Source organism: Mus caroli, unplaced genomic scaffold, assembly GCF_978045245.1.
Source record: "Mus caroli unplaced genomic scaffold, Mus_caroli_1 scaffold_1, whole genome shotgun sequence".
Classification (NCBI taxonomy): Eukaryota; Metazoa; Chordata; class Mammalia; order Rodentia; family Muridae; genus Mus; species Mus caroli.
Window position 1 is genome coordinate 32943010 of NW_028227256.1, and position 71455 is coordinate 33014464.

The 71455-nt window shown below is 49.6% G+C and overlaps 1 protein-coding gene across 1 annotated transcript; it reads left to right on the top strand.

The window, feature by feature from the left end:
• The first annotated feature begins 20137 nt into the window (after positions 1-20137).
• Hs6st1 (heparan sulfate 6-O-sulfotransferase 1) lies at positions 20138-57183 on the top strand. Its single transcript, XM_021163006.3, has 2 exons — positions 20138-20966; positions 54213-57183. Exons 1-2 carry the CDS (start codon positions 20440-20442, stop codon positions 54919-54921), a joined length of 1236 nt encoding a protein of 411 aa, XP_021018665.1. The 5' UTR covers positions 20138-20439; the 3' UTR covers positions 54922-57183.
• The last annotated feature ends 14272 nt before the right edge of the window (positions 57184-71455 follow it).

Consider the following 71455-nt stretch of genomic DNA (forward strand, 5'->3'; position numbering starts at 1 on the left):
AAATCCGCCTGCCTCTGCCTCCCGAGTGCTGGGATTAAAGGCGTGCGCCACCACGCCCGGCTGGAATTCAAGTTCTTGGTGTTAGACCTCAGACTGAAGTGAATAGAGGAAAGAGTATGAAGTGTACCTCAGGACAGCTGAGGTGAGGACTTTCTGAAGAAGACTCGGATTAACCAGGAAATGAGACCAACAATCAATAAGTGGAACTTCGTGAAATTAAAAGGTTCTTTACTGCAAAGGAAATTTAATTGGCTAAACAGGCAGCTAACAAGGGAGAAAAATCTTTAACAGCTATGCATCTGACCAAAAATTAGTGTCTAGAATATAAAGCAACTCATATAAGTAAACAATGAGAAAACAAATAAGCCGATTAAAATGCGAGCCATGAAACTAAACAGAGAATTCATAGAAGAAGAAATACAAATATCTAAGAATTATTTTTTAAAGTGTTCACCATCCTTAGCATCAGGAAAATGCAAATTAAACCTACTCTGGGATTTCATCTTGCCCCAGTCAGAATGGCCAAAGTTCACAAATGCTGGAGAGGATGAGGGGGGTGGGAGGACCCTCAAACACTCTTGGGGGGAAGTAAACTGATGCAGCCACTGTAGAAAACAATGTTTCAGTTCTTTAGAAAATTAGAAATAGATCTACCATATGGCCCAACTTTACCACACTCCTCTATAGGAGTGAGACTCCACTTCCTACTCCACAGACACCTACTCATCCGCATTATATTTGCTCGATTCACAACAGTCAGGACATGGAAACATCCTAGCTGCCCACCAACTAATGAACGGATAATGAAAATGTGTACCTATATACAATGGAATTTTATCCAGGAAAAAATTAATTATGAAAAGTTTAGATAAACGTATAGATGTGGAAAATATTATACCGAGTGAGGTAACCCAAACCCAGTAAGACAAATGTCACATGTTCTTACTCATATGTGGATCTTAGCATCAAATCTTTTGCTATGTGTTTAATTTGGAATACCTGTAGAACCCAGGAAATTAGAAAGGGGCCATTGGTAGAGAGGGGAAAGAAGAAAGGTAAGGGATGTGGGGTTATCGAATGCCTGTAATATGAAAATGGAAATGAAGTAGTAAGGAGATGGTTTAACTGGGAAGAGGGCAGGGGAAGGGACTGAGGGAGGGCTAAGTCACTCTAAGGATGTTTGAAAACCCATGCAGAACTTGGTGGTAAGACTCTATTGCCAAAGTTACCACACACACTGGTCACAGAAATTGGAGAAATCGAGTCAGTACTGACCAGGAAGGAGTCCTAGCCAGCTAGTTTTCATAATATTGGAGGTACTATGCAGGCATCTAGTATTACCCAACTGTGAATCCTGTAAACGACAACTATGACCAGCATGGAAAGATATGCCCATTGGTGAAATAGTACAAATGTTAAGGGACTAACCAGCCACTTCCTGGTTGAATTTAAGACCCATTCCATAAGAGAAAATACATACTTGTTGTAAGAACTCTAGCCAAGAACCCATACTATGGAAGCTCACAGGCCCCAGGGATGAGCCTACTACTATTATAGTGTTAAATGGGCAAAGTAGCAAACTTCCCTCTAAACCCACATCTCTCTACCCACAAATCACTGCTACTCTCAACCCTCACCAGTAAAGTTTCCCTGTGCAGTGAACGGTGGTGATGCAGAAAGGCCCAGTTGGTTAAAATGCAAAAAATAGTGTCGCGAAGTGTCCAACTGTAAGTGGCAAATCCATCACACCCCTTCCCCAAGGCTCAGGCTTTGTATCCTGCAAAAGAGGATACAAAGATTGAAAGAGGCAGAGGTCAGGGATGTCTGCTGTGTGACAGTCTCCTCTAGACATGGCAGGACTGCTGCCTTCATAGACTCACAGAGCTGTGGCCACCTTCACATGACCTCCAAGTGATCAAGCCAGCCAGTGTTCTACTCCAGCTCCAGCATGGAGTGGGAAAGCTGTTCCTGAGCCCCATCAACTGAGAGACTATGAGTATATGATGGCTTCTGGGCGAGGAAGAGTCAGTTGTTTTTTAAGGGTAAGTATCCTGGTAGATTGACTACGCTCTATGTAGCCTGTCAATTTGGCCACACTCTGTGTGTCATGGCATATTGACCACACTCTGTGTGTCATGGCAGATTGACCGTACTCTACATATCCTGGAGGACTGACCACACTGTCTGGATTCTGATAGATTGACAACACTCTACATATCCTCGTAGACTGACCACACTCTATCCTGGCAGATTGACTACTGTCTATGTATCCAGGCAGATTGACTACACTCTAGTGGATGGACTCAGAGGAGTATGGACTACATGGATCAGAGTCATTCCTGACCAGGCTGGCCTCAGACTCATGGAGATCTACCAGCCTCTGCCTCCTAAGTGCTGGGACTAAACATATGTGCCATCATGGCTGGCAAATTTTAAAAATTTTAAAAGAATGTAAAGTTGGGTGAGAGAAGGGATGCAGGAAAAGAGGGGGCTTTCAACCAGGCTTTAGAACAAGAAGCATGAACAAACACGTAAGATCTTGGGATGGCTAGAACCGGCGGCCTCTGCCACTGGCAGAGGCTGGCTGACATAGACCAGCTGATACTGGTTAGCTCATACATTCAGGGCAAGAGAGTCTCTGCCCAGCAATTGTATTATCTGGCTGGTTTTAAAGTAATAAAGCTGTCTAGTGTTTTTCTTCCACAGAGCTAAGGTGGGCAGGAGAAAGAGAGAAGATGGGACGGTTGATGGCAGCTAGGTGAAGCTAGCCAGGAAAAAGAGGTAGCCAAGGACTCCAGACTTTCCCGGGTTGGGGGATGGTTGTAAGCCATTCAGAGCTAAGCTGGGAGTGCTGGCCACAGTCCTGGTCAAAGGAGGAAGTGTGTTCTTTAAAATTACACATAACAGGGTTTCCACACCATCACCAGCAAGCTCATCATCCTGGCAGAATCTTTACCTGCAGAATACACAGTGTCCTCTCTATATGTCCTCTGAACTCTTTCACTTGTACTTTGAATCGGGGAGTGAGGGGATGACACTCCTCAAATGTTCCTGGACTTAAGATCCACACATCTGTGACATCACACAGGGGACTGAGATCCCATTATCCTTGCCTCCCTCATCCTTGTTGCTGCTATTCCACTCAACACACACACACACACACACACACACACACACACACTTCCCTTGCCCTGGGTGTCACTTATTGTCACAAGATTCCAGGATGACAACAGGACCTTAGTGGGAACATTCTGATTGCAGGTGCATTTAAGGAACTGGCTGAGGAAAGAAACAGTATTATTGAAGGAAAACAGCGGGAGATGACTTTAACACACTGCTCAGCTGAACTCACAATCACCACCACCTGCAAACCACAGGTGATATTTGTCTGATGAGTTCAGAACGGAGATCTGAAGATGAAGTCTACATCGGTTCAAAGTCCGGTAATGAGTCTCCATCTTTTAAAAACCAAGTAAGAGCCGGGCGTGGTGGCGCACACCTTTGATCCCAGCACTCGGGAGGCAGAGGCAGGTGGATTTCTGTGTTCGAGGCCAGCCTGGTCTACAGAGTGTGTTTCAGGACATCCAGGACTACACAGAGAAACCCTGTCTGGAAAAAAACAAAACCCAACCAACCAACCAACCAACCAAAAAACCAATTAAGACTTAAAAAGTTCTAGGGTTTGAAGATTCTCAAGAAGTTGGACCCCAGTGTCCCAGATGGAAGGAACAAAAGCCGTGCCGTGCCATGTGCTCATGTTGCACAGCCTGTGGGAAACAGCTTGATTTTTTTTTTTTTTTTTAACAAAGCATAGACTACTTAGTTGGAAGGTAAGATGAAGTGAACAGCATTCAAGTAGAAACTGTTGCTTGCTGAATTGCAAAACAAAAATCTGATAGGAAGATATTACCACTTCCAGATTTGCATGCTTAAATCCACTAAGGTTCTAGATGCCTACTATTCCCATTTTTCTCTTGTGTTCTTCCTACTGGTGATGAGTTGAATTTACTTTCAACAACGGAGAGCAATTATGTTAACGTTCTTTTTTTTTTTTTTTTTCCAAGACAGGGTTTCTCTGTATAGCCTTGGCTGTCCTGGAACTCACTTTGTAGACCAGGCTGGCCTCGAACTCAGAAATCCGCCTGCCTCTGCCTCCCAAGTGCTGGGATTAAAGGCGTGGGCCACCACTGCCTGGCAATTATGTTAACTTTCTATCACTGGGAGTTAAATCCACATTTAAAGAAACAGAGAAGGTGCTGCCAGGAGGTGGCTACGTTGGTAAAGTATTTGCTAAGCAAGTGTGAAGACTTGAGTTTGGGTTCTAGCACTCACGCAAGCGGTTTTAGCACAACTCTGCACACAAGTAGCCCCTGCACTGGGAGGGAGAGATGGGAGGATTGTCAGCCAGACTAGCCAAATCAAAAAGCCCTGGGTTCAACAAGAGCTCCTGTCTCAAAAAACTAAGGTGGAGAAATGATTGAAGAAGGCATCTGGTGTTGCTGTATACAGGGACATGCACATCCGGCAAAGGCTGGAACCCAGCTTTTGGACGCTATAGTTGTTGGGTGTTTGGGTTTGGACTTTGGCAAAGCAATATGTTAGCAAGGGTTGGGGTGGCTGGAAAAGGTTCCCTTCCTCATTGCAGCCAGGAAACAAAGAAAGACAGGAAGGATATGTGCCCGTACATCCCTTCCACAGGGGCTTCCTCAATGGTCTAACTTCCTCCAAAAGGCTCCACCTCCTGAAGGTTTCACTAGCTCCCATGGGGGTCACAGGCCTGAGACAAGGCCTTTGACATGTGGACTTTGGGGGGCAACATTAAGATCTGAACCACAGGGCCAGGGAAACTGTTCAGCGGGTAATGTGCTTCCAGACAAGCATGAGAACATGACGTCGAATCCCCAGATCTGTGACATATTCACTTACGGGTGAATATAATAAATACCACAAACATTCTTAACCACAGAGCACATAGAGCAAGTCAGGGAATGGAGGCAGGAAAAACCCCAAAATAGTGGTTCTCAACCTGTGGGTCGCTTCCCACAGGGTTTGCAATAGCAGATATTTGCATTACAGTCCCTACCAGCAGCAAAAATTACAGTTATGAAGTAGCAACGAAAATACTGTTATGGTTATGGGTCACCACAACATGGGGAGCTGTAGGAAAGGGTCACAGCTTTAGGAAGGAGGACAACCACTTCCCTAGAGGCTTTCAAGCCAGCTAGCCTGACATACTAGAACAAGAGATCCTGCCTTCGACACGGTAGAAGGTGAGGACCAAAATCCAAGCCTGTCCTCTGACCGTCACACATGTACACATGAACAGAAGAATGAACATACAACATCATACACACACAGACACACACACAGACACACATACACGTGTCCACACCGTTACAAAAAGAGATCAAAACCACAGTAGCAACTGGAGTCTCTGTGACCACAGCTCCAGGTACCAAGACAGTTAGTTGGTCAGGAAGGAGTACTACCCATAGAGGGGCCAGGCAGTACTGAAGCAGGGTGAACTTGGGCCTTTTCTATTTCACTCAATATAATTTGACATGCAAACATGCAAATCAAGATCTGTAATATTCCCCACCCCACCCCACCCCTACCCCCTGGAAGTCCCCATAGACTCCTCTCCTCTTGCCAGCCACACAGCCTCACCCACCATCTTAGTTTACTCTCTATTGGTCTGATGAAGCACCTTGACCAAAAGCAACTCAGGGAGGAAAGGGTTTATTTCACCTTGCAGCTGAGGACCCACTATGGAGGAGAGTCAGCGCAGGTACTCAAGGCAGGAACTGAAGCAGAGGCCATGGATCCAGTTAACCTTAAACTCTCAATCCTCCTGCCTCTGTCTCTAAGTGTGTGCCACCACCCCCATTCATACCATTAATGTGTTAAGACTATTATAAACATAGCCATTGATATGTCAATAGACAGATAACCAAGGAAATGAATGAAAAATTTGTAAATGGAGGAAATTTGAAAGAGGAAGATGCCATACAGAGACCAAAGAGTTTATAATACTTCACACCCTAGAATCCCTTTATTTTGGTTCAAAGCTCCCTGATTTTAAGTTTCCTGACCACATTTCTGAGGAAATCGTAGCTCAAGTCTTCCATACTTTCCAAATCTCTGTTAAAATACCTGAACTATATCCATGTGAGTTGTCTCTTTGCTGTGGAATCCTTTAATATATGTTTCATGATTGTATTCGAATCTGTCTGATAATCCCAACATCTGGGCCTGCTTCTGTTTCTGTGGTTTCTTCCCCTCTTGGGTATGGTCATTGTCTATTATTTTTTGGGGCCTCACCACTGGTTTGTGTATACAAGATTCTGTCTGTAAAATAGGAGTTGAGACTGACGCTAATGACATATGCTTCTAGTGAAATGTCCACCCCCTTTTTTTTTTCTTTTTTTTTCCTTTTTTTTTTTTTTTTTTTTTTTTTTTGTAGCTAGTGCCATGCAGAGATAAACCACATTTGCCAGTTAGTCATTTAAAGTTGGCAAATCACATGGATTCACCTTGTGGTATCTGCTCAGAGTACTATCTAGCCACACAGGGCTAAAAAGTGCAGTAAGATGTTGGCTGTCAACTATCATAGTGATGCAGACCTTTAGCCCCAAGGCTTGGGAGGCAGTGGAGTTTGTTCTCTGTGGTTCAAGGTCAGCCTGGCCTACATAAGAGTTCCAGACCAGCCAAGACTACTCCGTGAGATCCTGTCTCAACACAAAGCAAAACAAGAATATCGGCTGCCTCCTCCCTCCCTGCAGCAAGCATTTCTGCCTTTGTTGCTCTTCCAAGGTGAAAGTTATTTCACCTTTCACCCACTGTCTAAAGTTCAGTGCCCATCGTTTCTTATAACCCCAGCTATCTGATGGGCTTCAGAACATTAGGGTTTGTGCCTGGGGTAGTGGCTTAATGGGGAAAATGCTTGCCGTGCGAATGTGAGGACCAGAGTTTGAAAGTCCAGAACCTATGCAAAGCCACATGTGGTGTCTGTAACCCCAGTGCTCCTATAGCAAGGCTGTGGAGTCAGATACTTCTCAGAAGTCCCTAGGCCAAAGAGCCTGGTGTGTGGGCAAAGGTAAGGCAAAGACACGCACTTGAGTGGCATGTGCGTATGTGCACACACATAAACATTACAATGTCATTTAATTTTTTTTTCAATTTTAAAAACTCAAAAGTCCAACAATAAGAAAACTATGAAGCAAATCATGGCCTCTCCAAATACTAAGGTAGACAAACATACTTTTAAGCATTCCTTAATAATTCCACATCACATGAACAACAGCATGCTTTCAACCTCTGACTTACTATGTGCAAACAAAAAGTATCAGAAAGAAATAAAAACTCATCACAGTCAGTTTTAGATAATGGAATTATAAGGAAATGTCTTCTTTTATTTACAAAAGTTTCCTACTTTTCCATATCTAAATTATTCTAGACTTAACAGAACTATTTTTGTCTCAGTATTTTCTTCTGCTATAACAAAACACTAGATTGGGTGACATTTGCTTGTTTACTTGTTTGTTTGTAGCCAGTGATAATTATGTGTGTGTGCGCAGACACACACACACACACACACTTGTGTAGCTAAGGATGAGTTTGGATTCTGATCCTCCTGCCTCCACCTCCCAAGTGCTTTGATTAAAGGAAAGTGCCACCATATCCAGGTTATAAGGTACTAGAAACAGCAGTGGTTTGCCCATGGTAGACAAGCAATTTACGACTGAGATCCATTCCTATCCCTAGGCAGTGTGTTAAGGTAGGGAGTTTACTTAGCTCATGACCTTGAAGGCTAGAAGTTTACACACATGGGGCCAGCAGGAGGGAGTCCTGTGGTCCAACGTGGCCAGAAAGTTGGCGGGTTCATTTTTTTAAAAAATATTTCTGGCAACATGTGCGTGTGTTTCTATTCTTCAATGTGAGTCCTGAAGATTGAAACCAGGTCATCAAACATGGTGGCAAGTCCCTGTACACACTGAATTTGGCATTATTCTCATTACTATTACTGTTGTTGTACGTGTGTATATATCTAAGCAGGGTACATGCATGCCATGGCACAGGTATGGAGGTCAGAGAACTTTGTGGAGTCAGGTCTCTCCTTTCCCCTTCTAGTGAGTTCTAGGGATGAAACTGGGATCCTCAGCGCCATGCCCCAAGTGCTTCTGCAGCTGCAGGGGTGGGGGTGGGGGGTCACACCTGGTTTTTAACCTGGGTTCTGGGGAAAGTGAGGCCCCATGCTGTGTTTGTTTGTTTGGTTTTGTTCTTTTAGGTTTGATTAAACCCTTTGTTCTAAGTTAGCCATGGGCTGGCCAGCAGTATGAAGAACTTGCAGAATACTGGCACACTGTTATAAGCAGGACATCCTAGCAACACAATCTGAACCTAGTGCAGATCAATCCTCGTTTCACACACACACACACACACACACACACACACTCATTGCCCCCCCACTTAGTGCCCGGCACTAGTTACTTTGTGTCTTTTCAGTCCCATATAATCCTGTACTTGTTACTTTGTGTCTTTTCTGTTCCATAAAAATCTTACACTTGTTACTTTGTGTCTTTTCAGTTCCATAAAATCCCATACTTGTTACTTTGTGTCTTTTCTGTTGCAAACAGTCCCTGGATGTGTAGGTTTCTATCTTCACAACCACTACCAGGATACAAATCTTAATCTTTAGTAACTATTGACCTGTTTTCTGTTCTTAAAGGGTATAGAATATAAATTGCCCTAGAACAGAGACAGATCAGCCAGTAAAGTGCTGTGTGTGCAAACATGGAGACCAGTATGATCCTCCAACTCAGTGTGGTGGTACATATCTGTAATCCAGAGATGGGAAGGTAGGGATAGGGCTGCCATCCTAGCCAAATTGGTGAGTTCCAAATGAAAGCGAGATTCTAGTCTTAACAAATAAGGGGAGAAATAGCTCAGTGGTAAAGAGCACTTGTTCAATCAGGAGGTTCTGTGTTCAGTACCAGCAGCCATGTTGGGTGAGTCACAAAGGTCAGTAACTTCAACCCCAAGGGATCTGACGTTTGCTTCTTGCACCCACACACACATGTACACAGACACATGCATACATGTACACATAAAATCAAATAATTTTTAAGGAGGTCAGATCCCAAAAAATGACACCCAAGATCGAACTCTGGCTTCAACACACACACATTCATTGCCCCCCCCCACACACTTATACAAGTACACATACACACAAAACACACACATAAACAAGGGCTAGGGCTGTAGCTCAGTGATGTAGTGCTTGCCTGCCTCACACATATAAGAGCCTAGATTCAATCCCTAGTACTGTCATTAAAAGTAAATAAAATAAAGAAAAGATACAGAGGTTAGAGAGATGGCTCAGCAGTTAAGAGCACTGGTTGCTGTCCCAGAAGACTGATTCTCAGTACCTACATGGTGGTTCACACTCATCTGTAACTCTAGTTCCAAGGGTTCCAACACCCTCTTTAGGATGATGCAGGCACCAGGCACACACATGGTGTGCAGTTATACATGAGCACAAAACACACACACATATAGTTAGTAAATAAAAATTTAAACAATGTGATATAAATAGAATCATTTGTGTGTAGCATTTTTAATGGCACCTCTCACTCTGCTTAACACCTTTAAGATGGTTCCAAGTTGTTACTTGAGGGGTTTGTTGGTTTGTTTGTTTTGGTTGGAAACAGAGTTTTTCTGTTTAGCTCTGACTGTCCTGGAACTCACTTTATAGACCAGGCTAGCTTTGAACTTAGAGATCCACCTTAGCGATCCACCTGCCTCTGCCTCTTGAGTGCTGGGATTAAAGGTGTGTGCCACCAACATTGCCACCACAAACCCTACTCTCAGCCAGTATCCATATTCTGTTCCTTCTCAGCTGTGCATAGCATTGCAGCATATAGACATACCACACTTTAACCATTCATTTGTTGGAGAATAAGATGCCCCCACCCATCATTTCTCTTTCAGTCTCATTCTTGGTCTCTAACTGGACTTCAATCATACAAATATTGTCTTCCAATCTCTGCAGCTGTGTTTTTTTTTTTTTCTCTTAAGTCTACTTCCTGTTATTCAGACTGTGAGGATTCTGTCATTTCATGGATTCCACCTTCTTCCATCTCCTTTTTCAGGTACAGTTTTATTTTGTTAATTAAAAATAATTAATGCACTATATTCTAATTATGGTTCCTCTCCTCCAACTTCTCTCAGATCCTCCCTGCTTCCCCACCCATCCAACTCCACACCCTTTCTCAAAAAATAAAAATAAAAAATAAAAAACAAACAAACAAAAACCTGCACCCCCCCAAAAAAAAACCCTCACAACAACATAAAAACGAAAACCAAAATATCCAAGTAAAAGACCAACAAGTCAAAATCAAAACAAAAAACAAAAAACAAAAACAAAAACACCTAAACAAAGCAAAATGAGACAAAAAGTCTACAAAAATGCCACTGAGTTTTGTGTTGGCCCTCTCCTGCTGGGCATGGGGCTGTCCCTGTGTGAATAATGTGTTCAGAGACTCCATTGGGGAAGAATGATAGCTCCTATGTCAGCAGGTGTCAATTGTAAATAGCTTCTTAGTTAGAGGTGGGATCCCAAGGTCCATTTTCCTCTCTCAGTGCTAGCACCTCATCTAGCTTGAACCTGTGCAGGTCCTATGCATGCAGCCACAGTCTTTGTGAGTTCATATGTGCATCAGCCTTGTTGTGTCTGGAGAACACCGTTTCCTTAGAGTCAGCCATCCCTTCTGGCTCTTACAATCTTTCTGCTTCCTCTTCTGTACTGCTCCCCATCCCTGGGGAGAGGGTTGGCTGAAGTCAGACCCTTTAGGGCTGAGTGTTCCAAAGTCTCTGACCCTCTGCACGTTGCCCAGCTATGAGTAGCTATGAGTATCCATCTAGTGCAAGAAGCCTCTATGATGACGGCAGAATGAGTCCCAGCCTGGAGTGGTCACTGGGGTCCCCAGCAGAAAGTGTTTCTGAGGATTGTCAACTGACACAAGGGAACGGTGATAGACTAGCTAGAAAGGGAGGCTAAGAAAGTATCCGCAGAGCAGAGCTAAGCTGGATCCAGGTACAGTTTATACAACTTCCATTTCTTTAATTTATTACTATTTCATGTATGTGATGTGCACATGTGTATGCGCGAGAGCCTGTGTGTTTGCATATGAGAATGCACACACATGTGTACACATGCACACGTGTGTGAATACAGAAGCAGGTGTGGAGGTCAGAGGACCACCTGAGGCCTTGATCTTTGCTTTCTACCTTGTTAGAGACAGGGTCTCTAGTTCTTCACCACTGTATGCATCTACTAGGCTAGGTGGCCCACAAGCTTCCACCCCCACATCTCCCCGTAGGCATGCTGGGATTACAGATGTGTTACACACATCCTGAAGGGGGCCATCCAGCCCTCCTGCTTACAGAGCAAGAACCTTATCCACTTAGTAATCTTCTCTGGCCTGGTAGCTTCTATTTCTTGCCTACGACTTTATCTATTTTTTACAATGTGTTTCAAGAGAATGTCTAATTGCTTATTGAAGCATTTCTAGGATGGCTACTTGAAAAGCCTTCCAGATAATTCCAACACCTAATTTAACTGTGTGTTAGCATCAGCTGAGTTTCTTTTCACGGTCAAGCTGCAATTTTCCCAGTTTGGGGAACTGATGGGTGCTTGTTGTTGTTGTTGTTGCTGTTGCTGTTGCTGCTGCTGTTGTGTCTGAGACCTGTTTTCCATTACATTAAGATGCAGGGCGTGCTGGGAAGTGGTTTTATTTCAGCAGCCAGTCCCCATGAGCCCGAGCAGGCAGGTTCCAGCCTGTATGGTGGGCCGCGGCTCTGTGAGAATCTCATTTCTGGAGGCTTTTCCTGCACTGCTTTTGTCTATGTGGTTTATCTGGTTCTTCTGGTATTACTGCTGGGGCCTGAGGGCCAAGTGAATCAGCCAGTCCTCCAGGAAGTGGAGGAATGCTCCAGCCAGTTGAGCTGAAGGGACTTCAAGTGTAAGAAACAAACCCCCACTCTCCAACCACGAGCTCAAGAGGCTAGCGAAAGGGAAAACAGTTCATTCAACTCTGAAAAAGGGGACAGCAGCCTAGAGAAAAGGCAAAATCAGCTTTGAAAGCCCCTTACTGAGAAATCCCTGCCCCTTTCCCCATAGGCTGGCTTCCCACAGAGTTACAGTCTGAGTTCTTTTAGCACACCCAACCCTTCCCCAAGTCCTCATTCTATTGGTTAAGGGTGCAAAGCTTTATCTAATGAATGCCCCCCCCCCCAGGCTTGAGACTGCCCCCTTTAAGAGAGTAGGCTCTGTCACCTAACAGACTGCTTGTAATTTTCCATCTCTCAGAGTTCTGGAACAATAAGCTTCCAGGCACTTTCCGAGGGAAGTGCAAGGGGAGAGAGCCTCCTGCTTATCTGTGTTTCTTTAATGAGTCCTAAGCACACTTCACGCTTACAATGGACTGTGCTGATTTGCCTTTTGTATAGGCCAGGCCATTGTGTGTGTGTATGTGTGTGTGTGTGTGTGTGTGTAGGCATGGGGTGGGGTGCACTTTGGTGATGTCACCCAGGGATAGCAATGTGGAGATAGGGCTTGAACCTCAGGGAAAGGAAATTCCCCCAATCTAGTCTGTTGTCACTGCTCTTAGCAGAAGGAAATGCAAGGCTCACCTGGAATTCCCAACAGCTATGCTGACCTATCGTGACAGGAACGCACTTGAAGGTCCATCCGTGGAGGTCAACTTGAGAGCTATACCTAGGGAAATATACCCAGGGAGCACACCCAGAGAGGGGGCACACACCCTGGAGAAGGCCCAGCCCACTTGACCCACCTCCCTCTGCTGTTTTCCCAAGCCCCACTTTTCAGATCAACTTCAGCATCCCTCCCAACTTCTATCAGCCTCCTTTACTGCCTCTGATGCCAAACAACACTTGGCAAAGAACAACAGACTAGTCTAAACCACCACATCCAGACCAGAATAAGACCACTGCTTTGTCTGTGCCAACCTGTTTCCACCTGCCTAAGAGTCAATCCATTGTGATGAAGAGAAAACCTGACTCAACCTCGCCCAGGGAGCCTCCCGATCCAGTAATTGCTGAGGCTTTCTTTTGTGTCTTAGCTTTTGTTTATGAAAAGTTAAACTGACACAGATGTGGAGCAGGTGGTATCACAATGGGCTTTGCTCTCTCCTGGTCCACCCACCCCCACCCCCACCCCAGCCAGAAGCCCATCAGATTTCCCACAGCCCCAGGCCTCAGGAAGATTTGTAGCAAGCCGTAGATGTCGTATCTCGAAGAGTCATCAGACAATCGCCCACGTCTTTGGACAGTCTGGTGTCTGTTTGCATGGCTCGAGGGCATTTGTGGTCTTTGAAATTTCTAGACTTAGAGAATCTTACAGGACCTTGTGTGTTGCAATGGGAAGCAATCTGGCACAGTGAAGCTCTGGACCTGCAAGAGATGTGCACAGGGTACAGGCAGCGGGTCTGAGACTCCAGGGACAACCCAGATTCAACTATCATGGGGATAACTTGGCCCATGTATCCATCCTGTCTTAACCTAGGTCTCTGAGTTCTGCATCCCCATTTGGGACACGGTAGCCTGTAGGCCCTATCTCAGCACCAAAGACTTCAGGAATGGCCTGGCGTGCCTACTAGATCCTTCCCTCTCAACCAAGGGACCATGTGCATACTCTTCAGGACTTTCCTCAGTGATGGACTATGTAACAGTAAGCTAAAGTAAAGCCATTCCTCCCTCGGTTGCTTTTAGACCTGGTGTTCTATCACAGCAATGAGAACCTAAGTAAGGCACTAGGGTTCATACATGCTAGACAAGTATTGAACAGCTGAGCTACCCTCAGCTTCCATGATCTGAGTCCAGGACAGTGCTTGGACCCTCTAGCCTAGCTGGAAGGTGGAAGAAATATAGAGAGTCAATCAAAAGCCATTCGGGGCGGGGCCATGCATCCACCCGGAGGCCTCTGAGGCATCTGTAGACCCTGAGCTCCACACAGCTTAACCTAAAGCTCTGTGGCCTAACCAGCGAACTCAGTCCCAAGCTCTTACATCTATCAGGGAAGAAGATAAAGAAGGCCCCACCCACAACAACACAGCCCAAGGCAGCACTGGCCATGCAGCCTGTGAGGGCTAAACACAGCGGCCCAACTCCTATCAAAGGGCCAGCAATTGTCTCACAAGATACACACAGCTCTGAGCTGAGTGACTACCTCAGACTGGACAGGTCTAAGCACTCATCCCTATTGCTGAAAAAGAGCCAGCCTACGCCCTGCCACTCCTTTAGGAGCTGACCTCTTCTTGGTAGCCCCTGCAGGGGAGGCCACTGCTACAAGAATCTGTTAAATGCTCAGTCCTTTGGCCGGTGGGCAGTGCCCTGTTTCCTGAGTCTTGTGGGATTATGTAGGGTCACCCTACATGCCTGATCCTTTTCTCTTAGACTCAGAGTAGGTTGCCAGCCTTGCCCTCCACTCCAAACTACTGTGCACCCCTGGGCCATGCCCACTTCATCTGAAATCCTCTCGCTAGGGGAGAACAAGGGACAGAAATGGGTGGTAAGAATGTTGCTACTTGGAGTGCTAGAGAGATCACCCAAGAATGAGGAGGGCCCAAGTTCAATCTTTAGCAATCCCACAAGAAACCCAGCGTGGTGCATACGTTTTAAAATCTGGCCCAGAGTGGAGCTAAGCAGATCCTCCCCTGGTCATCCAGCCTAGCTCCATCAGTAAGCCCCAGGTATGGTAAAAGACAGTGCCTCAAAAAACACAATAGATGTCTTTGGGGGAACAATCCTGCAGCCTGACTTCTGGCTTTCCTGTGCATGCACACATATGTGCACATAAGTGTAAATGCACCCCTTCCCACAGCCAAGATCTTGCTGGCAAAGACTCTCTCGGAAACATTGGCCCCTCTCCTTAAATCACCCCCAGAGTTCTGCCCTAAGAAAGCAGCTCCCACCCAACTCTGTCCCAGGTGGCATTAGCCTATCAGGAAAGCAACCATTGATGTCAGCAGAGATGAGCAGTTAAAAAGAGATAAGGATAAGGGATAAGGGATAAGGGATAAGGGATAAGGGATAAGGGAGGGGTTCTGCTATCGTCCAGCTAGGGCAGCTCCCACCCCAGGAGAGATACGTGTGTCACAGGTGAAGGAGGAGTCGAGAAACAAAGGAGGTGAGCTGCTAGCCGCCACATGGTGGATGGAGACTCATTTGAGACGCTGAACGCTACCACCCTCACCAGGTTTCATGTGGCATAGGACCAGGGCAGAGGCCGCCTTCATTGCCTACCCAGGCGAGGCACCAATAGAACAAGACCTTCTCAGTCGAGGTTGTCTCAGCCTGTAGGGGTCAATCCTCTGCTGACTCATGGATGCTCCCCAGTGGCATAGATAGCCCCATGCTATCCTCCCACTATCCTCTTCCATGACTCCCCCTACCCCAGCTGGGTCAGGGCTCCTTCTGGAAAAAGAAAAGCCATGGCAGGAATCTGGTAGGAGGCCTCCCACTCTCTCTCTCTCTCTCTCTCTCTCTCTCTGGAGGCAGGTTCTGGCAGATGTTCCAAGCAGAAAGGACCAGCCAGGGGTCTAGGGCCATGGCTTAGCAGATAAAGCACTGCTGTACAAATATGAGGGCCAGAGTTTGGATCCCCTGAGTCCAAATAAAAACCAGGTGGGCGTGGTGGACTGCCTGTAATCACGGTCCTGGGAGGGAGATAAAGGAGATGCCCAGAGCCAGGGATTGTTAGCCAGGTTAGCAAAAATCCAGGAACAGCAAGAGACTCAGTAAATAAAACAGACATCAAGGAAGATACACAAGTTGTCATCCCCTGACTTTCACATACAAACACATGCATGCTCACTTACACACATATGTGGATAATACACACACACATGTACAACACTCACACATACATGCAAGCGAATGCACCCACGCACAGACAGGCAAAACCCTCTGGGTAACAGTATATCTGCTCACCAAGCTATAGGAATCTGCCTTGCCCAGCCTGCCACTGTGGGACCACTAGGTAAGTCTCAGAGATGTGCCCTGGGAAGGGCAAGAGAAAGAGGGGCCTAAAATGAAGTGACCACGGCTGGAAACAGAGCCAGTCAGGAAGGACTGTAGTCCTCTTACACAGCAGGCAGTCTCTGGGCAGGGAAGATGAGCGACTTCTTGGGGGTGGCCTCCTGCATGGAGGAGACTCTTGAGACTCTCCGGTAAAGGAAGGGACAGTCCCAGGAGCTCTGGTGGCCACATTAGATCTGAGTTTTTCAATCCCCTGGTAGTGGAATCTTTTTAGAGAAGAACTAAATCGCATATGTTCTCCTTGGCAGGCCTTTGCAGGAGGGTATTACAAAGTTCTGGAGTAGGGGTCCACCTGGCCACAGCACAATTCTGTCACGAGAGGGAAGGGAATAGGAGAAAAGGCTGTTTGGTAGAAGGTGCTGGGGACTCCAAGAAAGTACCCTTCAGACCAGGCGACAACAGACGGTCCATGGAGCAGACGCGGTCTACGGGGACTGATGGACTCAGATCCAGTGACCCAGCTCGGCTCCCCTGGTCCCCACAGTAGCAGCTCTGGACTCAGTCCATTAGCCATGGCTTCACCAAATCACCTTTAAAAGTTTGTCCTTAAGCAAAACCTCTCTCTGCTCCCTTCCTGCAGCCCCAGGGGAGGCTCTAAAGGCAACGTGACTGCCCCTCCACTCCTTCAGAAACAATGGGCAGACAGCCGAAGGAGAACCAGCGAAGCAAGTGTGGAAAATCCCCCAATTTTACAATGTCAACTGCTGAATGAGGGAGAAGCCGGTGTCTGTGCCCCCGCGTGTCCGCCCGCGGGACTGCACGCCGGGGATAAGGGGAAGGAGGGAGGAATTGATCTCTTGGTTCTCAGACTATAAGGACACATGATGGGTAGGGAATTATGTTCGCTGGTTTAATCTTTTCTCCAAACAGAAGTGTGGTAACACGTTTTCATTCACATCCTACCACTAGCCATCCTTTTCTTTTTCCTCCGTATTAGCTCAGAACTCTGGAGTATGCAGTCTGAGGACAAAAGTAGGAACAAAGTAGATGCAAACCCCGAGGCTGGGTACTCCCTCCAGCAAACATTTATAGGGGTTTCTCCTTTTCATGTGCATTCCTAGGACTATGGAGGAGCCTTGGCTACCAGGGAGAGAAAAGGAACAGCAAATAGAACCCGCACCGAGTCCCGGTGACAGACAAGCCTCATCGATCTCACAGGCAATCCACAGCAACCCCTCGGTGTTACATTTCTGCCAGTTTTTCAGGGGAAAGAACCTAGTGAAGATTGGCTAGTCGGGCTACAAAGTCTCACTCCTTGACCTAAGACGGGGGATTTGACTTCCGGGTAGTTCCCATTCACCAACTGCCTCCCGAGTATCAAGTTGCACCTGCTGGGCTTCTTATAAATAGGGAGAGTGGGCAAACCCTTCTCTGTGAGAATTTAGGAAAGAGAGGGGCTTCCAGGCTGAGGAGGGGGCTCTTCAACCGTTCTGGCAACAATGAAGTTTGAGGAAGCAGCTTCTCTTGATGAGATGTCAATCCCTGAGCCAGTGTGCTATGGCTACCTCTGCAGTTTGTCACGGGGACAACCACCCACTGGGTACCTATGCCAGACTCTTCTGCTCTTGTCAGGCTTCCGTTTTCCCTTAGGGGCAGCCAAGCATAGGTGGGTCTCTTGGCAGTAAAGCCTAGTGCACTGACCCTCCGCTTTTTCCTCTGGCCCGGGGAACAGAGATGAACACAGGCTGGGTGCCACATGGCCAGGGGACAGAGTGAGAGGATTTGTCTAGCTCTGGAGAGCTCTAGACCTTAGTTTTCACTTTTGTGGAACGATTGTTTTAGCTCGTTCTTGCAAGGCTTGCTAGTGGGATTGGAAATAACATAACTGCTATGTCTGGTACTGGAACAGCTCTGTTTGGGATTGACCTCTTGGTAGATCCTTAGCATCTGAGCAAAACCATCAGATGGGTTAGCTGGCAGCAATGCTGTGTAAATCTGGACTGCTGTCATCCAATCCCATGCGGGAACGCTGCCCTGGTCAACTTCTAAAGGGAGCGCCCTCAGCACACTGCTGTGTCGCCATACCTAACCAGAATAAATCATTACCAAACAGACTGCCCTTGGGTTTCTCTGGGCCAGGGGCAAAAGGCCCTGGATGTCACCAAGGACACCTGTTGCCCTCGTTCTAGGTCATTATGTAGTGTGTTCAGGGCCATGTGCAGTCTGACCATAGTGGTAACTTCTTCAGTCTGTCTGCAAAACATGTCTTCTCTCTCTCTCTCTCTCTCTCTCTCTCTCTCTCTCTCTCTCTCTCTCTCTGTGTGTGTGTGTGTGTGTGTGTGTGTGTAGGACAGAGGACAATGGACAACCTTGGATATTGGATATTGTCCTTTGAGACGTACACCTTAGTTTCTGAGACAGTGTATCACATTAACCTGCTGCCTTATAGGCTAGACTGGCTGGCTTGCAAGCCCCAGGGATCTGCCCATCTCTTCTTCCCCAGCAGTCCTGGGCTTGCAAACACAGGCCAAGTATCCCTGGCATTTTATACCTGGGTTCTGGGTACCGAACCCAGGTCCTTGGTCATGCACAGCAAGCACTTTACCAGCTGAGCCCAGTTTCTTCACATTCCTGACAAGTTGGATGTAAGTGTGTCTACATTCTCTCCTGATCTCACTGTTTGGGAGGGCTTTCCTCTTTGCTTTTATTTGTGTGTGTGTGGGGGGGGGCGTTTCAAAACAGGGTTTCTCTGTGTAGCCCTGACTGTCCTGGAACTCTCTCTGTAGACCAGGCTGGCCTCGAACTTAAGAAATCCACCTGCCTCTGCCTCCCAAGTGCTGGAATTACAGGCCTGCGCCACCACTGCCCAGCTGCTCTTGTTTTCAACAGTCTTTTTTTTTTTTTTAACTTGCAGTCAATGCTCTGGACCCCTATTGCCACCCCCTACCCTTCTCTCCACCTTTTGACTCACCCCTTAGCAGGACAGATCCAGGGCACTACCCAGGGGTACTTGCTGTGGGCACCTGAGCCTGGCCTGGCAGTGGGAGCGCCTCCCAGAGGCCACTCTGGCCTGAATCCAAACACCCGAGCCCTTCCCAGCTGCCCTAGGCTGTGGAATTCTGCACAGGTCATTTTCACTCCCCACCTCCAGTTGTTCTGGCGGCCTAAGTATAGCTAGGGGCCCAGTAGAGAGTACAACATGGGCGACGGGACCTTCCAGATGTCATAGGCTGCATAGATTACTACTAGAGCCTCCAACTTGCAACCTAGGGCCCAGGCGACCCTCCACTGCAGGCAGAGCACCAATCAAGGCTGCAGGTACTGCTGCCAATGTAAAAAAAAAAATCACGATGGTTGGAATTTTAATTTTTTTCTAATGTTGGTTCACTATTTTTTTGTTTGTTTGTTTGTTTGTTTGAGTATGACCAGGATCAAAACAGTGCACACTGGGCGAGAGGGACAAATAAAGCTGGCCCTCTGGTCTTTGCACACATTTCGGTTTATCTTCACTGAGGGCTTTGGGTCATTGTCCCAGTGCCTCCAGGGGACTGGTGATATCCACGTAAGAGCCGGATCCATGCCCTTAACGTCTCTCTTCCTTCCCCACCCTTACTGGAAGTCCTAAACCACCTGGTGGACCCGACTCCCAGCGCTCTCGAACTTGGAACTTCGATCCTTCAATGTGAAGGTCAAAGCCTCCGTATTCCCGTGGGAGACAGAGAGCGCAGGTAACACAAACTACTATGACCAGAGAAGGTGAAAAAACTCGGGCTCCCAAACCCAGGACCAATGCCCAAAAGAGCCACCCACTCGTAGGCTCTGGACAACCCAGTCGCCACCCACAGGTCTGCGAGCTGGATCCAATGCCCTTTCCGTAGCGACCGGCATTGACAGTGTGAGAGACACGCGACCCGGCGCCCAGCTCTGGCCTGTGCCTGGGCCTCCTCCGGCCCCGCCCCTCCCCCAGGGCGCTCCAGAGGCGGAGCGGAGGATCGGAGCGGGCGGCGACAGCAAGAGGCGCCGCGAGGGCGGGCCAGGGGCGGGCCGGGGCGGAGCCGCGACGGACTGCGGAGACGCGGCGGCGCACGGGGCGGTGCAGAGCGTTCTCGGCGCTGAGCTTTGCGGGCGGGTGCGGGCGCGCGCGGCTGCGGGGCGCTGTGGCGGGGGCCGGGCTGTACGCTAGCCGAGCCGGGATCGGGGCGGGGAGCAGCCACGGCGCCGCCGAGGCCCGGGGCCCGCGACGCCGCGCACAGCCTGGGCGCCGAGTAGCCGGGCCGGGCCGGAGCGCGGGCGGCGGTGGCGGTGGCGGCGGCGGTGGCGGAGCAGCTGCGCCCCCCGCCCTCCCAGGCCCGGCGCCCGGGCCGCTGGCGATGGTGACACATGCGGCGGCGGCGCGCCGGCGGCAGGACCATGGTTGAGCGCGCCAGCAAGTTCGTGCTGGTGGTGGCGGGCTCGGCGTGCTTCATGCTCATCCTCTACCAGTACGCGGGCCCGGGGCTGAGTCTGGGCGCGCCCGGTGGCCGCGTGCCCCCCGACGACCTGGATCTCTTCCCCACGCCGGACCCACATTACGAGAAAAAGTACTACTTCCCGGTGCGCGAGCTGGAGCGCTCGCTGCGCTTCGACATGAAGGGCGACGACGTGATCGTCTTCCTGCACATCCAGAAGACCGGCGGCACCACCTTCGGCCGCCACCTAGTGCAGAACGTGCGCCTCGAGGTGCCCTGCGACTGTCGCCCGGGCCAGAAGAAGTGCACCTGCTATCGGCCCAATCGCCGCGAGACCTGGCTCTTCTCTCGCTTCTCCACGGGCTGGAGCTGCGGGCTGCACGCTGACTGGACCGAACTCACCAACTGTGTGCCCGGTGTGCTAGACCGCCGCGACCCAGCAGGTCTGCGTTCGCCCAGGTGAGCGCCCGCTGCGGGAAAGTGTGATGGCGGGGGGGTACCCCTAAGCCCCGGGCCAGATCTACCCTCTCCTCTCTTGGGGCCCCTTCCAGTCTGCGGGATCCCAGGATTCCCATCTCATCCTTCCCTACACCTGCCACTCCTGACCTCTGATCCCTCTTTTCACCCTCTGTTCCGTGCCTCTCCTCGTCACTGGCCTGTCTGCGCAGTGCCCAGACTTCCTCCTGGGTCACTGCTTGCTGCTCTCTGTCCACCCTACCTGCTGTGCACTGCCGGCTAGCCTGAGAGATAAGCCTCGGGGACTAGAGGTCCAGGCTTGGCTCTAGAGGCAGAAAACAGGTGTGTCTCTGTGTGTATGTGTAGCCCGTACCCGTCTAGTACTAAAAGTGGAGCAAGAGAAATGCGGTTCCTCTTCCCCTGGACCTGTGGTATCTCCAGGCCCTCCGGTGCCTGCCAGCCTGGGGAGGAGCTGCCAGGAAAGGGGTGGGCTCTGCCTGCCGGTGTGTGCAGGTAGAACAAAGGCCCGTGTGACCCAGACTGAAGTCGGAGAGAAGGCAGCACTACCTGGCCTCCCCAGCCACAGAAGTGGAACAAAAGCCTCCAGTTGAGGACTGACTTCCCTAGAAATCTATCCACCGGCCAGGTTAGGGATAGCTGAGACAGTCAAAGCTACTTGTAAAGCCAGGGACCTCCCAGCAAGGCCCATCACTCTCCTCCTCCTCTGGGGATGTGGGTGAGGGCCAGCCCCTCTGAAAGCACTTTGTAAAGTTGAGATTGTAGCCCTGTTTCTGTTGGTGCCCAGTGATCCTCCTGGGATTACCTTCCTCCTAACCAGCCCCACCCCACCCCAGGAATTAGGGCTTCTTACCTGCCTTTGTTTCTCTTCCATATTTACTGTAGGACTGAACTTACAGAGGAGCTAGGAAGTGGGTGGGTGTGGGCAAATCTTAACTGAAGTCGCTATTTTCCTTGGTACTCTTGGGGCAGGAAGATGCTGGCTCTCCGGTGGGGTTGGGACTCTCTAGGGTCCAACCAACCTGGAGCTGTTTGCTTGCCTTACAGGATGCTAGAGTTGAGTGGTAGATATACACACTGCACCCCACGCCTAGCAGTGCTCAAGCCAAGTGGAGGTATTCCATGGCCCTAACCTGGACCCAGAGTCTCTTTTCCAGGCCCTTGAAACTGCTTCCTGTCCACATAAGCTCTGCCGTGCACACATACATGTTTCAGTTCCAGGACCCATCCCAGTAGTTCAGCCATGCTGTGCTTGAGTCCAGGTCTGGCCATAGCAGCTATCCACTGATCCACCAGTCAAGGCTGTGGGTGCCCATTGCTGGGCACACGCCAGCAGGCTCAGGGAAGCCCTCTCTGTCAGTAGAACGTGGGGCTTGAAACAGTGGACATGCTAATCATAGGAGGTCTAGGCAAACTGCATGCATGCTGCTCTTAGTTAGAGCTGTAGAGAGGCCAAAGCTTTGGGGTGAGCCTACCCCTCATGGACCACACTGCCCACAGATTGTAACCAGGGTGCTCTTCTTTCAGCCCTATGGGTTCTCAGAGTGAAGGACCACAGTGCCCCTTGACTAGAAGTTTATCAGAGGCTCATGAATGGAAGGAACAGGGAGGTGCATGGCCCCAGATGCTGTTCACAGGCCTTGACTGCCTGCAGAGGGTGTAAGGGCCGGGGATGAAGAATACAGGGTGGTCTACTGATTCCCCACTCCTTGGGGGGGGGGGGACTTGCTGACTCAGCAACAATGGGCAATGTGGGGGAGGGGCCTCCAGGGCTCGAGGTTTCAAAGCTTCTAACTGTGCCACCCAATAGGTGACACTGGGTTTCTCTTCACAGTGCCTCATTTGTTTAAGGCACTAGGTAAATAACTTCCCCTCCCCCGCCACCTCCGGCCCCCAAACTAATCTAAGAGACTTTTATGCATTGAACTCTTGGCTGCCCCTGAATTCCCCAACTGACTCCCATCTGCCCAGGGACCCTGTCACTGTCAGGGTTGACTGCCTGATGGCTGGTGTTAAGTGGCACTCACTGTTGCCCTTTAAGGCCCACACCCCCACCCCCCCCCCCACCCCCGCAAGACTCCTTGCAAACTAGGGTGGGCCTTCTCTTCCTCTTTTCTCTGCCCTCAGGGTTATGGTAGAGCTTGAACAAATTACTCTACCCAGCTCCCAACCTCCCCATGGCACATCTGCCTGGGGCTGCTCTGAACTGGGCACACATCTGGGTGACTCATGGGGCCGGGCAGGTCCTCCACTCCTTCCTAGGTTTGTAACTTACAAAATCGATTGGTACTTCCTGCCTCGGTAGAGGAACAGGTGTGAGCAAAGCATTGGAGGTCTCTGTGGCCTCTGTCTACTACAGACGTCTCACATCTGTTAGCAAAAGCCTGCATGCTTACAAGACCAGTCTGGAGAGACAGAAGGCTTGCTGGCTAGCCTTGGACAGATGGAACTGCCAGGGGATGAGTGTTACCAAGGACCATTGGCAACTGGGCCAGCTCTAGTCTGACAGTGTGACTATTTGGCTCAGAGAACTCTAACCCTGATGGACACAGCATGCCCCAGGGGGCTGGTGAAGCCCAGTTGGTGGCTCTGGGCTCAGTTTGGTGACATCATTAACAGATAGGGGTGGGAGGTTTGAATGCCACTCAGGGGTGGTACCAGCAGTCCAGACCTACTGCGTCCTCCAGGGTCCAGTAGAGAGGAAGAGGAGGTGTCTGGCATTATAGTAAGAGACCTTGAGTCTCCCACACTCCCCCTTCTGTTGTAGTGATGGTTTTCTGTGACTGAGTAGGGAGAGGAGAACCCATATTCCTCCCCCATGGTTTTGCATATGTTGGCCATCATGAAAAGCTCAGTCTGTGGCAACGGCAGCCAGGCCCTCCATGTGCCCACTCTTCACTGCCGCGTGATAGAACGGGAGCTTTCTTCTTCTCTTCTGTAGGAAGTGTCAAGTGGACACTCCTGTGTGCAAAAATATTTTACACAGCTTCCGTTTTCTTTGGAAATTCCTCTGAGGGGAATATCTGAATGCTTGGCAGCTCTGGTGAGTGTCCACGTTAGTTTACTCTTGGGGACATCCTTGCTTCATGCTTTCTAGCCAGTGCCATCAGAGTACCCTTCCCAGCTGCCACCTCCCTGGGATCATGACTGTGGTTTTAAAAAGTTTTCTTGGGCTGGGAATGCAGCTGAATTGATTGAGTGCTGGCCCAGCATGCAGGAGGCCCTAAGTCCTATCCCCAGTACAAACCAGATATGGGGGTGTATTCCCTACTTCCGGCACGCCAGAGAGTGGGAGCAGCCGGGTCAGAGGTCAGGGTCATCCTTGGCTAAATAGTGAATTCCAGCCTGTGCTACATGAGGCTGTGTCTCAAAAGCAGCAATAACAAAGTTTTTCTTTGCTTTTCCTTTAAAAGTTAGACCCCCAACTCGGGAGATCACTTTTATTTTTTCAAAAGGAAGAAAATAACTTATTACATTTTACTTATTTAGTGTGTGCACATGTGTGTGTGCATGAGTGTGCATGCTTGAGTGTGCATGTGCCCGCCATGGACATGTATCAGAGGTTAGAGAACAACTTCTGGAATTCAGTTCTCTCCTTCCACCTTGTGGGGTCAAGCGATCGGGTCTCAGGTTTTATGGCTGGCATCTTTTATCTACAGAACTATTTTTACTGGTTCCCCAACATTTTCTGTTTGCTTGTTTTGTTTTCTTTAGTGAACAAAAAGTACTGTGTGTGTGTGTGTGTGTGTGTGTGTGTGTGTAAACCCCTGCCCTGCTCATTCCTTTGAGGTGGCACAGCCTTGTAGAGAACAGGACAGTGTCCTGTCACCCCAGTTGCCTCCCCACCAACTTAGGGATGTGTACAGCAAGGGTCAGAGGGCAGACTGAGGTGCTGGGGGTGGGGCAGCACTTGTCCAGAGCTCTTGTTGGTGATGTCAGTTGGCCCGTGGCTTGCTGGCAGTTTTGTCCCCAATGTGATGATTTTGATGTTTGGCCCTTTAAGAGGTGGAGCCTAGGTGATTTGGTTATTTGAGTAAACCTTCCTGAAAAAGGATGGGGAGATCCCTGCTAGTTCTTAAAAGTGAATCTGGGCCTTCCTATGGATGCTCTGTGGCTTCCTGCCAGCCCTGTAACTAACCTCTCTTGCCCACGATCCTACCATGATGTCATCTCTGCACAAGGCCCTCACTAAATCTGAGCTGCTGCTGACATCATGTCCTTGAACCTCTAAAACCCGAGTTAGTCAACTTTGCTTTGGAAAGCACCCAGCCCAGGGGATTTCATTACAGCAGTGGGACACAGTGGAAGAAGTCCTCAACACCCGCATGAAGCAGCGGTGGGAACACTGGCCCATTTAAACTCATCAAAGTGTCAAGGCCTGAGGCAGCATTTGGATATCTGTCCATTCCTAAGCCCTGTGCTTCTACTGCCTCCTGCTCCTGGGAGTGATGTCCCCAAGTAAGAGAGGCAGCCACAGAATCAGGCTGCATTGGCTTCCTATACCTAGACAGAAATGTACTATTGTGCTTGAAACTTGAGCCACCTGGCTTACTAGAAACCACCAACAGCCTTTGCCCATTGCTGCAGGGCAGGAATCAAGCCATGTCCTCTTGGCTCTAAAAAGGGAACACCGGTGAGGTCTGCTGATGGCTGCGGTGGCATATGGCATCTTCCAGTAGCCTCCCCTGCATGACTGGATTGTTCCCCAGTGACTCCTTAGTGCCTGGGTGCCCACGCCACCAGTATCCTGGGAAAGGTGGATGGGTAAGAGACAATGTTGTGAGACCATGGCCAACCTGTCTCCGTCTGCTTGGCACTCTACACACTTGAGTGGGGAAGCCAGAAGCCTGTCTACACTTCCTCTGCTGTCCCTAGTGCAAAGGACTTGAGAGATGTTTCCAGAGCAGACGTGAAGCCACAGATATTGTTGGAAGGGGCTGTCATCAGGGCTCCCCACTCACCTAGTGGGTTTCTTTTTTTTTTTTTTTTTTTTTGGTTTTTCGAGACAGGGTTTCTCTGTGTAGCCCTGGCTGTCCTGGAACTCACTTTGTAGACCAGGCTGGCCTCGAACTCAGAAATCCGCCTGCTTCTGCCTCCCGAGTGCTGGGATTAAAGGTGTGTGCCACCATGCTTGGCACCTAGTGGGTTTCAAAAGTACAAGAGACCATGCTTTGGAGAGCAGTTAGAGAGGGGCTGGTCAGTCCATCAGTCCAGACTCCAAACTGAAGCTTTGAACATTTCCACCAGGCTCTTTCTACCCATTGAATAACCTGTATGCCCTAGGGATGGTCTGTTATCTTTTAAGGCTTTCTTTTCTTTGGGGAAACTCAGCTGCCTTTTTCTCTCCCAAGTAAGACTTTGTTATTTTGCTTTTGTGTTGAAGGGGGTGTATATTAGACCAGGGGTTGTGGGGAGAGGGACTAAGGTCAAGGCACACTGACCAGCAGAGGCTTTGGGTGCCAGTGATAAGTGATGTGGGCAGCGGCCTCTCCTATGTGTAGGGCTTTGCCCTCTGGAACCAGGTAAGGTTCAGGCATGTTGCTGAAAGCTGGTGGCAGGGATGACTAGGGGCCATAGAGGTGCCTAGAGACAGCCTACATGGAGAGAGATAGCCCAGGTGTTAGTGTCTCGTCTACCTTAGAATTCAGGCCTGTCATTGGCTGGCTGTTGAACTTCTAATCTTGCGTGTCCCAGAATAAAATGCCCCTTCCTGCTTTAGTATTGTCCCAAGTCCCCTGAGTACAGGGTCTGTCACTTTGCAGAAACAGCTTGTATATTTCCACACACAGAAGAGAGCTAAAAGCCTGACCTCTGACTGGAGAGAAAAAACTCTCTAACAAGAGAGTTTCTGGAGAAACGAGACTCTCCAGCTTCCAGATAGTTCCCACTGGAGACAGTCTTGGTGGGAAGCTAGGGCCAGGCAAACTTGGCTTGGATAAGCCTTTTTCCCTCTACCACTGGCCTCTCTGAGGCCAGGCCCGTTCTGTGGACACTGGGAGCCTGGCTAGAGCACACCCCTCTAGCAACCCTTTCCAGCTTTTAGTCTGCACACCTATTCATGCGTGAAACTTGTCACATTGAGGAGGCTTCTCTACCCTCCATGACTGACTCGTGCTCCGCCCACCTTTTGGAGGTTCCACCCTATTCCCAGCTTTCCTGGGTTATTCATTCATTGACTGTGCTGCAGACTTTGGCCCGGGCAGCCTGTCACAAGAGACAAAACCAAAGTTCCAAGAATTATCAGATGTTCTATACACACGGGGCTTAGGTACCAGAGGAGGGAACACATAGTAACCTGCCTGTGAAGTTCCAAAGCTGGATCCTCAAAACTAGAGGGAGCCTCTTCTGTCTTGTGACCAGAGCCAGTGACTTTGGGACTCAGTAAACACATCTCCATTTTTGTGGTCAAGATGTCTATCTACCACTGGGGTCTAAAGAGGGACCAGTGACCTCTTGGTGCCTCCAGCTTGAGATTGTGCCCATGTCTAGTGGGAGCCATAGCCACGTACAACCCCTTGAGTTCCACAGTCTGCCAACCAGGAGGGCCCAGCTCCCCATCTGGAGAGCAGGCTGTCTGTGGCACCATGGTGGGCATGGCTGAGCAGGGCCTTGCACATATGTATGGCACTTTGGAAAGAAGCCATTCCCCACAGCCCTGCATCTGGCCCAGCTTTGAAGGCCGTGAGCCATGCAACTGCCTCTGTTTGTTTACATGGGGAATGTTAAAAGGCCCAGCAGCAGGGACATCAGAACAAATCAGTAGTTGTCTGGAAAGATAATAAATGGACGGATTAAACTGGGAATCAATGGTTTACAGAACTGTAAAGCACAGAGGTCAGTGGTCAAAGCCATCACCACCCCTGGTCATGAGCGGGAGCAAGCTCCTTCCTCTCATGGTCAGGCTACTCTCCAGCATAAGGTTCTCCTCCACTCAGACAGACCATTCTCCAGAAACTGTGCTTGCCACAGGGATCCTGCTATGCCTGCATCCGGAGACAGAACAGTGTGGGCTCCAGCTTGGCTGCTCCCTGCCTGGATCACTGAAAGCCTCCTTTTCTGTTTCCCTTACTCCCGGAGGAGTGGTGAGAGTGCCAGTGAGGCTCAGGTGATAAGCTCTATTCAGTCCTGTGGGGCAGGTAAGGACAGGAAGTAGCGTGGCTGCCCCGACAGCAGAAGCCGGCTGGGGAGAGACGGAAGAGCAGAGCCAGGTTAGCAGGCATCTGCAGGGCCATCCCGAGGCTACGGAGAGTAGGTGAGGGGCCCAAAGGTGTTGCAACCAAGTGCAGCCTCGGCTTTGCTTTTCATGGGCTTTGGAACATCTGTAGAGATGTCTCCCCTTCTTTAGATGGTCACCTTGACTGTGCCTGCCACAGGGGTACAGACCAGGACCTCCACATTCAGTTCCCCCATGGGCCTGTCTCTTCGAGGGGTTATAATGAATCTTGCCACTTCTGGGAACAGAATAAAAAGGGGCTTCCAGAGCCAGCTCTCGACCTTACTCCATGAACTGGTGAGCTCTGAAGCCAGCAGTTAAAGCCTAGGGGGAGTCTCATGAGTATTCCAAGTTGTCCTTGAACTCCCAAATGTAGCGGAGGATGTTCTTGAAGTGATGTGCCCTCTGAATGTTGAGAATAGAGACATACACTGCCATGAATGGCTTATTCAGTGGTGGGGACTGAACCCAGGCCTCTTATCTCTTTGTAGACAAGTACTCTGTCACCTGAGCTACATCCCTAGCCCAAATGTGGAGATAGGCATATAGAGCCTGTTGTCTATGGATATCCTCCCCTCTGCTCCTCTGAGATCCTTAACGGACTTACAGGAACTGAGGGGCACAAGGGGGGCAGGATGGGCAAACATTGCCATGGGGCATGCTCCTTGCAATGTGGCATTGGGTCAAGCTCAGGCTCGATTCACCCCACAGTGTACACTCCTACACAAGGGTACAGTGGAGGGGGTAGGGAGAGGAGGTACGTCTACTGCTACCTCATTGTACACCTAAGTTAGAGCCTTTCCACATCTGCCCCAACCTGTTGTCTGCAATTTCATGATTCTCCTATCTTCTTTTTACCACCTTAGCACCTAGGCTGCAACTCTTTTAACCCACACACTAAGCTGTTTCAATGTTGCAAACTTTCTAGACCCTGTATCCATTTGTACTTAGCTTCCTGCAGCCCACTGTCTGCGCTCAGCCTGTCTCTGTCCTTGCCTGTCCATGACACGCATATTTAATCCAGCCACCTCCCAGATCAGCCCTATGGCTGTCTAGACACAGCTCCTGTTTTCTCGGCTTTGTTCTGTAAGCAGCCTGGAGGGACCTTCATTCATGTCGCTTGCCACAGTGCAGCTTATTAAAACCGCACCTGTTCGCGGTCCTATAGACCTCATCCAGTCAGTCAGAGTTTCCCATTCTTAGCCCAGAACAGGCCCTGCAGACTAGGAGTGTACTTTATCTACTATGAAGTAGGTGTGAGTGTCAACTGCAGAGATTTTCTTGTTTGTGCCTTTGGCCTTGGTCGTCCTCCGTGGGGTTGTTATCTTCTCCTGGCTAGTAGGGGGTGTGTCTCAGGGCCAAGCCCAGCAGATGTCACCTCCCACATGCTCATCCTCCTTTAATGTGGCTCTAGGCTTATGCCTTACATAGGTGCCTGCAGTAGCTAAAGTCCAAGCCAGCCCTCTGTCCTGTTAGTGGGACCTTGCTGATGGAGGCAGTCTCAGTTATAGGCCTAGATAGCCAAGGGAGTGGACAGATGGTGATCTTATTACTGTTTTCCCAGCATGTGGATACTCCAGGATTGCCTGCAAAGGTATTCAGCAGGGCCCAGATACACAAGCTGAGTCCAGAAAGGCCAGGTAAGCCAGCAGGGTCTCCTGCTGTAGGCCCCATTTATCAGGGTTTCCGAAAGACTGAGTCAGAAGAAAGGGCCTTACAGCTAAAACCAGAGCCTGGAGCTGCTGCTTGGAAACCCCAGGCTCCATCTCTATGCAAGGGAAGGTAGGCCTAAAAGACCCCTCCATATTACCCACACCCTGACTAGGACACTGCTTGTCTGCATCTGGTACCTGGCCCCGCTCCCCTCCCCATCCATAGTCAGCACCATCTGCTGCAGCCACACCCAGGACTGACCCCTGCATGATCCTGCTTTGTGCACAAAGCTCCTGACACTGCCCTCCCAGAAGAAGAGCTTATCATGGGGTGCCCACACATACACTGAGCCCCAGCCTCTGATGCCTCACTCTACAAGCTTGGGACAAGAGATCCTGACAAAGTGGCCCCCCTGAGTCCCTTTCTGACTGAAAATTAGAACACTTCAGGGCTTGCAGAGCCCAGGGGACAAATGTAGACAGTTGCTTCTAGCTCCTGGGCAGCAAAGGAGAACATCTCCCTCCAAGTCAGCACTTAAACTCCCATGTAAATATTTACCTCTCTGGAGCTTTGGTGTCCTTGGGAAACAGAGACTGGAGGCACTGAGTTTTGGTGTTGACATCACCATGGTGAGAGTTGAGATGGGTGTCCTTTCAAGCAGAGAGATTGGGGGTGTGGGGTATAGTATGAGCCTTCCTGAATCCTAGACCTCAGGGAAAGCTCTGTCACAAGCACGGCTGGAAATGGGGTACTTGGGGAAGGTACCAAAGAGGGACACTGTAGGGGAACCAAGGCAGAGAGGCTTTGCCCAGACAGATTATAACTGTGACCCACAAAAACCCTCACTCAGTACTAAACTTACTTTTCCAACCCTCATTACTAGGAGCCCCATTCTGCAGGCAGTAAACTGAGGAACAGAGAGCCTAAATAAATTGCCACATAAGGTCACCTGTTACAGAGCTGCAAACTTATGGCTCCAAGGTCCCCTATCTCCCTTACCCCTCTGCAATGACAGACAGCAAGATAGCCTCACTAGCAGGGGACCTAGAAGTGGCTCCTGCCAGGGTCCCAGACATACCATACTGTTTGTCTGTGATAGGGACAGATGTGGCCAGTCACAGCAAGGTTCTCAAGGCCTGGGATAGTGCAGAGGACCTGGTTGGAGGTTCCCGGTGGACTACCAGGTTCCCAAAGAGTCTGGCTAAATAAATAGTTGTTCCAGTTCATTAGGTGTGACAATGGTGACTAACCAGAGATCAAAGTCAGGCAGGGGTGGAGGGAGCAGATAGTCTTTCGAGTTATCTAGAGGCCTTTTAAAATATAATTTTAAAGATATATTCTTATGTTTTACTTGTGTATATGATGTGTGTGTTTCTGTGTGTGTATGCCAGGCGTGTGTGGATGGGTTTGGAGGCCAGACCCCAAAGGAAGGCACTGGGTCCCCTGGATCTGGAGTTACATACAAGTGGTTATGAACCACCCATTGTGGGTACTAAGAATGAGACTCAGGTCCTCTGCAAGAGCAGAAAAGGGCCTTAACTCCTGAGCTCTCCCTAGCAGAGGCTTAATTTTGTAATCTAATTAGGTGCCGCATGTGGAGGTCAAAGGGCAACTGTCAGAAATGGTTCCCTCCTTCCACCATGTGGGGTCCAGAAAGCACACTCAGGTGGTCAGGCTCTGTGGAAAGTTTACCTGCTGAGTCACCGAGGGAGTCTGCATCTAGTGGTGTCTGATGGAAAGAGAGGCCCTGCCCAGGCAGAGGTGGGAGAGAATGGACCACAAGAAGAGTGGGTTATAGCTCCTTTGCCACCCCAGTTCTTTGGGCAGACGAGTGGGTAGGTGTGGGTTGTTTTGCTCATGTGAGTCCAGGCATGCTTGCCAGCCCACCTCCTGAACTCTGAGAAGGTTCACCGCTTCCCCATCATGCTGTTTATAGCCATCAGGAAGTCGAGTCCTGTGAGGACAGGTTTATGCCTTTGCTTTCCTGGAAGCTGGGCTGGCAACACGCCCAGCAGAAAAATGCAGCCTCTGTGGGGGAGCTGCTGCTTTTAGTCACATGAGTGGAAGGTAGGAATGGGACCAGTAGGCCATTTGAAGCAGAAGCACGTCTCTCGGGGAGCTGGCTCAGAAAGGAACCCACCCAGGTGAAGTCAATCCTGACAGTCTCATACATGAAAATCACGGGCCTTGGATCCAGAGCACATCTCAGCAGCTGGGATCGTCACGGTAGGCAGGGTTTTTAGAGTTGCAGAACTGGGTGAGGGGGTGGGGAGGTCATTTATTAGAATCTTTTGGTAGTTGTTGACATCAGATTATGAGCATACTGGAGAGGCTAAGAACTCATCCATGAGGTGGATGCCTCTGAAGGCCAGAGGATTCCTAGAGCATCCCTGGTCTTCAGGCTGTGCTGGAAGCAATCCAGGCTGGGCTCTGATGTCAGTGAAGAATCAGAAGGTACAGGTACCCTTGACCAAGGAGTGATGGCAGACCAGCGAGCATCCAAGCTTTCCCTCTGACCTCTCAATATCTAAGCCATCACTGGAAGATGAGAGATTATCTTCTCCCCCCAGTTTCTGGAAACACCTTCCTAGATCTACCCAGATGTGTCCGCTAATAAATTCCAGATGCAATCGAGTTGATAGTCGAGACAGCCATCACAGGTACCGTTCTCTGGCTCAGTCTGCATCACAGGCCAGGCCCACTCTTCTCCTTAGCGGTTCCTCACTTTGCTCACAGATGTTGAGATGACTTGAGGAGATGCCTTACAGCCAGGGCTGAGGATCCCCTCCCACACTGCAGCATCCTCTGACATTTTTTTATCTACACCATGTGATCACCACACGGCACAGGCTCCCAGACAAGAAATTGTATGCTTGGGGGATTTGAACCTGACCTGACCGTTTAGCTGAGCAGGCCCCTCCAGGTTCCATCACCCACTCTCCCTCCTCTGTATCCTTCCCTATTTTCAACCTTGATGTTGCTAGTCGCTGTCCCATTCCCTCATGACTTTTACTGGTCAAGACGGGACCTTGTGTGGTCTTGGCTTAGTACTTGCATGTTTTATAGACAGGTGGAAGAGGTGAACTGTGAGTGACCCTATCCTTATGATACATCACAGGAACTTTGCCAGCACAGAGCACAGGGTGATGATGCCCTGTGACCTTGATAGTAAGAAAGGGAGCCAGTGGGCCTCCATGAGGAAATAGATGCTGAGCTATTATGGGGTGGGGTCCTCTAACGATGCTAGACATTGTGTGCAGCTGCTACAGTCTGTGCTGCAAACGCTTAGCTGGACCACAGCCATCCCCACTGCGGCCCTCTGAGATTCATATCCCAGCTGCAAGCCGGAAAACCACTCAGAGTTGAGGGACTGACTGTGGTCCCAAGCTGGTCATCAGAAGATGTGCTAGCCCGGGGTCTTTCCAGAGGCCTGCCTGTGTTAACATCTGTTTCCAAGGCTGCCTCTGAGGAATACTATACTTTTATGGTCCGTGGTAGATGCTTAGTTTTTTACTTACCCCACATGATGAAGCACCTGCTCTTGGAACAGCAGTGGGCTCTGCCTTGATGGCCTCATGGCCCTCTTCCATCGTATGCAAGAAGAGACCAAGCTGTTAGAAGATTGGTAACCTTTGGGGTGACGAACATGGCCAGCAGTATCCCCAAAGGGTGGTGCTAGTTCTCCAGAGAAACAGAACCCATAGGATATAGGTAGGGAGGCTGATGCGAGAGGACTTATGGGAATTTGCTCACGTGACCATGGAAGCTTTGTTATTTTAGGGCATATTCTCTGCAAGCTGGAAATCTGGGAAAACCATGGCTCAGTCCAAGACTGAGGACCTCTGAACCTGGCAGCCACTGAGAACCTGAAGTGATAATGCCCAGCGGCAGAAAGAGGGTACCTCCCAGATGCTGAAGAGCACATACCCGTATACCCCCCACCCCTGTGCCATTTCCTTATGTGCAGACCTCTTGGCTGTCCATGTGGTCCCTATGCACATTCAGGGAGACAGCCTTACTTGGTCCACTGATTCCAATGCCAGGTGCGCTTTTCCAGCCCTCTGGGAGTCCTTAGTGGAAGCAGGTGACACCTAAAGTTGGTCATCATAGTACACTGACACAGTATCCAGGGCCAAATGTAGGTCAAGTATCCCATCAAAATGGCCGATATTTCCAAGCACCTACTTGATGTCCCTAAAAAACAAGCTGGACACAGACTGTATGAGGTGGTCTGTGAGCCAAGGAGGCAGGATGTGTTGTTTGAGTGATGTGTTAATAGTGCATACTGTGGAGAGCCTGCATTTGGTCAGCAGACACCTCTGAGGTGCCTTTCTTGAACCAGGAAGGGACTTAGACCCCTAGGGAGTTACCATGCATTCCTAAGGAGCCACAGAGGGGCCTGGTGTTGTGGGCCCAGGCCTTCTCAGCTGAAGGTTCAGCAAGGAAGTAAGCACTGGGCCACAGTTTTCCAGTCTTGACTGAACAGACCTAGCTCTCTGCCTACTCAGCAGCAGCTATCTCAACCCCTGGTCAACATCTGTGACCTCCGGTCATATAGTACAACAGCTGACCACTGAGTGGCGGGTCCCAGGAGCAAGTGTCCTCTTTTGCCATGCATAGAGAGGCCCTTGAAGAAGAACACTAATATAGAACACAGGCCTGACTGGAACCCCAATATTCAGGGTTCCCACCCAACCCTACTGTGTACAATGGTGCCTACTTCCTTTGGCAGTGTGGACTGACTTTAAGGCATAGCAGAAGGATCTTCTAGCTGGTATCTGTCTGTCTGTCTGTGTCTCTCTCTCTCTCTCTGTGTGCATGCGCACGCACGCACGTGCATGTTTGTTGTGTACATGTGCACACATGTGTGTCCAACCTGTGGCTCCTGCTGTTGGGGTGATTAGACCTGGGGCATGGGTACTTGCCTTTAAGCTTTCTGATCCAGCCAAGACCCACTTTTCAGACCTATGAGGTCCCAGAGAATGCTTGACTGCCTCATTCTGCTGCTCCCATGAGCCAGTGTAGAAACAGACTTGCCAAGCCTTGAGGACACACCAATGATTCCCTGGGGTACTGCTGGGGACTGGGCTGTGGCAGTTGAGCCACAAGTCTCACCTGCATATCATAAGTGTCCAGCACAAGACATTGGGAGACTCCTGGGATAAAGCAAGAGGCCAACAGGACAGGACGCCTGCTCTCAATGTACACCCTCACCCAAATACCTGTGTGTGCATCCCTATTCATACATGCGCCCACGTCAGCTCGTGTTTCTCATCCAGTAATCTCTCAATTATTCCAGAGTGAGAATCCCATTTCTCTTTACAAGCATTGGCACTCAGACATCTCCCCTTGCTTGAAATCCCTTCCCACTCATGCCTGTTAGGAAAGAGCTGAGTGATTTTCCACTTGGTGGCTGGGCAGTTTCTGCAGCCTGACCCTCTGGATGACCAGGATGTGGGAGGATCTGTTTCAGGGCTGACCTGTCACTGCAGAGGGTGGGCTGAAGCCTCAGTCCCGGGTCAGGTCCCTAGGCCATTCAGACACTGTTGCTGGTGTGTGTGTGCATCTGAAAGCTTGGCTGGTTGGTGTAAGATGATGTGAGCCAACGGCTCCCTCTCTTTCCTGGGAGAGACAGACTCATCCAGGAGGATAACAAACCTTGTGTCTTAGGTGAAATGTGTGTGCTGGCCTCTTCACAGCCAGGGAGGAAGGACAGGGACTGGCAACTGGGACAGCAGGAAGAAAAACACTGTGCCTCTGTTCTGACAGCCCGGAGGACAGGCCTGAGGTCCCACCCTGGCTCTTACTATTGGGATGATTGGAAGGCAGGTCTCAGCACAGAGACCTGGGGCGGGCACATGAGGAACAGGGTGCGGCTGACCATCTTAGAGTACCTTTCACCTGTGCCAGCCAGCCCTTCCTTTCCAGGTTTTACCCTGGCACAGAGCCATTACCAATGGGAGAGTCACAGGGAGTCAGTTGCCCTTCTTCCTCACTGGGGAGTGGCCTGCAGGAACTGCTAATGGAAGTAATGCAGGTGTGTGTGTGTGTGTGTGTGTGTGTGTGTGTGTGTATGTGTATGTATATGTGTAAGCAAGCATCCTGTGCAGCCTCTGCTTGGTCCCAGGGGTCTCCAGCTGTGCCCCACCTAACACATGTCAGAGACTGGGGGTGAGGAGCTAGCATAGACCAGGCAGGTCCCATGTGTCCCCTGGTCACTAAGGTCCCCCTGGGGTAACAGCTCTTGAAGAAGGATACCTCCTTTCCTATGCTGCCCAGGGGGCTCCAGGAGACAAATCCTGCCCAGGGTTGACTGTGGTCACTTCTCTCTGAGGATACCTGGTTTTGAGTCATTTGCACAATATATATGTGTCAACCACTTCGGCATTTAAGTACCTTTGTGCACTGTCTGCCTCCAGAGCGTCTTTAACTTCCCAAATGGAAACCTCATCTTCTTCAAACCTTAACTCTCTGGGCCTCTGCCTGGCCTCTAGCAACCACAATTTGACTGTCACGAGGAACCCACCTCTGGATACCTTATATAAGTGGGAATATATGACGTTTGTATTTGGGTGACTGGCGTTGCCTATGTATGTGTTTGTGCATGCTCTTACATGTTTGAATGTGCAGGTGTGCATGCACACTCTTGTGTAAGCCATAGGCTGACAGCTAGATTTCTTACTGAATAAGACATCAGGAGTCTTACTCAACCACCCTCCACTTCATGGCCTGAAGCAGGGTTTCTCAGTGAACCCCAAGCCTGCTGATCTGGCTAGTCCGCCCAGCCAGCTTATCCTAGGCATCCCCTGTGTCTGTCTCCTGAGCCTCACAATTTCAGACACACTGCCGCCTGCCCAGCTTTTATGTGGTTGCTGGGGATCCGAACTCCAGGCTTTGTGTTCGTGAGGCAAGAACACACCATCCACTGAGCTGTCCCCCAGACCCCAAATTCCCTTGTTTTAAGGCTGAACAGTAGCCCGCTGTGCATACATATATGCTCATCTTGCTGGTATGTCCGTCCATCAATAGTTATTTAGCTGTTTTTCTTTCTTGGGAATGATGCTGTTGTCCATGTGTGTGTGAAAACGTCTCCTTGAGCCTCTACTTTCAGTTCTTTGGTGCTATACATCCAAAAGGAGAATTCTAGGATCACATGGTAAATCTCCACCCACAGGTCTTCATTATCTTCCCAGCAGGAATGCGCAGGGATCTAATTTCTCCTCTTACTTGCCACCAGCTCTTGTTTTCTGGTTGCTTTGTTTTGTGCTAATGGCTCCCCTTGCCCAGGCTAGAGCACAAAAAGCTGATTATAGTCCAATCCCACCATTGTTACCACTGCTTACTGTAGCCTCTGACTCTGGGCTCAAGCAATCCTCTGCCTTAGCCTCCAAGTTCATGGGACTCCTATGGCTGTGTACCACTAACGGTTGGTTGGTTGGTTGGTTGGTTGGTTGGTTGGTTGGTTGGTTTTCAATACACCATATTGGTGCATACGAAGTGGCACCCAATTGTGGTTTTGAGTATATGTCTATGCATTCATGTGTGTATGCAAGTGTGAAGCCTGATGTTGGGTATCTCCTTCCATGGCTCTCCACTTTTCTATTTGCTTAGTTTTGCTGTTGTTTGTGTTTGCCTCTTTGAGACAGGGTATCACTGTGTATCCCCGGGGTAGCCTGGAACCTGCTATGGAGACCAGGCTGCCCTCCAACTCACAGGGATCTTTCTGTTTCCACTAAGTAGTGGGATTAAAGTGGTGTGCCACCACACCCAGCCTCCTCCTTATATTTTTGAAGCAGGATTTCTCACTGATCCTGGAGCTCACCCATTGGATGGACCATCTGACCAGCAAGCCCCAGAGGTCCTCCTGTCTCTGCCACACACCCAGTGCTGGGGCTCCCGGCATGTGGCACCATGCCCTACTTTTCTTTGGAGATTGGAACTGGACCTTCTTGCATGTGTGTCATGAGATTTACCCACTGGGCCATCTTGCCAGTCTTCTCACTGGGCTGTGGGTTAGCAGTCCTCTTATGTACACTTCTGGTGAGCATCTTATATACTTCTTAGCCATTTGTATATCTTTGGAGAAATGTCTATTCAGCTTCTTTACCATTTTTCAATGGGTTGTTGATGTTTTATTAAGTTGTAAGAGTTCTTTATATATGATGGGTATCTGAATATGGATTTATTACCGAATACAACATTTGCAAATACTTTCTCCTATTCATCATGGATTGTCTTTTCACTCTGTTAATGAGTTAGCCTTACAAAAGTTTTTAATTGCAATGAAGCCTAGTTTGTCTCCTTTGCCTTTCTAAGAAATCATCACCAAGTTCAACCTCATAAACTTCCCCCAGTGTTGATTTACTTTTGGGCTCATCAATGATCCTTCTAGCATTGGTTTTGATATGTAAAGGAAGACAAATTCCAAGGGCTCATGGTAAAGGCTAAGCACTTGCCTAGCCTATACCAGGCCCTGGCTCCAAGCCCCAATCCTACAAGGTGGGTTGAGGTGATATCTTAATTAGGGTTTCTACTGCTGTGAAGAGACACCATGACCACAGCAACTCTAACTGGGACTGGCTTATAGTTTGAGAGAGTTAGTTTATTATCATAATGGCGGGAAACATGGCAGCATGCAGGCAGACATGGTGCTGAAGAAGGAGCTGAGAGTTCTACATCTTATCCACAAGTGACAGAAGGAGACTCCCCCACTAGGCCTCAAAGCCAGCATCCACAGTGGCACACTTCCTCCAACAAGGCCACACTTTCTAATAGTTCCACCTACTATGGGCCAAGCATTTAAACACACGAGTCTATGGGGGCCATTCCTATTCAAAAACGTCACAGGCAAACTTCAGATTTATTCGTAGGAAATGGTTGCCTAGGTCGACATCTCTTTTCCTAAGAATGACCTTAACATCTTTTGTTAAATCATTGTTGGGGGGCGGGGGTACAGTTTGTGTGTGTGAGTAAATGTGTGTGTGTGTGTCTGTCTGTCTCTGTGCCAGTACCACAGGGCTTTGATTACCACCGTTTTCTAGTTAAGTTTTGGCACGTACGTCCTTTAACTTTGCTCTTTTTGACATACTTTGGTTATTTGAGATGTCTTCCATGAGACTCAGATGAGCTCCACATACACAGAAAGCAGTTTGTAGTTACAAGCGGTATAGGCCTCTGCCAATCCGATCCATAGATCTGGTTAGGTTTTCTAGTCCCTCAGCATGAGCAGCTGCTTCTGTCCGTGCCAGTCTTCACGTCTGTCTGTCTCTCATGGACTACAGCTCTCGGTATACAAATCTTCCAGCTCCTTGGTTACGCTTACTCTTGACACGGCTGTAAACGTCGCTTTGTTCATTTCCTCCTCAGATTGTTTATTGCTCGTATGTAAAACCGACTTTTAAATTTATATCCTACAACATTGCCGAGTTCATCGGTTATAGTTTTCTCTCCGCTCCCGTTGTTTGGGGGCTTCTGCGTATAAAACAGTTCCTCTGCAAACATAACTTGACTTGTCTCCTCTTGTTTGGATGGCTTTTATTTCCTTTTCTTGCCTATTTCTGGGATTATGTCGACTGGAGTGGGCAAGTGGGTGTCCTTGTTTTATTTCTGATGCCCCAGAGCCCTTTCCCGGCAGCTTCCCCTCTCCCTACCTGGCTGTTAACAGTTCCACAAGCCAGTGCTTGGGCACGCAGAGGGCTTAACTTCTCATACTGGTGGCCTGAGCCCACCCTCATGCCCTTGTCTTGCTTGTCATCTCCAAAGCCTCAGAGACCTGGTTTATCAGGGAGCCCTGTGCAGAGTGGCCAAGGACTGGAGAGGCTTCTGAGTCCTGGGCTGCTGACCCCGATACCACAGGGTCTCTAACCCAGCCAACAGCACTGCTCACAGCAGTTCCAGGGCAGTCAGGAGTCAGTACAGAGCCCTTTACACACTCAACAGCAGGCCACTCCCGTGTGTGTGTGTGTGTGTGTGTGTGTGTGTGTGTGTGTGTGTGTGTCTGTGTCTGTGCCTGTGTCTGTGTCTGTGTCTTTGTGTTGGCTAGTTAGTTCTTGTTTCCTTTAAAGTGTCAGGCCAAGGCTGGTCACAATACAAACAGGGTATATGTCAGGGAAGGGAATCTAACACTTAACTGGTGCCTGCTTTGGGCTGCTCTGGTCTTTCTGCACCCAGACCCACCCTGCTTCACAGGCCCATGATGCACACACCCAGAGGCTGAGACCTTAGAAGACATAAACCTTGGGGTGCAGCTCTCCCAGTTTCTGTTCTCCAGCTCTTTCTCTGCCGCTCTGACCACCCAGGGCTTCCCTCCCCCCCACCACCACCACCCCCCACTCACCCAGTGCTTGCTGAAGACAGTCCCTGCCAGTAATTTGCTTTCAGCTCTAGGGAGTGGCTTTGGGATGGTTGGCCAGTAGGCTTCATGCCAAGCCTCACCTCAGAGGCTTAGATGAGGCCCCATTCTACCCAGGCCCCATGGGGCCAGACTAGTAGAGAAACAAAGCAGGAAAGAAAAACAGCACAGCTAGGCCTGGTGTGTGCAGGGCCCTGGCAAGAGCAGTGCTCCCTTCTAAGACAGGTGTGGGGTGGGGCCCTGGCCTGGCGTGTGTAGCCTGTGCTGGCTTCAGAGTAGCATGGTGAGGTGTGTGCTGTGGTGTGTGTCTGCAGTGCTGGGGTGGGCCCCCGTGGAGGCTGTACAGAGGGGTGCGGCTGCAGCTGCACCAAGAACTCCGGGTACTCCCCTGGGTGATCTGTAGGCCCTTCTTTTTAAAGAAGAGAGAGAAGCAGGGATTGGGGGAGAACATTTGCAGATATGCTCACTGTGTAGGCAGGGGAAGAGAAGAGCTCTGCAGGGTTGCTCTATACAGGCACCATGGCTGGCAATGCACACACACACCATACACAAATGCACACCGTAATAGCCATATCGATTTAGTTAAAATGAAAAATGACATGAGCTTTAGTGATGGCCCAGTGGCAGAGCTGGGACCTGCCTTCCAGAGCCCCTCAGAGGGCCGGCAGGGCCAAGGTTGAGGCGTCCTCTCCAAAAAGGGCCAAGTGACCTCAGTGTCACCTATACCCAATCCAGGGTGCAAAAGGGTCTGTGTGTTCCTAGAGGCACACCCTTTGCACTTGAGACAGATCTGAGGACTGCAGGGATAGGCCTCCACCCTGAAGCATAAGAAGACAAAGCCAGTGGCAGATATAGTGGGGCCATGTGGCCACAGCATGGCACGGGAACCCTGAGCTGCAGCTCTGTGCTCTTGCTGCGTGAGGTGGGCACTGGGTGCCTCACATTCTGCAATCCGGGACTTGTGGTGCCCTGCTCCGTGAGCAGATTCCCCCCCTTCTCCAGATCTCATGCATCTCTGCTTAGCCCAGGGACTCAGGTCTCACAATGTAGGGTGCACGGCTCAGACTCTCTGTCTGTCTTCAACCTCCTTCCTACCAGGAAGCACGGGAACACTGTAGCTGGGTATGTCCCCCATCACAGGAGGAGCAGTAGTGACAGGGATAGATGAAGGGCCAGGCCACAACTCCCAGCTGCAAGCTGCCCTCAGTCTCACCTCCTCTCTCAGGCTTCTCCTGAGTCAAGTCTTGTTTCCACTGGGAGCCCGTCAGCTGACACCACACCACACCACATGCTCCTCCCACTGCCCTTCTGAGTCACTCCCCTCCCCACCTAACACCCCCCCCCCCCAGTCAGGGGCTGAGCCTTTAGCCCTGTGCATCCCAGATTGGGGTCTAGTCCCTCCCCCTACTTCCCTCCCCCATACCTGAGAGGCTAGCTAGGCCCCCTTTGCTGCTGTTGCATAGTAACACAATTGTGTATCTCAATCTACCCATTCAACTCTTAGCTTCCCCAAGCCGTTGAGGGCCCCAGCATCCTACCCAAACACAGCTACTCCCAGGAAGTGTGGTCCCAGGCTGCTGGAAGGGAAGGCCCTTTTTTCTGGGTGAGCCTCAAACCCTGGCTTCTCGACCCTGGTGGGTGTGGTTGTGCCCACCCCTGACAGAAGTATCCAGAGGACAGATGAGCCAGAAGCTTAGAGCATTCCTGCCATTTCAGAAGCCTCGCTGCTCCCAGCCAGAGCAGGTCAAAGCCGTGGGGGTCCAGAGCCAGCCAAGCCTGTCCAGGACAGCCTGGATGATCCTCTGGCTCCCCTTGGCCTGTCCTAGTTCAGAAGGAGGGCCTGGGGCCGCTGGCTGGGCTAAGTCCCTATAGTGCTTGCCCTGCCTCCCACTTCCCTGTTCTAGCTGCTGTTAACCCCTTCCTTGTGGGGACTGCCCTAGCTTAGTGTAAGCCTGACTTCTCAAAGTACTTTAAGGCCTTCTAGGCTACACTGCCTTCAACACCCTTCCTGGGATTTAGGAGCTTGGGAAAGGACTTTGTGTGGTACTGCCCAGGCCAGAGTGAGACAGGGGAGGAGGACTAAGAACACCTTAGAAGCCAACTAAGTATGTCCTCAGGCAGAAGTAACCATGGGCACTCAGCCAGGCTGCAAGGCCGGCCCTGTCCCATGTCTATCTCCAGCTCTCCCACAGAAACAGAGGAAGGCAGCAGAGGACTGGAGAGGCCTTGCCTATATACATGGCCTTAATCACCCTGCCATGGGCTAGTGAGATGCTTCACTGGGTAATGGTGCTGGCTGGAAAGCCTGGTGGTTTAAACCTGGGACCCACGTGGTGGAAGGAGAGAACTGACTGCCCCCTGACACACACATACATATTATACATCCATGAATAAACACCCTATAGGCAGGGCATATAGCACTCCTCCTCCAGGCAGGGCACTGGCCCCTGGAGGCCCCAAGGCCCCATGTCACAGCCAGAGCCTCCCTGAGGGTGTTGAACTGGGCCCTGACTGACGCAGTGCTGAGCTCACTGGTGCCCAGGAGGCCAGGCCAGTACAAGGAGGAGATGATGGGTAAGAAGGCCGCTGCCCGCCCACTATCACCTCCAGCCTCTAGGTCAGAGTCTCTGTGAACACATACACAGCTTAGCCACTAGGACTCAAGGCAAGAACTGTTGGGAGTGAAGTTGTCCACCTTGTAGTAGGGCTTGCTGCTGCCCAGGAATGTCTGCACATAGAGGGGACCCTGGACAGTGGTGCCCCTAAATTCTGTATCACCTCACATCAGCAAGGAGTTAATATGGGGGCATGGTCATGTTTGACCCACGTTTGAGGAATTCTTACATGATGGGGATTCTGTATTCCTACTTTCCCAGGGGCCTTAAAAACTGAAGAGGCATTCCATTTTAGCAAATGTTCCTGAATGCCTATTGAGACCTATAATCTGCTGAGCACAGAGCCCACCACAGGGGAGTTTTCTTACTGCTGATCATCTCGAATGCCTGGTGTGATACTTAATCTTGATTGTCAAGTTGTTGATTCGGAATTGCCATGGAAACAAGCTGTTGTGCATGTCTGTGAGGCAGTGTCTAGATTAGGTTCGTTGAGTTGGGGAAGACACATGCTCCTTGTGGTTGGCATCATCCCATAGGCCCAGGTCCTAGAATGATGGACAGGAAGGACACAGAGGGCTTAGCAGTATCCATCTCTGCTCCCTGACTGTAGGTGTGACATGGGCTGCTGCCTCACACTCTTGCCACCCTCCCTGCCTTCATCACTGGGGTGGACTGTGACTTCAGACTGGGAGCCTGAATGAACCCTCCTTCCTTAAGTTGCTTTTGTTGGGTATTTATCACAGCAACAAAAAAGTAACCAATGTGCACATGTTAGAACCTGGCCCCGTCCACAGTACAGTGTCAACGCGTTCTCTTGGAGATGAGTGTATCAGTCTTGTTCCAGATGCTTGACATCTGGACTGGGATGAAATTAACTGTTGGTTTGTCTGAGTTTTACCATTACACTTTCGCTGGCTTTGGAATATGCCCCAAAGAGCACTGGCATCTCCTTTCCTGTCTCGGAGACAGCACCTAAGCATTGGGTGGTCTATTATCTTAAATGTCAGTAGAAATAAGTTGGCATTTTTGTAGGAATGTTCCCCACCTTTTTTTTTAATTTGGAAAAATAGCAAATCAAAAGAAGATGGCTTAATGGGTAATGTGCTTACAACACAGCCTCAGGGCCTGTGTGAGTTGGTTCTGGCCCTCAGCATCTCTCTTAGTCAGGGTTTCTATTCCTGCACAAACATCATGACCAAGAAACAAGTTGGGGAGGAAAGGGTTTATTCAGCTTACACTTCCATACTGCTGTTCATCATCAAAGGAAGTCAAGACAGGAACTCACACTGGGCAAGAACTTGGCGGCAGGAGCTGATGCAGAGGTCATGGAGGGATGTTACTTACTGGCTTGCTTCCCCTAGCTTGCTCAGCTTGCTTTCTTATAGAACCCAGGACTACCAGCCCAGGGATGGCACCACCCACCATGGGTCCTCCCTCCTTGATCAGTAATTGGGAAAATGCCTTACAGCTGGATCTCACGGAGGCATTTCCTCAAGGAAGGCTCCTATCTCTGTGATAACTCTGGCTTTTGTCAAGTTTACACACAAAACCAGCCAGTACAGCATCCACATGACAAGCTGGGCATGGTAGCATAGGCCTGTAGTTCCAACACAGGGAGCAGAGAGGTCGAAGGTTCCTGGGGCTTATCACTGGTGAGCTCCAGGCTCGGTGAAAGACCCTGCCTCAAAACATAAAGGAGAGAGAAAGACATCCGATGTTGACCTGTGCTTCCCCCACACACATGCGCACACACAGACCCAGATCTTCAAACAGCTGCAATAATAATGAGCCTTCACTGAACCATCGGTATTTTTTTGTATTTGTGCTCCTGTATGAAAACCTCACTCAATTTCCAGATAGACACTCGAACTTGTAGATATAGCTGTACTTAGAGGTGTGCACACCTGTTTACTCTTTGCTTTGGGTAAAAGTAAGCCATGCCTGTTCCTTGGTCTATACAGTAAGAGATTTAAGAAATTCTATTCTGAAGTAGATTCTTCTCTATAGCCCAGACTGGGACTCCCAAGTGCTAGGATCACAGACGTGCGTCACCACATCTGTAGCTTGTAGAGAGATTTTCAGTTACTCCAATGTGGGAGCTAGGAAGCAGGGGTGGGTGTGCACATGTATATATGTGGTTGCATATGTGCATATGGAGGCCAGAAGACAAGCTCTGGTGTTATTCCTCAGGTCCCCCTCCACCTTGATTTTTGAGACAGGGTCTCTTCCTTGCCTGGAACTCATCAAGTAGGCTAGGCTAGCTGGCCAGAGCTCCCTAAGACTCCACTTGTTTCTGCCTCCCCAGTGCTGAGATTCTGTGTGCCACCATGACATGTGTAAGTGGGCAGGAGTCCATGAATGCATGCACGCACATGTGGAGGCCCGAGCAGGACATTGGTATCTTCTTCTGTTGCTCTTGACTTTACTGCCTTGAGACAAGATCTCTCACTGAACCGGATATCCAGTTTAGTCTAAGCTGACTAGCCAGCAAGCTCTCAGGATCTGCCTGTCTCTACTCTTCAGTACTGCAGTTACAGCCTGCCTGGCTTTTTCTCCTGGGTGCCGAGGAGTCAGACCCTGCTCCTAAGACACAGCAACTATTCCTACCCATTGAGCCGTCCCCCAGTCCCACCACTCCTCCCCCTCCACCCCTCCAGGCTTTTGTGATGTGGGTTCTGGGGACTTGAATTCATGTTGTTATGCTTGCAAGACAGACACCTTACCAACTGAGCCATCTGCACAGGACAGTGCCAATTTTATTTTTTAGATTACAGGTCTATCGGTGATCTTACATCTGGACATTTTCTAAGAAATATTTATTTGACCAGTGTTTTCTCTTTCTCTTGCATGTTCTGGTGCGTCTGCCTCGATTGGTGATTGGTGAGAACAGGTAAGTGTATTTCAGCTGCTTCTCCTTCCTCCCTGCTGGACTTCTCCACCTGCTGGGTGCCATTGTATGGACCTCAGAGGAGGTCATGTCTGTATTTCACAAGGAAGAAACATGTCAGAGGTGTTCTGTGGGGACCCTGTTCCAACCACACATCTCATCAGTGGCAGAACCCTTGGCAAATGGGAGGGAGACCTTTGTCCCATCGATGACTATGGCACACCTAGTTCCTACCGGGTGCCTTGTGAAAACCCTTTCTGGACTTCCTAAGATACAGCCACCCCACCCCACCCCCATCCCCTCAGAGGCCTCTGTTTCTCCTCTTTGGCCTGGTATTCGTAGGGGAGAAGGGTAGAAGTCAGTTGCAGACCAAGAAGATGTGAGAAAGAACAGTGTGAGTTCTAAGCACCCACCCCCACAGAGGCGAGGAGACCTTCCTCCCCTGTCCCCAGCTCTCAGCTCCAACAGGGAGAAACCCAGCTCTGGAGGCAGGTCTCAGACTGAGTGATCAGGTCCATGCCCACCTTCCTGCATACACCCAGCAAAGAAACGGAGTTCTGTTACCTTCTCTTGACCTCAAAGTATGAATGCATGCAGGCAGAAGCCACATCTTGCCTGCCCAGCTTCAGGAGCCAGAAAGTACCAGGCAGGTGGGCGTGAACTATGAATGAGTTACAGCAGGCCTCTCCTACTCCCCTCTTCCCTGGCACGATGCCCCAGGCAGCCTCTCTTCTCACTAGAGAGTCCCACTCACTGGAACCCTGCCTAGATGCCTCACAGATGCCAGGACGAGGCCCCACCCATATGTTGGAGGATGCAAGCAGAACACTGTTTAGGGTGTCACAGTAAGTGAGAGCCCCTAAACCTAGCCACTCATCCCCTCTTCCCTCAAGAGAGCTGGTAGCTGGTAGATCTGACTTTATGCTCTGCCCTGCTTGAAGGCATTGACATGCCCTCCTCCTACAGCCTCTCCCTGGGCGGGGCTCTCCCAGAACCTCCCTTGAGCCATTAACAGCCATACTGATACCAGCCAGGTTAAAACTCTTCATGGGCCTAGTGTCCCAGGTCAAGGCCAGTCCTCTTGTCCCCAGTAGTGAGCTTGGGGTGGGTATCTCATAATGAAGGGTTGGGCTTGTTCCATCAGGTAACCAGGAAGTGTGTCGTGGGGAAGGGGCATCCCCTGTGCCTTGGCATGCCCAATCAGCACACAAGCTGGGCCAGGGGGCAGCCCTGAGCTCTCCTGGGCTTTGTCTGTGCCTTGTGGGCTCTGCGGGGCTCTAGGAACTTTGAAATAGCTTGCACTTCCCTGAGGGTGGGACCGAGACTCCCTGCCTTGTCCTAGGGAGAAGAGAGACTTTAGGGACCTTCATGGACGCAGTCCAGATACCAACACAATAGCTCAGTTTCTCTGTGGGTGTGGCTCTTTGGCAGTAAGGCCTCTTGGTAAAGCAGCCAGCCTCATTTATAAAGTGAGCAAAGGTTTTCACACTCCCACTAAGCCACTAGGTGCTGCCAGCCGCGGGGGTATCAGGGTTTCCTACAGCTCACTCGGTAAGGATGCACCCTCTCACTTTGGTGGTTTTAAATAGTTTGATGTTTTGAAACTACTCAGCCATACCTGGTCCTTCTAGGCTAGCCAGCCAGTGAGCTGTTTCAAGGGCTCACCTGTCTCTGCCTCCCATCTCACTGGGATAAGATTATGTGTTCCTTTATGTGTTTCCCCATCCCCCCTCCCCCAACCCCACCCCACCCCCATCCCCCATCCCAGTAGTGTTCTTTAATAGATGCCACGCCACCAAATCTTCATAGGCCTAAGTAGATATTTTCTGTCCGCCTGTTTAACAGATGCAAACTGGAGGGCTGAGTGACCAACCGATCTGTCCATCTGTCATTGTTGTCACATGTAGGTCCTTCCTGTCAGGTTAGCCCTGGGACCTCTTGCTCTGCTGTCTGCCCATTTCCCAGTCAGAGCTTTAGGGGTTGGGGACTGGACATAAAGAGTCTTGAATACTAGGGCAGGAATAAGTATTCTGCCCTCACTCATCCTACAGAGGCAGTGTCCTCACTCCTCAGCCTTTTTCTCCATCCACCCCACTCCATGTGACTTTCCCAGGTAACAAGGGCACTGGGAGGGAGGGTCACCACCACCACCCTGTGTCCATGTCTCCCAAGCACCAGGCATCTTCTTCTTCTAAAAAGAAGCTATTAGGATTCCTGCCCGTGGCTATCTACCCTTGGACTCTAGGATGGAGTGGAGGGAACCTGTCCAAGAGCTCACAGCATGGCAGAGGTGTCCAGGCTGTATGCTCTGGCCCCCAGGGCAGCGCCAGTTTCTGTTTAAAGTCACTCACCTGGGAGGCAGCATTTGCCCTTCAGGGCTGGCTCAGTCTCCTTCACGTGGCCCTCTCTGGCTTATAACTAATACACCTTAGCAGAAATGATCTGTGGTGGATTCAGTTGGTGGTGGTGGTTGTTGTTGTGGTAGTGGTGGTGGTGGTGGTGGTGGTGGTTGGGTTTGCTCAGAGCTGAGTTACAAGCACTGCCACCCCAGGCTATGAGTTGGGCAGCTGTCAAGTTGTCCAGGCACACAGGCCAAATGCATGCATTTACCTGGCCTTCTGGCTCACCAGATTGATAAATGTGACTATTGCTGATACCCTGATACCCCGGAGCCCTGGAGCCCTGAACCAGGAGCCTACCCTTACATTGTATAAGGTTCTCAGTTCGTGGGCCTGAGCAGGTGAGCTAGATCAGACACAAAGGCAGGGTAGAAGCCTATGTCCCTCCCTTTGAAAAGGAGCCAGACACAGGCTGGCCACAGTACAGCCTGGAGTGCAGCCATGGAGACACCAGAGACCCTTGCTCTTCCTGCTGCCTTTCCTTGGCCATAAAGTGGGGCTTCTGCTTAGGGTCCAAGTTGACTGCAGATACTCCCTCAGCAGTAACATCCACACCCCAGGCAGCTGGAAGAGAAAAGGACAAAGAAAAGTGTCTCCAGGGACACTGTGATGACCAGGCTTAGTCACCCAACCATAACAAGCTGCAAATCACCTCCAGGGTCTCTTCCCCCTCAGATGCTATCGTCTTGAGGGTACATACAAGCGTAACTTCTCTATCTCCGTTGCCTTTTGTGCTATCTATAAAAAGTCAGCCTAGGCTGGAGCTCTTCAAGGGTCCAAGTGGTTGCTGTTGCGGCCTGCCCGCAGTCCACAACACGAACGGTTCAACTGAGAATGGCAGTTCGAACTGAAAAGAGAGGAATCTAGACGGGGCGGAAGAAAGAATGGAGCCAAGACAACAAACGTTCTGATCAAGGCTCAATTTTACTATTTCCAGACACTCAGTTATAAAGGAAGGGGGAGGGAACCCAATATCCCGCCAAGTAACACAGTTGCTGCTGGACAACCACTCACAGCTCTGGGCATCCATTCAGGGCCATCTAGGGCTCAGCTTCTCTCACTCCAACCCAAGGAAGAATTCCATCCTGCTGTTCCACAAGGGCTGTCTGCTGGGAGCACTGCCTGCTCTGGGCATCTGAAGGCTGAGGGAGCTCAAGGGAAGGAGTTCCTAGGAAGGCCGTGAGCAGGGTCTGCCTACTCCTCTGCCTGCACAGCACCTGACCCCTGACATCACGAGGCCTGGACCTGAACCTGGGTATTTTTGGAAACAGACTCAGTGACTCAACAGAAATAGCCACTGCTTTTCTTTGGGTATTAGCAGAAGGGTGGCCTTAGACCAGCATTTTCTATGCAGCATTTAGAGAGAAACACACACAACATACCTCTGCCAGCTATTAGCAGCAATTCAAACTTGATGGGCTAGGTGCTCTACCGGCACCAAGAAGGGCTGCTTGACCCTGCATACAGTGTCAGGAGGCAGGTTAAGAGGTAAGTCCCCGGGAACCTACTCACTCAAGTAGACAGGTGCTGTATCATTTGCTTAAGAACTGAATTGTACCAGGACTGGTGGTACATGCCTAGAATACGGACACTCAAGATGCTGAGGCAGGAGCACTGCTGACTTGACATGGCCAGCCTGGGCTACACAGTGAGATCCTGTATTTAAAATATATTTTAAAGCCCTAAGTTTCATCATCCCCTGGTTGTGGGTAGCAGCATCCTCTCTACTGATCAGGGTTCCACAGCCGATCTGGCGCTAGGTTTTTTTGTTTGTTGGTCTTTTTAAAAAACTGCCTTTGTCTCAGGGTTCTGAGTTCTAGGACGCATGGCTGAAATCTTGACCATTGCACCTCTGGTTGGTCTTACAGGGAGGCTTGGCCTTCAAGAGGCCAGCAAGGAATGGAGAGGTCAGAGATCAACTTGTGTGGTTCCTGGGATTGCAGCTCCAGTCACCAGGCTTGGCAACAAATGTCGTTACCCACTAAACCATCTTGCCAGCCCCCTCCTGTGATTTTTAACTTACTTACGAGGCTGCAAAAGACAGTGCCTTCCTTGACCTGATATGGTACATGATTGTAGGACCCACCAAACCAGTGTGTACACACACACACACACACACACACAGATAAAATGATTAAGCCAGCCATAATTAAATAATGAAGTAAGCCAGGTCTGATGGTATATGCCATTAACCCCAGCATTTGGTAGGCAGGCAAGCAGATCTCTGAGTTGGAGGCCAGCCTGGTCAATATAAGCAAGTTCCAGGCCAGCCAGGCTACTTAAGTAAGTAAGGCTACTTACAGTAAGTAAAACCCAGTCTTTAAAAATTCTAAGTCAGAGATGCAGAGATGCCAGAGCTGATGGGGAGCTGCGGTCTGCAGGACCAGAATTATTATCCATTATCAGAGAGTCCTGAGGTCTGCTCTGCCGGTGAGTTTTATCCTCTAGGCTATTCCAGACTCGGCCTCTTCTCTCTCACCTCCTCCTTGGTCCCTCTCCACCCACCCCATGGTGTGTGCAGGTCTTTGGGTGTTCTCAGAGAATGTTTTCCTCTTTCACAGTCCAGCTCATGCTTTGAGATAGGGCCTCTCAGTGAACCAGCTAGACTGGCTGTCTCACAAGCTCCGGGATCTACGTATCCCCTCCCCATCTCCCTCTAACACTGGGATCATAGGTGTGTGCCGACATGCTCAGCCTTTATGAGGCTGCTAGGACCCAGACTTGAATTCTTGTGATTGTACGCAAGCAGTTCACTCACTGAGCCAGCTGCCAGCTCTCCTGGGTTTCCCACAAACGAGGAAGACACTCTGTGGTCTGGCCCTGCCTTGGCCTCTGGCCTCCACCACTGTCCCCAAACCGAATGCCCTCAATCTGCTAAGAAGACCCTCAGCCTTATCCTATTTAGGAGTACTGCCCACAACCCCAGGGACCCCCACCCCCAACCAGGGCTGGCACCTTTATATCCATGTCCCCACCTGTCCAGGGTAGAGAATTCGGAAATATTAGTTAGGAGCCAGTGTTCCTCCTGAGTCCTTGACAACCCATCTCTGGACAGGTATTAGCGTGGCTGCTGTCTGTCACCGAGTATTTCTGTAGAGGTTTGTGGAGAGCCTTCACACAGTAGATCTGTCTATTAAGGGAGCTCGGCCTTCCCCAGGAGAAATTCTGTCCGTGGAGATAAAGGGCAGAAACCCTAATTAGCATACACTTGTAGCCTCTAGCTGTTGCGTCAAGAGACCCAACCTCAATCAGAAGTATTTCATAGCTTAAACAGAGATAAGCATTGCTGCAGTCTTATCTAGATGGCCATTCCAGAGTGATCCTTCATGGTTTTCCTGGAGGTGATTTTTTTTTTTCTCCAGAGCTAATTGAATTTACAGAAGATGAGACTTGCAGGTTTCTAGTTTGAAGAACTTGCTGTCTCTGCGGCTATGGGTGGTGGTCATACCTCTTCCAGAAAAGAGGAAGGGGCGAGCAGGTTCACACAAGCAGAGGTTGGCAGGTAGGTTAGCTCTGTTGTCTCTGATCAAAGGCACAGGCTCTTGGTTCTGTATTCTTATTCCTGTCCCCCTAATATTTCCTAAGTCAGCTCATTAATCATGTGTATTAATGTTAAAGTGTACTATGTCCATTTCCCCTTCAAGCCCACCATCAGTTATCACCCACCAGACACCAAGAGGTAACGTGGGTGCTGGAGGAGGTGAGATGGGAGCCCAGCCCTGGGCCACCCTTAGCTCTCCGACCCCTTTGCTCAGATTTCCCACCCCTCTGGTTGACATGGGCACTGAATGTACTTTGCAATAATGGTGCCACCCAGCATGGAGTGGGCAGGGCTACAAGGGAAGAAAGAAGCCTTACAGTTTCCTTGCTCTCTCCTTGACCTTCACCTATACATACACACACACACACACACACACACACACACACATACAATGACCCTGGACAGCCTCAGATTGCCTAGACTGTCTGAAACAGACCAACTTCCCAGAATTCCAAGCAGATAGGAAGTGGGTGTGTCCTGGAGACATCACTTGCAGCCCTTAGCTGTGAGGTGCTGTCCCCAGAAGTCTCCACCTGATGTGGGTACTGGGAACTAAGTCCCAGTACTCTGCAAACCAAGCAGTGCCTGCTCACAACCACTGAGCCATCTCTCCACCCCCTATTTGCTTTTAAGATTTATTTTGGGGTGTGTGTGTGTGTGTGCACTTATGCGCATACAAGTAACTGAGAAAGACAGAAAACTACCTCATAGCTCTTGGAGTTGGAGTTGCTAGCAGTTGTGAGCCACCTTAGTACTGGGTACTGACCTTTGATCTCTCGAAGAACAGCAAATTTTTTTTTTTAACCTTGATCATCTCTTTAACGCCAGTTTTTCCTTGATAAACATTATTATTGTATCTGTGGGAAAACCTGGCCTCTGAGACCAGTCTGTCTGTTCAATAAGCCAGGTGACCGTGCAGATAGAAGGCATGGTGCTTCACGGAACATTAGATGGTACAGTGGGTCTTTTCAGGGTACCTGGCCTATTGCTGAACTCAGGGTGACGTGAGCGATAAGATGGGGCATGAGATGCTAGATTCTTGAGGTGAGAGAACTTAGACCTGGGGGCTGCTGGCTCTCAGCTGCACAGAGCTCACCCTAGGAGGAAGGAATCCCTGTTGAGATGTCTGACCCTGTTCAGTACTAATGCGCATCTGACACTGTCTTAGTTAGGGTTTTACTGCTGTGAACAGACACCATGACTAAAGCAACTCTTAAAAGGTCAAGATGTTTTTTTAAGATTTATTTATTTTATGTATGTATGTGAGTACATTGTTGCTGTCTTTAGACACACCAGGAGAGGGCATTGGATCCCATTACAGATGAGGGAGCCACCATGTGGTTGCCAGGAATTGAACTTAGGGCCTCCGGCCCATAAGGACAACATTTAACTGGGGCTGGCTTAAAGGTTCAGAGGTTCAGTCCAATATCATCAAGGCAGGAACATGGCAGCATCCAGGCAGGCATGGTGCAGGAGGAGCTGAGAGTTCTACATCTTCATCTGAAGGCTGCTGGCAGAATACTGACTTCCAGGCAGTTAGGAGTAGTGTCTTAAAGCCCACGACCACAGTGACACGCCTACTCGAACAAAGCCACACCTCCTAATAGCGCCTCTCCCTGAGCCAAGCATATACAAACCATCACAGACACTAAGGACACAAATGCTTCCAAAGGGCAGAGGCCACCACACAACATACCAGCAAGGTATATAGGTCCCAAGCATGGGCCAGATGGACCCCATTCTGCTCCAGCCTTTGAGGGGTACAGCCACCATCTGACCCTCTGGGAGAAACTGCCAACCCCCTCCTTGAGCAGCCCATTCTCCAGGATATTCTCCATCCTGGAAACCTTCTAGAACATGGCCTGAATCAGCCATGGAGTAGCTCCAAGGACCGGACTAGAAAGACATTGGAGGGCCAAGAGCTTCCTCTGCAGTCTCTGTGTAAAGAACCAGATTATCTTTTGTCAGAACTATCACTCCTGTGGCTTTCAGGATATATGGTGGCAACTGCTGGGACCTTTTCATCCTCCCACTATATCAGCAGAGTACCTGCTGGTGGGTCCCCTACAGTAGGGGATGGAGAAATCAGAAATTCAACAAGGCCTTAGCCAGGCACACATGGGTGTGCTCCTTTTCATTGTCTGGGAAAGGAGGGGGCACCATATTTTATCCATCTGCCTACAGTGCCCTGATGTCCCCAAACCCGCCATCAGAATGTGCACAGGAGAGACATCCCATTGCCCTGGGTTTGTGCTGCACAGAGGAGGAGAAACTGAAGTGCCTCCTTCACCTACATATCTGCGCTCTTGCTCTGACCATTCTGGATATAAAGAGTTCAGCTGCCTGGTCGTCATGCCCCCCCCACCTCACCCCCCTTTATAAAGCATACCCTTGACAGGTTCCATCCCTCAGACCCAGGGTTTTCTCCTCAGAAACGAAACGAATGGCAGAGCTGAGAACTTACTTGATGTCATGTGCCCAAGGGTCCATGGTAAAGAGCTATAGTCACCACAGTGGGTGCAGCTCTCTCCCCTTTCCAACCGTACTGATCTCTTCCCTGTTCTCATTGTAGAAAGTTCTACTACATCACCCTGTTGCGAGACCCCGTATCCCGCTACCTGAGTGAATGGCGACATGTACAGCGTGGGGCCACGTGGAAGACCTCCTTGCACATGTGTGACGGGCGCACACCGACCCCAGAGGAGCTGCCGCCCTGCTACGAGGGCACAGACTGGTCGGGCTGCACGTTGCAGGAGTTCATGGATTGCCCCTATAACCTGGCCAACAACCGGCAGGTGCGCATGCTGGCCGACCTCAGCCTGGTGGGCTGCTACAACCTGTCTTTCATCCCCGAGAGCAAGCGGGCCCAGTTGCTGCTGGAGAGCGCCAAGAAGAACCTGCGAGGCATGGCCTTCTTCGGCCTCACTGAGTTCCAGCGCAAGACGCAGTACCTATTTGAGCGGACGTTCAACCTCAAGTTCATCCGGCCATTCATGCAATACAACAGCACGCGGGCGGGCGGTGTGGAGGTGGATGAGGACACTATCCGCCACATCGAGGAGCTCAACGACCTGGACATGCAGCTGTATGACTATGCCAAGGACCTCTTTCAGCAGCGTTACCAGTACAAGAGACAGCTGGAGCGCAGGGAACAGCGCCTGCGCAATCGAGAAGAGCGCCTCCTGCACCGCTCCAAGGAAGCGCTGCCACGGGAGGACCCAGAAGAGCCGGGCCGTGTGCCCACCGAGGACTACATGAGCCATATCATTGAGAAGTGGTAGTAGTGTCAGGGGCAGAGAGTGATGGGCACGATTTAACAGGGAAAGAAATGGGGCCAACAGTTCTTCCTGTTCGGAGCAGCGGGTGCTAGTAGGATGCCCTAGTCCTTGATGGGGCAGGGTAGGACCTCTGGGGCAGATGGCCTTCCTGCTCTTCTGGCCCCCGTGTCATAGTTAAAACTGACAAGGATTTGAAAAAGACTGGCGAGGGAACGTGTCTGCTTAGCCGAGACTCCCATACCTACTATGCACGCACTGGCACCCAACGACCAGCCCCCTAGGAACGTGTTACTAGCTCCTAATAGCTTGGTTGAAGCTCCTTGGCCTCTGAGGACCCCTAATAACCCAGAATCTTGGGGAGCCCTTTCCTTTGAGAATACAAGCATGTCTCTGAGGCATCCTCAGACCTGGGGTGCTCCCCAACCCCCACCTATCAAAGCTGCTTTCAAGGTCAGGGTCAGCCCCAGCTGTGGCAGAGAAGACTCAAGTCTGGCACCTGGCCTCTGCACTGTCTGGAGCATGATCAGAATCCACGGTGTATCCTGGCTTTAGGGGAACCAGGTTCAAGCAGGAAAGGGATGGACACCAAGAGGTCTTCCCCCCCACCCCCAGCTCCCCACCAATCCCTATGCTTTCTGATGCACTGCCCCTTCCCCATCACTGAAACATTTCTACAAGGGCTTGTGTGCCAATGTTCCTACCATACCAGCAACTCTTTCTATCCCATGCATAAAAGCATCCTTTGGCTGGGATATAGGGCCACATCAACCTGAGTTGGTACTGGGTGGCCAGGATGGGGACTTTCCCATTCTCAGCTGAGGTTGGAAGAAACCACCCTGGGTGTCCTTTCTGGGACCTGTCTGCATAACCCTCCCCACCCTGGCTCTCCTGCATCTTCTTACCCTTTACAAAGTCTGACCCGGCCATTTCCAGCAGACCCGTGAGCCAGCCAGGGACTGGACTAGAAGCCATGTTGCATATCGGGGTTTTTTGTTTTGTTTTGTTTTGTTTTGTTTAAGCACTTACCAAGTGCCCTATCCCTGGCAGGCCCCTAGTGGGGGTGTCATGGCTTTTTTCAGAGTCTATAAGCATGCAGCCATGGGTTGTGAGCTGACCTTGAGACAGGACGGGTCCCACACTTCCTGCCTCTGTCTCACTCAACACTCAGGCTAAGAAGGAGCAGGTCACCACAGACAAAAGTGGGGCCATATGTAGCACAGCAATATTCCAGATGTTAGCAGGTGTTGCTGCTGCCCTAGAGCAATGGCTTAATCTTCACACATGTGTGGTATAGGGCCTACACTCAGGCACCAGGCACTTGACCTTGGGGGTCTACAGGCAAGTTGAGTTCTGATATGCACAGTCCAGCCCAGTCTAGCACCGCCTTTATGGTAGTTGATCACTCTGAGGAGGTGGGTAGCAAGATGAATTAGGAGGTCAAGGTCACTGAGAGGAATTTGTTTAGATGCTCAGTTTAGAGTGAATATATATCTGTGAGGAGTCTGGGGCATTTTGGGGAACCCTGGGGTCTTTTACAGGTCATGTTGGTTGCTGCTGCTTCTGTCAGGAAGTACCCTAGCTCCACGTACTCCCCGCCCCCCCTGCCGCCCCCGCCGCCCCCTTCACAACCTTATGTGTACACAACCTGAACATAGGATCTGTTCTATACATACTGGAATATGTTTTAACATATGCCCCGCCATCCTGACTCACACGGAAGCACGGGTCTCTTCTCAATCTTTGCTGCATTTGGAAAATGTTCCCTCCCATCTCAGGCCAGCGCCATGTCGAGGCATCTTCAGTCCACCCCTGCCTAAGGCTCAGGCTACCTGCTTTGGGGCACAGCTTCCTGGTACTCATGGCATCTCAGAACAGGGTGCTCCCCTCTCCCTCCAGCTCCAAGGACTCTGCCTACAGGAGTGTGCCTTGGGGCTGAAAGGCCATGCAAACACAACAAACTAATAACTCAGTCCCAAGGCACCCTGCAGCCCTGCAGACACCCACCCCGCTCCGAGAGTGGGAGGCAGGGACCACAGAACTGTCCAGCCAACGCGTCTGAACTGGAACTGTTCCACTTGAACCCGGGAGCTTTAAAGCTTTATTTATTTATAGCTTCTTATTAAAAAATAAAAAAAAAAGCGTTGAGGAGGAATCCTTTGGTTATTCATATGGAATTGATGATGGAAAAGCAACTGGTTGTCTTCTAATTGTCGTTGTCTAGATGGAGACTGAACGTTAGCAGATGAATAAACCCTGAAAAGGTCACTGTGTGCTGTGGTCTGTGGTGACTTAGCCCTCCCAGGCATTGCATTGGCCTGCATCATATTTCGGCAGGGGTGACAGCAAGGCTGTTCCGGTGCAGGTGCTCCTCCCCCTGCACAAAGTGAGGTGCTGGGTAAGGAAAAACTCATAGACTACGAAAGGTAGAAACATAACATTTATTATAAGACGAGCACAGGTGACACCAGGTGAAAGGACTGTCACCAACAGCAGTGACTGTACCATGTGTTACCAGCGACTCCCTCTGCTCAGCTTTTAACTTGGAAATTTTTCAGGTGGCAAAGAGAAAGGTCTCTGGGCATGCATGCCTCGCGGCTGGCAGAGTGTCTAGCATGCAGGAAGCTTAGGTTTGAGTCCCAGCACTGAGGTGAAGGCAGGAGGATCATTTCAAGGCCATCCTTGACCAATAGGAAGTTTGGAAATTTTTCAGGTGGCAAAGAGAAAGAGGTCTCTGGGCATGCATGCCTCCCGGCTGGCAGAGTATCTAGCATGCAGGAAGCTTAGGTTTGAGTCCCAGCACTGAGGTGAAGGCAGGAGGATCATTTCAAGGCCATCCTTGACCAATAGGAAGTCTGAAGTCAGTTGGGCAGAGTCCTGTCTCAATAAAACTAGCCTTATTATTCATTATAAGAAATTATGAGGGGCTGGAGAGATGGCTCAGTGGTTGGGAGCACTGGCTACTCTCCTGGAGGTCCTAGTTCAATTGCCAGCAACCACATGGTGGCTCACAACCACCTGTAATGAGATCTGATGCCCTCTTCTGGTGCATCTGAAGACAAAGACAGCTACAGTTTAAATAAATAAATAAATAAATAAATAAATAAATAAATCTTTTTTAAAAAAGAAATTATGAGTTAATAGAAAATATGTCATGTTGAGAGAGAGCTGTTCTTAGCATCAGCTCCAGTTTAGTTCCTTATCTGTTGCTAGCCACACAGCTCCACAACTCAACACAAAGAATAAAGGTTTGCCACACAACGTGATGTGTCAGTAATCCTGGCAAAAAGAAAAAGCAGTTCATTTTGCCCCAGTTTTGCTCCAAAGTAGAGGAACACCTTGTGGTAGCCTTTCTGGCAGAGTCCTTTCTACCTGAAGACAGGTCACAGCAAATGACCAGAGTGGCGAGTGAGCCAAGCATGAGATGGTCGGTTGTTTCTTACCTATAATCCCAGTTCTCGGGAGGAATAGGCAGGAAGATCACAAATTCTAAGCAAGGTTGAGCTGCATAGTGGTGGCCCTGTCTAAAACAACATGAAAAACTGGGAAAGTGGTTCTGTTGCTAAAATGTTTGTCTTATTAAGCATAAGGATCTGAATTTAATCTGCAGAACCTACATTTTAAAAACAAAAAAACAGGTGTGGTTGCATGCCTGAAAAACCCAGTGTTGAGGAGACAGGGACCCAGCTAGCCTAGCCCACTTGGTGAGTTTCAGTCTACTGAGAGGGCCTGACTCAGAACAAGGTGAAAGGCACCTGAGGAATGACAGCTAGGGTCATATTCTGGGTCACACACACACACACACACACACACACACACACAGAGGGGTGGGGAGAGAGAGAGGAAAAAGAAAAGGAGGAGGAGGAAGAAGAAAGAAGAGGGAGAGAGGGAGAAGAAAGAAGAGGAGGAGGAGGAAGCACATGCTTATGTGTCCTCTAATAAAGCCACAGGATTTATTCACGGGATTCTTCCCTTAAGCTATCTAATCCTAATAGATTCTTATGTGGCCCAACCCCTGACTGCCATAGTTGGAGGGAGTCCCCACTCTTACTACTTCCCAATGTGGGTTAAATTCTATACACAAGTCCTTAGGAGACACTCCAATCATACAGAAGCCACAAGCCCCGAGAGTTCAGTGGAGGTAATGTTTTATCACATTGTTTGCTCCGTGTTCCGTCCTCCATCTTCCAGACACGAGAGCATTCTCATTCTTTCTGAAGTATCTGAAGGATGGTTATGGGCATCAGAATCCTCCACCCCAAAACTCTTACACACATGTCTACCAAGATGGCACTCCGCTGCAACATTCAACCCGACCGCCATCTGCCGCCCCGCCCCTCCCCCCCCCCCCCCGCCCCCGAGCAAAACCCATATGCAGGACTATTACCTAGTATATCCTTATCCCATAACGGTCTTCAGAACCAAACTCTTGCTTCTTGTGCTTCTCCCAAATGGCTTAACTAGAGTCCAGACCCTCGCCTGCTCCTTAGCTTACTATTGATACTGTGTATGTGTAAACGAAGGTTCAAGAATCCCACAGTGGGGGCTGGTGAGATGGCTCAGTGGGTAAGAGCACCCGACTGCTCTTCCGAAGGTCCAGAGTTCAAATCTCAGCAACCACATGGTGGCTCACAACCATCCGTAATGAGATCTGGCGCCCTCTTCTGGAGTGTCTGAAGTCAGCTACAGTGTACTTACATATAATAAATAAATAAATCTTAAAAAAAAAAAAAAAAAAAGAATCCCACAGTGAGGGCGGTGGTGGTGCACGCCTTTAATCCCAGCACTCGAGAGGCAGAGGCAGGTGGATTTCTGAGTTCGAGACCAGCCTGGTCTACAAAGTGAGTTCCAGGACAGCCAGGGCTATACAGAGAAACCTGAACAATAGGTAGAGGCCTGGTGCTGCTGGGCATTGATTCTGTCCTGGGGCCTGGAGAAACTGAGTCTTCCCCACTTGTTTCCTATAAAGGAAGGTGACAAGTCACACGGAACCCCAGCCATCCGACCAGAACCCCCAGGACCAAGGAACTACTAACCTGACAGCAAGAGGAGCCCTTGTCACTGACTGGGGCCTTGCATCACGCTTATCGATGACATGTGCATCCCAACTTCACATCAGCCCAAAATATCTGTCCTTGACCACTAAATCTACATGAAGGATAACAAAATCTTAAGAGGAGTCAGGCTGGGGAGATAGCTTAGAACCTGCCACCCAGATGTGAGGGCCTGAGTTCTGTTCCTGGAGCCCACATGAAATCCAATGCTGGGGAGTCATTACACTGGGGACATGGAGACAAGAGGGTCTTGAGGGCCCACTGCCCAAGCTAGTCCTGCCCAATCCAAAGCTCCTGGTAAATGAGAGATACTAAAATAAAGTAGAGGTCCTGACAAGCTGAGACCAAGCCCAAGACCTCACGTGGTAGAAAGAATGGACTGTCGTTTGACCGCTGCACTGTGCAGATTGCTACCGCTCCTCCAAGGATCCCATTGTCTGCCCTCCTCTGCTGCTGGCTGTGGGGTTAAGGCAGCCTAGGTAGGCTCTGCTGGAGGGAAAGCACAGAGACTCTAGGAGTGCCCTGACCCATGGGGCTCTGTCCCTGAGTCCTCACCTCAGCACTACTTCCCAACCTCCCCACTTCAGGCTCTTACCATGTCTCCCCACCTCCCCTGTTGCTCCAAGTAACACCTTGCTCCCAGCTCTCACCCTCTCCCCATGCAGGGCCTTTCTCAGTGTCCAGTCCAGGCAGAGAACCAAGATGTGTTCTCCTTGCTATCCAGAGAGAGTCTCTGATCCAAGACTCCTAAGGGCTTCTTTCTTGAAGTCCTGTAAGGCTACACCCTCTCACTGTTATCCTATGCTCTCTGGCTTTCCTCTGAACGCTCTGATTTCTAAGGAGCCAGAGGGCTTTGGAAAACACGTTTTTTTCTTTGTCAGAGAGAAAAGCATTCAAGACACAGAGGCTAGGACCATCAAGGAGCCACCTCCCCCCAAACTCTTTGTCCTTCTGGGACCACCCTTTCCCAGGGCCTCAATTACCAAGCACCTGTTGTTCTCTTCTCTCTGAAGGACAATATATGTCCCATGCATAAATACATGCATCTCATAATGTTTGTGGTGTGGACTGCTTCCCAGGGATCAGCTGAGCTCATCCAGGCTGTGCCTGAGAAGTACACTGGCCTCCTCGGGCTGTGGTCTCTACTTCGAACTGTGGATGCTCACTTCTGGCTGCCAAACTACAACATGAGTTGCCTGGCAAGTCCAGTGCTTGTCAGTGCCCCTGCCAAGCATGGCTAGTGGCAATGGGTCCTTGTTCTTTATATATCTACATCACACAAAACTATTATAACTTCTTGTCTGTGTTCTTGACATTGGATATGGGGATGGTTTAGGGTTTGTCTCTTCATGAATAAAATTGCTATCAAATTCTTTCTCTTTGTCTCTATGCAAAATGTTACTAAATGTCTTAGCAGACCAATATCCAGTCTTCATATGCAGCTGCCCAGACCCTGTTATGCTGTTGGCTAGGATGTGATAGGCATCTCTGGCTTCTGAGATGGGGGCCCAGGGCATGCAGGGTCTCATATTTAGACTCTACAATACGCACCTGACCAGACAGAGGCATCTTGGGTTCCAGACATGATCTTCACTTTGATGTCCAACATACCCATCTTAGCAGCACATGGGGCATGGTGCTGTCAACAGAACAGTTAACAGAGTCAACATTATGGATCACAAACATCATGAATGTAGCCTTCAGTCCTTGGAACTTTCCAGAAATCATAACCTTGCAACAGGACATAGAGGATATAGAGGTTCCTCCATCTTGTATTCTTGCTGAAGCCATTTCTGGTTTAACTAGAATTTGATCTCCTTGATGAAGAATCCCTTGGAAGACTACCCAAGGATCCAAAGCAGAGATGCCCCAACTATCTTTGCTTCTACTAAACTGCTTGCTAGCACAAGACTCTATCTGCAACTGCTGAGCAAGATACCAGGATATGGATTTTGCCTTTAAAGGCCTCTTAGAATAAATGCTCATGGCTACACATGGGTCCCAAATGCTTGAGTCCCAGACAACTGGATAAAGGCTTTCAATTGGCTATAAAATGTGTCAGAGTGGTCATATCTGGTGAGCTCCCTTTAACATTTTGGAGGCCCTAGTGAGATTCCTAGAGAATGGACTCTTGACACTTTGAGGCCTCAGTACACCAAAAAAAAGCACACCAGCTGGAAAGGACTCTTAGAAAGTGTCTTAGGGGTTTACTGCTGTAAACAGACACCATGACTAAGGCAACTCTTAATTGCCTTAATTAAGGACAATATTTAATTGGGGCTGGCTTACAGGTTCAAAGGTTCAGTCCAGTATCATCAAGGTGGGAGCATAGCAGTATCCAGGACAGTCAAGCTTAGGCAGTAGTTTGAAAACAGAAAGGTAGTAATAATGTAATAGAACATGAGGGCCATGTTCCAGCTCCTGCAAGCAGCAGGACTCGGCAGCTTTAGCCATGTGGCTCTGGCTTTAGAGTGAAAAATAGAAGGGACTACTGGGACAATTGATGCTGGTTAGCTAGAGCTAAGAAACTAGTGGTGATTAAGAAGAGACCAGCATCATTGAGGTGGAATCTTCTGGGAAGTGTTTTCTGAGAGCGCAAAGAAGCTGTGTTCCAGAGATAGCCAAGGTTGTACCTCGTGCTCCAGCTGTACTTGGTAATGGATAAGAGTCACCCGGGTGGTACTGGTTTTGAAGCATAAAGGGGTCATGGAAAGCATGAGGGTCATGAGGCTTGGCACTGTGAGAGGCCATGGAAGGCCATTGGTGAAGGTGCAGCCTCAGTTGTAGTTGATGGCCCAGGACTGAAGGGGTCATGCAAAGGATTTGAGGCTTGGCACCATGAAGAGAGCCTATGAGAGGCTATTGGTGAAGCCTAGTTGCAGCAGAAGACCCCAGCATATTGGAGATGCCAGTACCATGGGATGATCACCAAGAACAGCAGCAGCAGTGGAGTGGATCAACCTGAGCTTAGAGTGCTACAGAGGGCAGAGCTGGAGAAGTGACCCAAGCCCTTGGAGGAGGTCAGAAGATCAATGAGTGAATCCCAGATAGTGTATGGTTAGATTTTAATTGTGACTGTGTCCTGACATTCCCTCTCGAAGGAAGAACATATTTTAGTGGAGCCTACAGTTAAGAGATTTTGAGCCAGGCGTGGTGGCACACGCATTTAATCCCAGCACTCAGGAGGCAGAGGCAGGCGGATTTCTGAGTTCGAGGCCAGCCTGGTCTACAAAGTGAGTGCCAGGACAGTCAGGGCTACACAGAGAAACCCTGTCTCGAAAAACCAAAAAAAAAAAAAAAAAAAAAAAAAAAAAAAAGGATTTTGAATTGTAAAAAGACTTTGAATTTTAGAAGGGATTGGATATTTTAAAGGGACTGACATTTTAATATGTAAGAATTTGTAAAGACTGTAGGACTTTTAAAGTTATTTAGATCTTGGGAATGAATAAGAAAGTAAGGGTTGAGACTTAATAGTGATGTGTTTGTATATCAAGTTGACAAGGGGTCAATTGTACTGGCTGGTTTTGTGTGTCAAGCTGGAGTTATCAAAAAGAAAGGAGCCCTCTTGAAGAACTGCCTCCATGAGATCCAGCTATAAGGCATTTTCTCAATTACTGATCAAGTGGGGAGGGTCCATTGTGGGTGATGCCATCCCTGGGCTGGCTGGTAGTCCTGGGTTCTATAAGGGAGCAAGCTGAGCAAGCCTGGGGAAGCAAGCCAGTAAGTAACATCCCTCCATGGCCTCTGCATCAGCTCCTGCTTCCTGACCTGCTTGAGTTCCAGTCCTGACTTCCTATGATGGACAGCAATGTGGAAGTGTAAGCTGAATAAACCCTTTCCTCCCCAACTTGCTTCTTGGTCATGATGTTCGTTCAGGAATAGAAACCTTGACTAAGTCAGAGAGTGTGGTCTCTGAGATGATCCAGGACCCCAGGAGAATCCTCTCCAGCTGATGACTGCCAAGCACTCCTGAAGCACCCCATGCCACCATCCAAAAGAAAGGAGGTAAATCAAAAGTCATCTGTTCTGAATGCCTCCAGAAGTAATTGGGTCTGTAAGAGGCACAAGAGGGGAGGATGGACTTGACTGCAGATCCTGTGCCTGGGATCGTGTGACACATCACCAGACTCCCCTGATCTGTTCAGGTGAATGAATGTGTGGTGGTGGCCTTCCCTGTTTGTCTTTACTGCTCGTGTGTGTGTGTGTGTGTGTGTGTGTGTGTGTGTGTTGTTTCTTCATATGACTGTGCCTCTCTCGGTGACTCTGTGTTTCTGTCAGTTCTGTTGGTTGGAGAAACAGATCAAAAAGGGAGAGCGAGCCACACCAAGGTCATAGCTGCTCCAGTATTGACTATTGACTATTATTGGACTACCCAGGGCACCATTTCCCCTCAGGCTCACGGACCATGTTGGGCTGCCCATTTGTACTGTGGTGCTCCTTCTTCCAGTGGCAACGGCGGCCCTATGGCGGCAGCTGGCTGCTGCTATTGCTATGGCAATGCCCACAGCTCCCAAGCCATGTGGTAGCCCCAGTTTCCTGGTAATAACCAGTGGCTTTCTCTGGTTCAAGAAAAACACACACACCTTAAGACCTGTGCTCTCTTGTTGTGTACCTGAATTCTTTTGACCTGGTCAGGTTGCCCAGAGAAATCCAAAACATTCATCTATTCTCTCAGCCCAGCAAAAGGAAATTGACCTCCAACACACACACACACACACACACACACACACACACACACACGCACGCGCACATACCCCCCCCCACACACACACACCACTAAAAAACACTCATTTCTGGCTTGTTTATGCCCTTGACTCCTGTTTGAAGTCCTGGGGGTCCCAGTCCTGTTTTCTATCTGAAAGTAGAGAGGGTCTCAGAGTGCTCACAGGGAGGAGAAATAGGCTCTCAAGCTGCAAGCCCTCTGCTCCTGCTCTAAACCACTGGTTGCACCTGGAGAAGGGGGAAGTGATTCTCTCGGTCACTCCCAGTCACAGGAAAAGTAGACTTTTAACTCCTTTCTCCTTCATCGTCTGTTTCCTTCTCTACCAATGACATATAATTGGAAGACTCAACTCTCCTTTTTCCGGGAAGCTACAGGCCCTGATCAGCCCGTTCAAACCTGTTTGAAGGTAAAAAGACATTGAATGCCTTTTTTTTTCCCCCCAAACATTAGTGGAGGGATAAAAGCAGCCGTCAGAAGACATGCTTACCCAAGGTAAGACTTACCTAAGGTAGGTCAGGTTGCTCAGCGAGCTGATGAATCAAGCTGCTGGGTTTCTGGAAAAGTTCTGAGATAACAGGTGTTTGCTCTCATAGATCCAGATGCCCCCTGAAAACCAGAGCGCTACTAATGTTATCTTTGGCATGCCGGTGGCCCTCCAATATTAGGAGAAAGCTCTGGAACTTAGACAGATTTGAAGGAATGAAAGGTTCCAACTTCTAGAAACTGTTCAGAAGTTTACAACACTGAGATGCAAGCTCATGTCAAAGGGAAAGAGACTGCCCCTGTGCTCATAGGATGGCTAATGCCCGGTGACCCAATACCAAGCCCCACTTCCAGATCAACTCTCATTCAGTTCCAGCCCTCAACTCTGCCAGTGTCCTGCCATATGATGACATCACAAGTCCCCTGCACGACTGACTGTCATGAGATTACTGACCTGATCTGGTCTGTCAGGCCTGATCTGACTGATGTCACATTGGTGACACCAGACAAGATCTTCTCAATTTAGAGCAGTTTCTTCCAAAAGCAGGATCAGGTATCCAGGGACAGCAGTGGTGACCCAAAACAAGACTGTCTAGTCACAATCTTTAAACGGGAACCGCGGCTCACTGAGCTGAGGTTTTGCTCTGGCTCAAACACTCTGCTGAGGGAAAGACAAGGCTATTACTATATACACTGATCAATGGGGGCTCTATATAGGTAAAGAACTCTGCTAACCTCAGCAGGAAAAGAAATCACAAATAAAGAAGAAATCTTAGTCCTCTTGGAAGGGATCTCATTACCCAAGAGGGAGTCCATTGTTCATTGCAAAGGACGCCAAGAAAGGGATTCCACAGAAGCCAAAGGCAACGAAGTAGCTAACTTGGCTACCCAGGAAGTGGTCCTGGAACCAGCCAGCCTCCCCAGGTGTCCGTAGCCCTGCTGGAGCCCAACTTACCAGACTGCCCAGAATATACACTAGGGCAAGACTGGACTGGGCTAAACCAGAACTGACCAAGCCCAGAATGCACACTAGGGCAAGATGTTGGGCGCTGAATCTGGGAAGGTAACCAGTTACATAAGTATCTCTGCCAAGCTGCCCAGAAAAACTGCTGAATTCCTCAGACCCAGGTATAATGTTCCAAATTTGGAAAGCCTGGTTAAAGACGTCACCTGTATTCAGGTTAACCCCAATGTGGGGAAGGAAGGTCTCTCAAGGAATCTGGGCTTAAGGACGCCTGGGAAACATTGGGAGTTGGACTTTACTGAAACCTGAGCTACTTTTTTTTTTTTTTTTGTCATAAGTGTTTGCTGGTGTTTGTAGACACCTTCTCAAGTTGGGTGCAGTTTTGGAGTCTGACAATAACCTGCCCTTTGTGGTCAAAGTGTCTGATAATCTGACAAAGAATTGCATATATATTAGTTGTGCATAGAGGGGCAGAGCCTGGGTCAGGGAAAAAGGATAAATAGAACTCTCAAGGAGACTCTGACCAAATCAGTCCTAGAAACTGGTGAAAAAAGTGGGCCAGGCTCCTCCCCTTGCTCATAGCCTAACATACTCCTTAGTGGGAGCGACCGGCTCCTTTTGAAGATGTCTCAGAGACAGCCTCCCATTCTTTCCAAACTCCAAGAAATTTCTCAAGCAGAATTGTCTAGATACTCCCGTCTCAAGCCCTTGTAGGCTTTGCCGGAAGCTCGCTATGCCTTTGACCACACTCTGAAGGGAACTCTGTTATCTCCCACCTCCAAACCTGCCCACAGTTCCAGCCAGGATACTTGGTTTGGATAAACAACATCCCTCCCCTGATCCTGGAACCTGTCTGGAAGGGACCATGCCCAGTCATCCTCGACACCCCAACTGCTGTCAAGGTAGCGGATATCATCCCTTGGAAAAGGTCAGTGAGGACAGAGGGACTGTCACCTGAACCCCTTAAAGACAAGACTGACCAGAGTTTATTAACCCGGGATACAAAATCCTCATCAACCTCAAACCTAACATGGAAACTCGGAAAACAGGAAAAGAGTCACGACTCTCTTGTGTTCATCTTTCTCTCTCTCTCTCTCTCTCTCTCTCTCTCTCTCTCTCTCTCTTATGTCTCTTCCAAGCAGGGAACAGTATGGTTTGGGGGAGGGGTGGGTGTTAGCGTACAGGCAATTCTGTGGCCTGTCTCAGGGACCTAGCAATGGCTCAAGTTATCATCACCTGCTGCTGCCAGGTGCAGACTGTGTTTTAAAGAATTGCCTACCATTGCCCCTCCCTCTCTCTCCCTCTCCCTCCCTCTCCCTCCCTCTCTCTCCCTTTCCTCCTCCCCCCATGTCCCCCACCCCATTCCCATGGCTCTGTTCCTGTCTGTCTGTCTGTCTGTCTACATGTCTGCTGTCAGCCTCTATCTCTTCTCTCAGTCCTCATTCCTCTCCCTTCCTGCAATAACCTCTTTTTATACCAAGTCTGTTTCATGGGGTAATTTCTCAGGGGCACGCCTTGGCATGGGCCCACCAGGCACCCCCTCACTGCATTATATTTCACAATAATGGGGCTCAGTCAGGTAGTGGAGAAGGCTGGCTTGAAGAAGGCCTTCGGGGATTACAATTTTATGCATGGCCAGCTAATGGTGAATCATCTCTCCAAGGATGTCCTCTGATTACCTAGCTTGCTTGTACTAACAGCTTGACTAAATGTTCCTCCTCTGACTCATTAAATAGTCACGCCCCCACTTTTTGTATACCCAGGTATATGTCCTCAGTGGAGAAGGGGGAGAGAACTCACGTTGGCTTTGATTCAATGTTAACAAAGTTCTAACAGACCCCAATCCTGGTCCTGATCCTACTAATAGGGGCTGGAATAGCTAGTGTAACAGCCATAAGCACCTCAGCCTTAATTGTTGGGGAACCAAAACTTTAGGGAACTCAGTTCCCAGATAGGGGTAGTCCTGCAGAACGGAGGGGCGTATGAAACAGGGAGGGATTTGGATGGCCTTAGGAGACACTTGCTGGTTCTATGCCAAGCAATCCGTGGTAAATAGGGAAAACCTTGCCATGGTCAGAGAAAACCTCAATGAAAAGAAAAAAAAGAGACATAGATCAGATAATTGGGTCTCTGTTTACTGGCTCCCTATGGCAGACCACCTTACTGGCTTACGGTTGGACCCTGGATCCTCCCCTGCGTGGCCAACTATGTCAAAGAGAGAATAACCGCAGTTAGGCTAGTGTTCTTCAGGACCAACTATGCACCACTAGAGACAGGATGAGCCAACTATTTAACTCACACGCATAGAACCAGTGACGGGGCAAGACAGTGCAGAGCTTCCTCCATCTTTTATGCCTTTATTTTAACTAGAATTTGATCTCCTTGATGGAGAATCTCCTGTAAAATTTCTATACTAGGACCCAAGACCAAGATGCCCCGGCTAACTTAGCTTCTGTTAAGCCACCTGCGTGTGAAGAAACACCCCCCCCCCCCCAAGCTGCTGTGCAGGATTCGAGGATGTGGTATTTGTTTTCAAAAGGCCCTTGCTCTAAATGCTCAGGGACTTAGGTCCCAAATACCTGACTTTCAGTTGGCTGTAAACTATGTCTGAGTGGTTATCTCTGGTGGGCTCCCGGAACAACCTCGCAGTCCTTGGTCCCTGCTCTCCATATTGAGCCACAGCACACAGGAACAGGCCTTTCACACAGGAAAGGTGTTTGTAACTCAGACTTTAACGGGTGGAAGGGATTACAACATTTACATAAAAATCTTAAAAGGTGAAGAAGTTAAAAAGATTAGAATTCCTTGTTCTGAACACAGTGGTTTTTGTTGTTGTTTTGGTTTGGTTTTGTCTGTTTTTACTTTTTATTGATTTGATTGATTCTTTGTGAATTTCACATCCAGCATCACAATCCCATTCACATCCCTGTCCCTTTGTATCTGCCCTCCACCCTTGCAACCTCCAGCAAAAGAAAGAAATTGTGTTGTGGAAGCTGTAGTGTGTCACAGCATGTCCCCCAGTATACCCCCTTGCTTGCAAATATTCACTGCGATGAGTCATTGCTCTGGTTCAAGGCCTTTGACTTCTGCTCCACTATCAATACTGGATCCTCACTGGGACACCTCTCAAATGGCCTGTTGTCGCCCTGTCACCCAACTTTGGATCTGTAGGACCCGCTCCTTAACATATTCCAGCAGTTCATCGTTGGAGTACACGTTGGGCTGAGCCAACTCAGAGTCTTCTATCTGGGCCTGGGTGGTGGCCAAGCTGGTCAGCCTGCTGGCTCTCCCGCACCCACACCGCCAGGGCCAGCTCTCCAGCTCTGCCCTGCTAGCTCACTCAGAGCTGCAGCTGGCAAGGGGCAGAGCCAGCTCTCCTGCTGTCGTGCCCTTGGGGCTGGCTCACAGAGTCCCTAGCTAGCAGGAACAGCTCTATTGTGCTGCCCAGGCACAGGGCAGGGCCCGCTGAGTTAAACACAGTGCTTGGTTGGAAGGACTAATACTAAAGGTTTCTTACAACACCACATTGGAACTTGGGGGACATCTCACTGTGTATTTGAACCTTGTAACAAGCTGTCAGTTTCCCACAGTGGACTAATTGAAAACTGGGCATGGTGGAACAGGCAAACGGTCCCCAGAAGTTTTGATAGAAGCTGGCCAAGTAGGGCAGGGACCTTTCTTTTTTAGATAATTTTTTTCTCTTTGGGGGGAATTATAATATCACACTATAATATTATAACAGCCCCTTCCCTTTTCTCCCTCCAACTCCTCCAATGTATCCCAGCTCCCTGTCACTCAAATTTGTATTCTTTTTATTTCATTGTTGTTGTTGTGTGTGTGTGTGCATGTGTATTCCTCAGTACCTAACACAACCTGCTCAGTCTTTATAATGTTGCTTGTGTGTATATGTTTTCAGAGCTGAACTGTTGGCAGTGGCTCACCAATGGGTGATGGCTATGCCCCACATTCCGGGCACCAACTGTGGTTTGCACTTTGGGGTCCAGCTCTGGTTCTGTGTCCTGCATTTCTTCCTTCTTGGGGTGTCCAGGTGTGACTGCACACCAGACTGGAAGGATGACGTGGAGTTTGGAAGCAATGGCATTCTACAGGATCCTGGTGTGGCTGGGAGTGAGGGGAGGGGGAGGCCTTCGGGTGAAGGCCTTTTCTGATGCTCTTCAAGAAAACAGCTCTTTTAGACAATCGTAGTTTGTGTGAATACCTTTATTCAGGTGGGCTTCTACACATATACTTTATCGGGGTGAACCAGGGGATGGACCTTGAGGAGTGGGAAGGAGCTTTTTGGGTAAATGAAAATCCCTGGCTAGAGTTTTAAAGCTCTGTGAATGCCTTGTTCTCCTGGAGAGGCATGCCAGGAATCCCAGGTACTTTTTGGGCAGGTCAGGGGTGGGGGGCAGGGCAGAGTTGAATTTATAATCTCACCAAAGCTATGTGACATTCCACAGGTAGAGGGGTAGGGAGGTTGGGGCTCCCAGACTAGGTCAGAGAAGGAGAAGCTCTCTGCTGGTAAATGGGAGTCTGCCATTTTGCTCCAAGCTCAAGAGAACTGACCGGACAATGGCAGACTGCGACCTTAGTTAGCAGAGCCCAACAGGCAGGCTCTTTCCTGGATTAGCCTGTTTCTCCTCCCTCAGCATCCTCAGTTGCCTACAGTTCTTTGGTCAGCTGTAGCCTCACGAGCTTTCCCAGTTCTGTGATAGCATACCTGCTTGTGTTATTTGGGGCTTTGTTTAGGCAGCTATGTTAGTGAGACTTCACGAATATAGCTTTTCTGATACTTCTAGGAGATGCCATCTCACAGTAAACTTCCCGATCCTCTGGCTCTTACAATCTTTGTGCCTCCTCTTCCAAAATGACCGCTGAGTCTTAGATGCAGGAATTGTGCTGCAGATTTGTCAGTTGGGACTGGGCTCCACAACTCTTGTATTCTGATTAATGTAGTTTTCTGTCACGGTCTCCATCAGTGGCGTGTTGACAGGTTTCCTTGATGAGGGGTGAGAGCTATGCTTCCATGTGGATATAAAGGTAAATATTTAGAATGTAGTTAGGGATTATGTTGGTTTAACAAACTGGTTCTCCTCTAAGATCATGACCTCACTAGCCTCAGGTAGTTGGCTAGGTTTCCGGTAGCAGGCATGATTTCCCTCTTGTTGAGCATGTCTTAAACTCAATTAGAGAGTGGTTGGTTGTAGCCCGTCAACTTGACATGACCTAGAATCTCCCTGGAAGGGAGCCTCTATGATGAATTCTGTCTAGGTCCATTGGCATGTAGACATGTCTGGGAGGGGAGGGGTAGAG

Bases quoted from the DNA above. Each gene is read 5' to 3' on its own strand.
- Hs6st1 (XM_021163006.3), top strand. From the start codon at position 20,440: ATGCGGCGGCGGCGCGCCGGCGGCAGGACCATGGTTGAGCGCGCCAGC. The intron at 20,967-54,212 runs GTGAGCGCCCGC...TTCTCATTGTAG, and splicing joins GCAGGTCTGCGTTCGCCCAG to AAAGTTCTACTACATCACCC.